This window comes from Phoenix dactylifera, chromosome 4 (assembly GCF_051530095.1).
Source record: "Phoenix dactylifera cultivar Ajwa chromosome 4, Ajwa_hap1_PhDact_Kaust_v1.1, whole genome shotgun sequence".
NCBI classification, from domain to species: Eukaryota; Viridiplantae; Streptophyta; class Magnoliopsida; order Arecales; family Arecaceae; genus Phoenix; species Phoenix dactylifera.
Window position 1 is genome coordinate 7,263,023 of NC_143193.1, and position 72,089 is coordinate 7,335,111.

At 39.8% G+C, this 72,089-nt stretch overlaps 1 protein-coding gene across 1 annotated transcript; it reads left to right on the forward strand.

Moving 5' to 3' along the window:
* The first annotated feature begins 3,805 nt into the window (after positions 1-3,805).
* On the forward strand, positions 3,806-44,560 carry LOC113463660 (uncharacterized). Its single transcript, XM_089930332.1, has 12 exons — positions 3,806-4,135; positions 4,246-6,910; positions 35,935-36,124; positions 36,207-36,314; positions 36,401-36,496; positions 36,880-36,972; positions 37,158-37,225; positions 37,443-37,748; positions 41,017-41,156; positions 41,256-41,348; positions 41,424-41,541; positions 44,123-44,560. The coding sequence occupies exons 2-12, from the start codon at positions 5,423-5,425 to the stop codon at positions 44,273-44,275; spliced, it is 2,853 nt and encodes a 950-aa protein (XP_089786458.1). The 5' UTR covers positions 3,806-4,135; positions 4,246-5,422; the 3' UTR covers positions 44,276-44,560.
* The last annotated feature ends 27,529 nt before the right edge of the window (positions 44,561-72,089 follow it).

Below are 72,089 nucleotides of genomic sequence, written 5' to 3' on the forward strand. Positions count from 1 at the left end.
TCGACTCGAGCCCGTGCCAGTGATCCTGATATGCTTGGAGTCGACTCGTAATATCCTGGAGTCGACTCGAGTCTCAGACTTTGGTTCAAACTAACTTCTTAACTTATCCAAAATATCTTGAACCAAGTCTAGAGACACTTAGACAAGATTTTCACTGAAACACTCAATTGAATTCATTAGTAGACAAAAGATATACTCAAATGCTTTGAGCTCATCAAAATCAAATAGGGTTTTAATCAATCACTCCACATGATCCTTAGACCTGAGATCACCATGGTACCTTGTGCACTTGAAGCTATGTTTTGGTTTACCCTCATTCACGACATTGCGTTGTGTACAGGATATTCTGGATATGGTAGATTTTGTACGAAGGTTGTGAGTAGGTCAACAAGGAATCAGTCACTTCTAGTAAGAGAAGGTAACATCCTACTTACTCTAATCTTATGATGATTCACGAAGCCTTTGATCAAAGCAAAATGAATATTAGAAAGAGTTTCTAATGTTTCATTGTTTGAATTATCATATAAAAGATTGAGAGAGACATGAATAAGTGATTGAGTTTGATATTGATCCATACTCGAGCACTTATTCAGGATGTAGTATGACTGAGGGATTGAATTGCACAGTAACTTTCCACTGAAGGGTATGTTTGGATTTGTCCAATACATTCCTCATCTTCCGGGTAGACATGATACGTTGCTAGACGTCAATCATGTCTTGTGGGTTGATCGGATCAAAGAGTTTGATTAGATCAAAGCATCAGAAAGGTTCTGATTGCTAAGTCAGGTTTAGCACTAAATTGAACCTAAATTGGATTAGAGGTATTCTAATCAGGTTAGGTCAACTTGCACCTGTACCTACTGCTGGCTAAGATAAGGAACCCAATGGGTCACACACAAAGGAATTGATCAAGGGTCTAATTGGATTAGATCATGTTTGCAAGATGAACATGCTAGCACGTGTTGCAAATCCTAGCTCCTGATTCAAATTAAATTCGAATATGATTCTTAGATTTGGTTGATCTAATATGATTAGATCATGACCTAATATGGGTTAGCCAAGAGTTGAAACCCATTTGGCTTTAATTAGACCTGATTTGATTAGGTTTAATGTTTTCTTTAAGTTGGTTAAACCCAATTGGATTGGGTTTGATAGGGCCTTCACTTCTGGACCATTGGATCGCTTCCTGGATGAAGGATCTGGTCCACTGGTTGGCGCCTTCATCTGGACCATTGGATGGCTTCTTGGATGAAGGATCTGGTCCACTAGTTAGCGCCTGAATCTGGACCACTGGATGGCTCTCTGGATAAAAGATCTGGACCGTTGCTCAGCGCCTGAATCTGGACTACTGGATGGCTCTCTGGATGAAAGATCTGGACCGTTGCTCAGCGCCTGAATCTGGACCATCGGTGATGGCATCTTACTTCTGGACCATTGGATGGCACCCTGGATGATGATGTCTTGATCTGGACCATTAGATGGCACCTAGATCTGGACCATTGGCTTTGGTTCACTGCATTTGGGCCCTTGGATCATCAGGATTTAAGAGGGAGATGTGAGAAAGAAGTTGATACACCCTTCTCCTTAGCACCCCATCATGATGGGATGCATCTCTTGGCACATGCCTCATCATGATGAGGTGTGTGGATGGGATGCATCCCTTTATGATGCATCCCTCCATCTCTTATAAATAAGGAGGTGCCTTGGGGTTCTAAAGATCATCCAAGAAAAAGCCTTTCCTTCTCTCTCCCTTATCCCTTCTTTCTTACAAGTCTCTTTCTTTTGTCCTAACCCAAGACAAGAGGGTCTTCTTTAGGACAAAAAGGCTAGTGAATGTTTTAGAGGTAGAAAGGAAGAAGGAAGTGAAGGAAAATCAGCCAATTAAATCCTTTGGAAGGATTGAACAATTAGAATCAAGTTTTGGTGGAGCTAGAGTCTTGAACCCATTCCTGTGTGGATCAACATCGGAGGGTGAACATTTGGTCACCTTAGGACATCTTCAGATATATTGGATATAGCGTGACAGGTATTCTTCTATACCAAGATTATATTTTTTACATTATTTGGTTATACTATTAAGGCGATCTTGGCTTATTAGAGTTTCATATAATGGGTTTTATAAGTAAATTTTATAATTCCGTATCTTCCGCTGCGCCCTAGGGCACTGGAAAATCCTAACAGTGGTATCAGAGCCACCCTTAATCAGTTTAACCAAATGATAATACATGCTATTATCTTGATGCTATGAGATAGCTAGGTTGTTTGTATGCATGATTAGTTTATGCTATGAGATAGTGTTATATTCATGTTGTAGCACAGTATAATTGCTAATACTAAATTATAGAATGTGCAATGAGACCAATATAGTAGTATGAAAACTTTGGGCTGACCCATTCTGGAACAATCGACTCAGTTGGTGTCTAGGAAGGAAGCCACAGGTGGTTACTTAATTAGGACCTCACTCTCTGAGTGAGGGGTGCCTCCCACCTGCTTTCCTGGCCAATTATTTGATTGTCCTTTATGGTTGAGCTTAATGTTAGTAAGATACTACTATTTGAAAGCCATCACTAAATTCATAATTAAGTCGTAGTGTTAATTGCTTTAAGCTGAGCCATTCTGAATCAATTGATTAAGTTGGTGTCTAGGAAAGAGGCTACAGGTGGTTATTTAATTAGGACCTTACTAAGTAAGGAGAGCCTCCCATCTGCTTACCTGGCCAACTATTTGATTGACCTCCATGGAAAAGCTAATTGCTGATATAACACTATAAAGGTCCTTCCTTCATGCTTAGATATTATTATGTCAATATCTACGCTAGCTTGTTGTGATTCCCACAAGGCTAGTATTAAGGATTGATATTGTAATATCTTGGTGCATATGATGCATATGGCATATTTTAATATGTTGCCTTGTTGTGATTCCCACAAGGGCAGCATTATTCAAATATGACTGTATAAAAATGAAGGGTTTAACTTAACTAGACACAATAGTTTGTTGTGATTCCCACAAGACTATATGTGTGCTAGAGGACAGAATAAAGTTGGAAATTGCATGGGATGCAATTGGAAAGAGTTTCCTACCTTTGAACTTATAAGGGCTTGTTGTGATTCCCACAAGATCTTTTATAAGGAATTTGGATCTCAACCCCACTAAGAAAATTAGTATTTTCTCGTTCATCATACTTGAGGGTTATGATATTCGATAAAAATAGTGGGAGTAACAATTAGATAAAAGTCCTTGTCTGATTGAATACATGTCATCATGATTGGTCTGCTTATACTAGTGTTCTTTGTAATTATAGATTAATTCTGCAAAAATGGCATCTTCACTCTCACTTAGAGGTATCTTAGATACAAACAAATTGACTGGTCCCAACTATGTGGATTGGTTGAGGAATTTAAAGATTGTTCTCACACAAGAAAAACTTTCCTACATTCTTGAAACCCCTGACCTAGGGTCAGCAGGGGAAGATGCAACTGAGGAGGAATTGGCCACATATCGTATGTGGAAAAATGACAGTTTGACTGTCAAATGTATCATGCTTGCTTCTATGAATAAGGAATTGCAGAGGCAGCATGATAGCATGGATACGCACTCCATACTCCTTAACTTAAAGGAGTTATATGGTGAGCAGAGCAGAACTGCTAGATATGAGATATCTAAACAGTTGTTCCGTGCTAGAATGATCGAGGGATCGTCCGTGCAAGATCACTGTTTAAAGGTTATAGACTTAATCACTCGATTAAGTCAACTTGGTTTTGCTATGGACAGTGGCTCAGTCAGGATTTGATCCTACAATCACTATCCGACTCATTCTCGCAGTTTGTCGTGAATTATCACATGAACAAACTGAATTCCTCCCTGCCTGAGCTTCTAAATATGCTGAAAACAGCAGAGTCTCACATCAAGAAGGACAAGGGTCCGATCCTTCTTGTTGGTGAGAGCTCAAAGAAGAAGTCGGGCAATAAGGGTTCAAAGAAAAAACTAAACCCTAAGAGTCACATCAAAAAGAAGAAGGAAAAAAAAATCTCTGGACCCGGTACCTGTTTCCACTGTGGCAAGACGGGGCATTGGAAAAGGAACTGCAAGAGCTTTCTTGCAAGTGTGAAGCCTGATGTAAGTGTTGCATCAAAAGGTATGTTTTTATTACATGCCAATATGACATTAAGTTCTTCTGATTCTAATTCATGGGTATTGGATACCGGTTGTGGTTCTCACATATGCAAATCTTTGCATAGACTGCAGAAAATTAGAAGACTGAAGAAAGGTGACTTCGAGCTATATGGCGCTGGAGGAGAATCCATCCAGGCTGAAGCTGTTGGCACCTACATACTGGAGCTACCCTCCAGAAAGTTCTTGAAGCTAGAAGACTGTTATTTTATGCCAAAAATTATTAGAAATGTAATTTCAATTCCTTTGTTGCTTAAGAAAGGATTCGAAATAAATGGAAAGAGCAATGGTTGCTCTATTTCTTTATCTAATGAGTATTATTGTCATGGCACTATGGAAAATGGTCTTTTAGTATTATGTCTTAATAATGTTATGTTTCATATTGGCAAAGATAATAAAAGAAAAAGAGAAAATATTAATAATACCCTCTTCTGGCATTACCGATTAGGTCATATTAGTGAGACAAGGTTACATAAGTTGTATAAAGATAAATTCTTTGACCCTTATGATTTTGAATCATTAGGAACTTGTGAATCTTGTCTTATGGGTAAAATGACCAAATCTCCATTCTCGGGACATGGAGAAAGGGCAAGTGAGTTGTTAGAACTCATACACATTGATGTGTGCGGTCCTATGTCAACTCAAGCTAGAGATGGATACTCTTACTTCATCACATTTACTGATGACTTATCAAGGTTCGGTTTTGTGTATCTAATGAAACATAAATCCGAAGCCTTTGATAAATTTAAAGAGTATCAAAGTATGGTCGAAAAACAAACTGGAAAGTGTATTAAAATCCTTCGATCTGATCGAGGAGGAGAATACCTTTCTAGTAAATTTTTAGACTATCTTAAATTAAAGGGTATACTCTCTGAATGGACACCTCCATATACGCCACAATTAAATGGTGTAGCTGAAAGAAGGAATCGTACCTTATTAGATATGGTACGGTCCATGATGTGCTTCACAAATCTTCCAATTTCCTTCTGGGGACATGCCCTAGAAACTGCTGCATTAGTATTAAATAGAGTACCATCTAAGTCTGTATCTAGCACTCCATATGAGATATGGAAAGGAAAGAAACCTAATCTTAAGTATCTTAAGATATGGGGTTGTCATGCTTATGTCAAAAGAAATTTTGGACATAAGCTAAGTGCTAGATCGGACAAATGTATATTTGTAGGTTATCCTAAAGACAGTTTAGGATATATCTTCTATAATCCTACCGAACAAAAGGTATTTGTTGCTAGGCATGCCACTTTCTTGGAAAAAGAGTTTTTTTTTAGAAAAGGGCAAGGATAGAAGAATTGAACTTGATGAAGTTCAAGACCTACAAGGTGAGACACATAATAATCCTCAACCAGATGTACCCATGGAAGAGGTACAACCACTACACACTACTCCTTTTCGAAGGTCAGAAAGAGTGCGAAATGCACCTGAGAGGTATGGATTTATCATTGAGAATGATGAAGCCCACATCGTTGATAACGATGACCCTCTGACCTATTCGGAAGCTGTCAAGAGTAGGGACTCTGACAGATGGTTGGACGCCATGAAATCCGAGATAGATTCTATGTATACAAACCAAGTGTGGACTTTGGTTGATGCACCTGAGGGAGTGATTCCAATAGGGTGCAAATGGGTATACAAGAAGAAGATAGGAGCTGATGGCCAAGTAGAAACCTACAAGGCCAGGCTAGTGGCAAAAGGTTTCAGGCAAAAACAAGGCATTGATTATGATGAAACTTTTTCGCCAGTAGCCATGCTCAAATCTATTCGGATTATGCTTGCTATAGCTGCATACTATGATTATGAGATCTGGCAGATGGATGTCAAAACCGCCTTCCTTAATGGTCACCTTGAGGAAGAGGTCTATATGACACAGCCAGAGGGATTTGTCTCAAGAGGGAGAGCAAATCAAGTATGTAGGCTTAAGAAATCCATTTATGGATTAAAGCAGGCATCTAGAAGTTGGAACATCCATTTTGACATGATAGTCAAAGAGTTTGGCTTCATTAAAAATATAGATGAACCTTGTGTGTACAAGAAGACTAGTGGGAGTGCTATTGTCTTCTTGATATTATATGTGGACGATATATTGGTCATTGGAAATGATGTTCCAATGATGCAATCGGTCAAGACTTGGCTATCAAAGAAATTTTCCATGAAAGACTTGGGTGAAGCATCCTATATACTTGGTATAAGGATCTATAGAGATAGATCTAAAAGGATGCTAGGTTTGTCCCAGTCTAGGTACATAGATAATGTGCTGAAGAGGTTCAGCATGGATGGAAGTAAGAAAGGTTTCTTACCCATAGGACATGGCATACAACTCTCTAGGAAGATGTCTCCTAAGACATCTGAAGAGAGGAATAGAATGAGTTCTATTCCCTATGCTTCGGCAGTAGGGTCGATCATGTATGCTATGTTATGTACCAGGCCTGATGTAGCTTATGCCTTGGGTATGGTAAGTAGATTTCAGGCAGATCCCGAGGAGGATCATTGGAAAATTGTGAAAAGCATTCTCAAATACTTGAGAAGGACTAGAGATGTTTTTCTGATTTATGGAGGATCAGAATTGAAACTAGAAGGCTATTCAGATTCTAGCTTTCAATCTGATCCAGATGATAGCAAGTCAATCTCTGGATATATCTTCACTTTGAATAGTGGGGCTGTGAGTTGGAAAAGTTCCAAACAGCAAACTGTAGCTGACTCAACTACTGAGGCAGAATACATAGCTGTTAGTGAAGCTGCTAAGGAAGCAATCTAGATGAAGAAGTTCATCACAGAGCTGGGTGTAGTTCCTGAGATTGCCGGACCAGTCCCAGTTTATTGCGATAACACTGGAGCAGTTGCACAGGCTAAGGAAACAAGGTCTCATCATAGATCCAAGCACATTTTGAGACGCTTCCACCTTGTTCGAGAGATAATCGAAAGACAAGACGTCAAGATTGAACGAGTAGACACAAAGAACAATATAGCAGACCCATTTACTAAAGCTCTACCACAGCAGCAATTCAATCGTCACCTCGATTATATGGGGTTAAAATATAAAGGCGATTGGCTTTAGTGCAAGTGGGAGATTGAAAGAGTAAATGCCCTATAAGCCAATCATTTGATGGGTTTCTCTTTGTAATCCTCCAAATCATGTGCTTTGACACTCGATATATATCAATAAAGGCATTGTGTTTCATCATTTGCTGCTTATCTATTTTATTATTGGATGATGAACCCCATAAATTAGGACATTGGTTTTAGGGTTATGATGAGATCATTCCAGTGAGACCTAAAATCCTAAAATCCTAATTTAGAATATTTCCAGTCAAATTGGTATATTGAGTCGGGGATCAATATTACCGGAAAGACTGGCACATCTTATGTATGCTCAATATAGAGGGTGATTGATCTCACAATCACTTGTGTGAGACACTAATACAAAGATGTGGGTGCTCATTAGAGGAATGAGTTCACTGAAATGACCAGCCATGAGAACATCTTATGGATTCTTACTTAATTATCAAAAGATGGTTCTCATAGTGGGAGTTGTGCAAGTGATCCTTAGACCTGAGATCACCTTGGTACCTTGTGCACTTGAAGCTATGTTTTGGTTTACCCTCATTCACGACATTGCGTTGTGTACGGGATATTCTGGATATGGTGGATTTTGTACGAAGGTTGTGAGTAGGTCAATAAGGAATCAGTCACTTCTAGTAAGAGAAGGTAACATCCTACTTACTCTAATCTTATGATGATTCACGAAGCCTTTGATCAAAGCAAAATGAATATTAGAAAGAGTTTCTAATGTTTCATTGTTTGAATTATCATATAAAAGATTGAGAGAGACATGAATAAGTGATTGAGTTTGATATTGATCCATACTCGAGCACTTATTCAGGATGTAGTATGACTGAGGGATTGAATTGCACAGTAACTTTCCACTGAAGGGTATGTTTGGATTTGTCCAATACATTCCTCATCTTCCGGGTAGACATGATACGTTGCAAGACGTCAATCATGTCTTGTGGGTTGATCGGATCAAAGAGTTTGATCAGATCAAAGCATCAGAAAGGTTCTGATTGCTAAGTCAGGTTTAGCACTAAATTGAACCTAAATTGGATTAGAGGTATTCTAATCAGGTTAGGTCAACTTGCACCTGCACCTACTGCTGGCTAAGATAAGGAACCCAATGGGTCACACACAAGGGAATTGATCAAGGGTCTAATTGGATTAGATCATGTTTGCAAGATGAACATGCTAGCACGTGTTGCAAACCCTAGCTCCTGATTCAAATTAAATTCGAATATGATTCTTAGATTTGGTTGATCTAATATGATTAGATCATGACCTAATATGGGTTAGCCAAGAGTTGAAACCCATTTGGCTTTAATTAGACCTGATTTGATTAGGTTTAATGTTTTCTTTAAGTTGGTTAAACCCAATTGGATTGGGTTTGATAGGGCCTTCACTTCTGGACCATTGGATCGCTTCCTGGATGAAGGATCTGGTCCACTGGTTGGCGCCTTCATCTGGACCATTGGATGGCTTCCTGGATGAAGGATCTGGTCCACTGGTTAGCGCCTGAATCTGGACCACTGGATGGCTCTCTGGATAAAAGATCTGGACCGTTGCTCAGCGCCTGAATCTGGACCACTGGATGGCTCTCTGGATGAAAGATCTGGACCGTTGCTCAGCGCCTGAATCTGGACCATCGGTGATGGCATCTTACTTCTGGACCATTGGATGGCACCCTGGATGATGATGTCTTGATCTGGACCATTAGATGGCACCTAGATCTGGACCATTGGCTTTGGTTCACTGCATTTGGGCCCTTGGATCATCAGGATTTAAGAGGGAGATGTGAGAAAGAAGTTGATACACCCTTCTCCTTAGCACCCCATCATGATGGGATGCATCTCTTGGCACATGCCTCATCATGATGAGGTGTGTGGATGGGATGCATCCCTTTATGATGCATCCCTCCATCTCTTATAAATAAGGAGGTGCCTTGGGGTTCTAAAGATCATCCAAGAAAAAGCCTTTCCTTCTCTCTCCCTTATCCCTTCTTTCTTACAAGTCTCTCTCTTTTGTCCTAACCCAAGACAAGAGGGTCTTCTTTAGGACAAAAAGGCTAGTGAATGTTTTAGAGGTAGAAAGGAAGAAGGAAGTGAAGGAAAATCAGCCAATTAAATTCTTTGGAAGGATTGAACAATTAGAATCAAGTTTTGGTGGAGCTAGAGTCTTGAACCCATTCCTGTGTGGATCAACATCGGAGGGTGAACATTTGGGCACCTTAGGACATCTTCAGATATATTGGATATAGCGTGACAGGTATTCTTCTATACCAAGATTATATTTTCTACATTATTTGGTTATACTATTAAGGCGATCTTGGCTTATTAGGGTTTCATATAATGGGTTTTATAAGAAAATTTTATAATTCCGTATCTTCCGCTGCGCCCTAGGGCACTGGGAAATCCTAACACATCTTTCTAGAAATTTGTTTTTCAGGAATCATATTCCTAGGAGGAAAAATGTTTCCCGCGTACCAAACGAGCCCAAAGGGTTTTGCAGGTAAATTGTTGGCGTTTGTACTCCCTTGCTGGTTTGAGTTTGCTTCTTCTATTATGTTGTTGGTTTCTTTATGCTTCTTGGAAGATTTTGGAGGCACAAGCCATCCAATTGAAGAAATCATTCATGAATTACGGTTCATTTTGGGTTTCTGATCTCAAATTACCGCCATGCTCCTTATCACTAAATAACCTGAAGTCCTCCCATTACTTTAGGTGGCGCATGTTGGATCCTATTTAATTAAAATATTATTCCGTTTAATTAAAACCCATATTTGACAAGTATTCTTTGATTTTTGTGAATTCTAATTCCGCAATAATGAAAAGTCACCTTGATAGGGATGACACCTATGGTATTTGGTCTCTAAGAAAGCTATAAATAGCCTATCAGACCCCTTCTCTAATACACGCATTAAAAGCTCTTTCTCCAAAAAAAAATATTTTTACTAATTTCTATTGGATCAAAGATAATTATTATTTACTGTTGATCACAGATCAAGCTTCACACATCTCAAAGTTTAAAGGTGGATTTAGCGAGCCAAGGTATAATTTTATTTTATTAAAAATAAATTTTATCAATAGTATCAGAATAAAATTAAATTAAATTTTTAAAAAAATTAAACCAATACCGTGCCGGCAGCGAACCCATGTTATTTAAATATATGAAAGAATTTTTGGCCAACCGATGCGGGACTAAACTCCTAGGGGATAAACGCCACATGCCCATGTTAATTAAAAAGTGAAATTAATTTTGCCTGGGCAACGTAGGACTAAACCCTTCACCCTTTTCCCCCCACCATCCGCCCCTGTTTGAGAACAGAGGAGAGGAGAGAGGACTCGGGCCATGGTCACACCACTGCGGTCCGTCGCCCCGGCTAGCCGGCACCGGCATCCGGCTTGCCGCCTCTCAGCGACGCCGGATCCGGTAGAGCCGTCGGCAGTGGCAGCCGCGAGAGGGAAAAAGAAGAACGGCGGCACTCAAGTTCCCGCCATCGTACCTTCTTCCTCCCATATGGTGGCCGGAAAGTCCACCGGAGGCGGCGTGAGCCAGCCTTTCGTGAATCGACTAGCGGCCCCATGGCCGCCATGGCCGATGCAGGCGAAGGGGAGGACAAAAGGCGAGGGAGGGCCACAGCCGCCACCGGCTTTGGCCCTTTTCGGAGCCCCATCCGGAGGCAGCGGCGCCGCGCCGTGCCCTTGCTGTGGCCCTTTTCGGAGCCCCATCCGGAGGCAGCGGCGGCGCCGTGCCCTTCTCCTCCCATGTGGAGGTCGGAAAGGCCGCCAGTGGCAGCATGGGCCACGCCGTCCGGCTAGCGACCGCGCGCGCCTGCAGGGGGGGGTTCTTCTTCCCGTGGGATTTTAAGGAGAAGGGGAGGGACGGGTCTTCACGCCATCGTTTCCCCTCCTCCTCCCATGTGGCCGGAGAGGCCACCGACGAGCGGTCGCCAGCGTGGTTTGGGCTGTCGGAGTCGTGCGGAGGAGGCCGCCGCCGCCGCCGCCATTTAGGCAAGAGGGGTCACCGGTTTGGCCACTTCTCCTTTCCATCGGAAGCATTAACGGGTTTTGGACCCAAAATCCGAAACCCGAATGCTTTTGGCCTATATATAATCCTGATAGTATATTATTTCACTAAAGAATCTTCCGAAATTAATATGCGATCCACATACGAAAGTTTTGTTATATAACGATTCTCAAATATATTTTTTTAAATTTTTTTACTCAAATTTTATTACATAACAGTATTCTGATAATTATGTATTGCTGTCTGTAATAAATTTTATTACATAAATAATTAATTAAAATGCTTTCTTATGAGCTCTCAGACAATATTTTTTATGATCTCTCAGATAGCTATGATCGTCTCTAGAAATGGAGGCCAATCAACACCTTGGAGCTAGCATCCAACGAAAATGACCTTCTGCCAATGGAGTAAAGTTATTAACGAACATAAAGTATGATATCTTGTCGATTACGAAGATGACCCTGTCACGGGTTAAAGTGACCGTAGCGCGAAAAATCTATGAGTACTATTTTAAATAAAACTATGAATCAATGAAAAAGTTTTGACAATCATAAAAATTTTCAGTTACGCTTTCAGCTTTACAAAATTACATGAATCATGTCAAAATTTTATGTTTGATCCGAAGAGATGGTACATGGTTACTTACTAAGCCGCAAAGCTTATTTATTTCTTTATATTTTTTTAAATAATTAAAAAGCAGGAAGAATAAATGAAGGAAGAATGAAAGAATAGAGCTTGAAGCATAGTTGCAAGCTAGCAATGAGTGTAGTTATGCTCTATAACCGTTTCTTTTTGTTTAGTAAATAAAATTGGACCTTTTTTTTAATTATGCTATATGAAGTGTTATTGTGGGCTTCATGTTATTATGGGCAATATCCTACGTAGGACAGTCATGTCATACTCCGGATCTAAAGCAAGACAAGATGTGTTTAAGTGACCCATCAGTATTTTTTAGGACTGTCACTCAAATGTGCTTTAACAACCAACTAGATGATCTAGATGAGTTCCTGCCTTATTTCTTCCCCGTTTTTGGAAGATTTCAAAACTGGGAGCTCCCCTATTGAAGAAACCATTATCAGAGAGATTACAAATGTTTTTGGGTTCTAAAAAAGAATGCCAAACGGTTTTGGATTTAGAATGTTTCATGCCTTAGAGAAGTAGATGAGGAGGCCATCAACTTTTATCAAAGTGAATAACCTGAGTGTTGGTCGAGAGAAGTGTTATTATCTCTTAGAGTTTACCGTTACCTTGAAAATTTTGTCCCAAGTAGCATACATATATACCTAGATTTAGATTGGATTTAGGTTCGATCCTAATCTAATCCAACTTATAATCTGTTCAATAAAATAGATTTAATATTTTTAAACCTTTTAATTCGATTCAATCCATTGTAGACCATATTGAGTTATCTACCTAATAAAATAGTCAGATATAATTTTTTTTAATATCACTGATAAATAAATTAAATTTAAATTAATATTTTTTATATTTTTTATATCCAATGCCATTCATATATGATCCATCCCTAACAGGATCATTATGGTGATCTAAAATCCCCGGTGATCTGAATACTGGGGTACTTTAATCCCCAGTAATCTAAGATCAATGTGTTTGGTAGGCAATGATCTAGTGATTAAAAATTCCCGGGTATCCATAAGTAACTTGTTTGGTATGGTACGGGGATCCAAGATCACCGACAACATAATACCACAAATACCTCTGATATATTTTAGATGGATTTTTTATGTGTTTTTAATTCTCATGAATCAAAAATACAAGTCAATATGCTGATTTCTATAATAGCGTCATACTTTCGTCACATATTCTACTTTTAGTAGCTCTTATCATATATTTATGAATCATATAAAATATATTATAATAAAATATTAATATAGTTATCAATATATTAATTATTAATATATTCTAAAATATATATTTATTACTCCTATAAATTATTAATCTTAAAAAAATATCTTATTTTCATTATAGAATTATTATTTTTATTTATAATTATAATAATTTTTTAATACTAATCATTATTTTGATTAGAAAAATAAGGTAAATAGGAATAATATATTAAATATTTTCATTATATAAATATAAAATATAATAATATATTTCTACTACAATTTAAAATTATCCTTTAATAATAATAGGATAATAATATGATTAGTAATATATTATAATATAATATATCATTAATATAATATATAATATTAGTATAATATTATATATATATATATATAGCATTGACATAATATATTTATGATATATTGAGTGGTATTTTTGTCTTTAATTTTCAATCCAGAATCACTACCCTAGGGTGATTTTGGATTCCCGACCTCAAGGACGGGTATCCCATCATCGAGTTGGACAGTGATGAAAGGAGTGGAGTTGATTTAGGATCACCGCCATGTAAGATCATCATGATGTAATCAAATGCAGTGATCTCATTACCTTCATTCATATCACCGTTGATTATGGGACGATCATCCAATACCAAATGCCCCCCTAATTTACAATCATTTTGGACCTAACTTTTGACACATTTCCAAGTAGCGTGGCCTTCGTTTCCGGTAGCGTGGGCGAGAAGTCAATGCCGAGGCGGTTGGCAATGGTGCAGCCGACGTCAAGTAATCGGATACGGCGCGATCTTTTTTGATCGGGAATCGCAACCATCGTTTTGAAATCTCATCCGGGAAAATACAATTCAGCCTTTCTGAGCAAATAGTACACCTCCACGTCCACCTATTTAATAATTTACATGGATTTCTGATCCCTCTTCCTGAAAAGATTTTCTTCGTGCATGGGCTACTGCGTTACGTGGCAGTCCATTATTTTCAGAAAAAGCTGCACGGTATTTGTGGACAGGCAGCTGAGTCTGTGATTTTATGCTTCCAAGCCTGGGCTCTTCTGCATTCCATCATAAATCCTCTGCTCGTCTGAGTCGGCTCCTCCCGAGTCCCGACATTAATTGAAGATTTTGACGCGTCCACCGTTCTCACCAACCCCCTGTCACGATAGCCCACGTCATTAGGCAGAAATTACGAAAGTAGCCCTTCTCTCGCCCCTTTTTCCAAACAAAATTTAGCCCTCTCGCTTTGTGTACAAGGTTGGAGGTAAGCGTAAGATATTCTGGAGACAAATTTTAAAGATCCAGCGAGCCAGAGGGGTGACTTACACGGAGAGAGATCGAAATATCAACTTTTTTTTATCAGACGATAGTCTTTAGGAGGTAGAAGAGCTATCTCTACAAAACGGGATGTGCCAGCGGGTAGAGGGGGAGTATGTAGTTAGACAGATTTTATTTCTTTGGATCCAAATGGATGGAGGACAGCGGCGTTGACGATGTCAGCCAGCTCCCAAGGTTAGAAGTTGGGATTGGAGACATTGAAAATGCAGTTTTGGTTTGTCCAGTATTAGAGAGGGAGGTACAAGAGGCGGTCCAGCCTCTGATAGAGAATAAGGCCCCGAGACCAAACAGGATCTTCCTTTTTTTCAGAGATACTATTGCAGTATTCAGAAAGCAATAGCGGAGGCAGTACAGTGCTTATTCAATCGGACAGTAATGACTGGGAGTTGGAAGGCTACCTATATAACTCTAATATCGAAATGCTAGGATACGACAAAACCGAGCCATTTTAGGCTTATTAGCTTGTGCACAACATTATACAAGGTTGTGGCGAGGATAATGGTAGGCAAGATAAAGCCCATATTGTCGGGCATCATCTACCAGAAGCAAGAAGCTTTTGTGGGAGGTAGGAATTTTCTGACAATGTCATGTTGGCCCAAAAAATAATGTAGGACCTTCAGCAGCCCTGAAGCGACGGAGTCTGATAGCAGTCAAGCTGGACATGGAGAGAACATATGACAGAATTAGGTGGACTTACCTTAAGCGAGCACTGAAGAGCTTTGGCTTCCACGAGATCTAGATAGATTGGGTGTTGGGCTATGTTCGGGGGCCGAGCTTCTACATCCTAGTCAACAGCACACTGTCACCCTTCTTGCAGTTAACCATGGGGCTTCAACAGAGATGTCCTTTTTCTTTGTATTTGTTTATTATTTGCTATGATGTTCTGTCTCATGCTTTGCGGGCTGCGTGTGCAAATCGGGAGCTAGAGGCCAATGTTCTAGCCAAGAGTACCTGACCCATCTCTCATTTACTTTTTGCTGACGATTGTCTTTTTTTGGCCAGGGCGAGGACAAGGGATGCATAGGTCCTTAAAGGCGTGCTGGCGGATTACTGCGCAGTTTCAGGGCAGAGAGTGAACTTCCAAAAATCAACCATTTCCTTCAGCCCAAGCATAGAGCGCAGGGTTGGGTGGGAGATCCGAAGGATACTGGAGATGTCAAAGCAGGAGGAGACCTAGAGCTACCTAGAGCTACCTAGAGCATTGAAAGTGAATCCTAGATTCCTCGGTGTTAAGCATGCTGAATTTTTTCTTTTTTTGAAAACCATGGCTGAACCTAATCGGGTTGCCTACGTACCCCTTCACAAGGAGAATCAAGCCATACATAGTTCTTTTTAAGTTTCAAAAATGCAGCGGAAAAATTGAATCAAATAATTTAATTCGTGCATGCTTACAAGATCAAATCTAAAAATCAGCATTGTAAGAATACATAGGATTATGCCGGAATCGTTTAAACAATTATGCTAAAACTTTATACATGATTAACTATCAGATCTGAAAGATAAACACTCTATTCCGATTAATCTCCGAATATCTATCGAATGGATTCTGGAGATAACTCCGTGAGGAGCCCCAAAGAAGGGTAAAACCTCGAAAAATCGGACCTAGACCCTAACTCCAAAATAAAAGATTAATATAGAATTAATACCTTTTATGATGGAAAAAACTTGTAGATCTGATCTTTGACTTCGCAGCCATGCACATGAATGGCCTCTATGAGAAGTACACGCGAAGCCCTAGGTAGATCGTCTTCCGCGGGAGTGCTAGCTGCGCAGGAACGTTGCAATGGCTGAAGCTTTCTCCTTCTAAACACTAAACCTTTGATTGTTCTTCAAGGAGATGGAGGATCGATGTGAGGAAGAACAAGAAGGGATGGAGGCCCTCAGGAATTTTTTTCAGAATTTTCTGAAACCTCTAAATATTGTATTTTTTGAACCCTAGGCATGGGGATCTTTTATAGCCAAAAGACCCTCCCACGCCTCACACCTAATTTAGCCAATTAATTTGGCTGATACAATCTCCAAAAAATTCTGATGATTTGGCAGCTAAGAGGAGATAAACATAGCCAAATTTCGTACATTTTGGATCCCTAAAAGATAGGAATTCATGCGTCCAAAGTTTAGCCGCAGACCACCCTATTTTATGCGCCATGCAATCCCTACAAATTAGGAAATTCATCTAAATCTTTTTAGGAAGATTTGAGGCCCCATTTTTATAGAAAATATAGCCCCATGCCTCCTCTCTTCTCACGCCAATTGTTGGCCAAAAATAAAGAGGATAGGCATGGAAAATAATAGGAATGAGCATCCACATCTTTGTATTAGTATCTCCACACAAGTGATTGTGAGATCAATCACCCTCTGCATCGAGCATACATAAAATGTGCCAGTCTTTCTGGTAAACATTGATCTCCGACTCAATGTACCAATAACTGGAAATATTTAAGATTAGGATTTTAGGATTTTAGGTCTCACTAGTATGATCTCTTCATAGCCTCAAAACCATTGCCCTAATCTAAGGAGTTTATCACAAATATAATCAACAGCATATGATAAAACACAATATCTTTATTCATATTTTAATGTCATGTACATGATTTGAAAAATCAAAAGAAAATCCTTTGCAATATATATTGCGATTGGCTTGTAGGGTATCAATTCTTTCGTGTGTGCTGCTTGGAACTCTTCCAGCAGATAGCACCATCCTTAAGAGTAAAGATATAACCCGACTCTTACTATCATCTCGATCTGACTGAAAACTGGAATCATTATAACCCTCAAATTTCCAGTCAGAATCACCATAGACAAGCCATTGGTCCTTAGTATTTCTCAAATACTTCAGGATGATTTTTACAACCTTCTAGTAATTGCTACCTGGATCAGACTGGTATCTACTTACTACTCCTAGTGAGTATGCCACGTCTGATCTAGTACATGTCATGGCATACATTATAGATCCCACTGCTGAAGCATATGGAATTCTATGAAGCCATACGATTTGATCACCTTATCAAATCGTATGTTCCAACTCCGTGAAGCTTGTTTTAATCCATAAATGAATTTTTGAAGCTTGCACACTTAGACTCATCTGCAGATATAAAACCTTCAGGTTGCATCATATACACCTCCTCTTCTAAATCTCCATTTAGAAAAGCGGTCTTTACATCCATTTGCCAGATTTCATAATCTAAATGTGCTGCTATCGCAAGCACAATCCGAATGGACTTGAGCATTGCCACGGGACGTCTCGTCATAGTCAATACCATAATGTTGACAATATCCCTTGGCAACCAGACGGGCTTTATAGGTCTCAACCTGACCGTCTGCTCCCCGTTTCCTTTTGAAAATCCACTTAAACCCTATGGGTTTAATCTCTTTAGGTGGGTCAACTAATGTCTAGACATCATTGACAATCATGGATTCTATTTCGGATTGCATGGCTCTTAGCCATTTATCAGAGTCATACCTTTGCATTGCATCCATATATGTGTTTGGATCCTCGTCATTTTCATCAAGCTCGACCGGATCCCTGTCCGGGACCAAGAAACCGTAGTACCTGTCCGGCTGACGTGGTATTCTACCTGATTGCCTTAATGGTGCATCTCAGATAGGTTCTGGATCTAATCTAATCAAATCCAACTCAACTGGTTCAGTAGATGGTGTCAGATCTTCTACATGTTGAACTTCCCTAAGCTCAATATTAGAGCTATTTGTTCCTTCACTAAGAAATTTCTTCTCTAAGAAAACAGCTTTATTGCTTACGAACAACTTTTGTTCTTCAGCAAAGTAGAAGTAATATTCTTTAGTTTCTTTAGGGTAACCAACAAAGAAACATTTGTCAGATTTGGGTTCAAGTTTGTGTCTTCAAATGTTTGACGTACACCGGGCACCTCCAAACCCTAAGGTGAGAGAGCATCGGCTTACGTCCAGTTCACATCTCATGTGATGTTTTATTTACAGACTTACTTAGAACCGTATTAAAAATGTAACAAGCTGACTCAAGTGCATATCCCCAAAAAGATATGGGCGGACTTGCAAACCCCATCATGGATCGAACTATATCTAATAGGGTTCGATTTCTCCTTTCTGATATATCGTTATACTGTGGTGTACCAGAAGAAGTCCATTAGGAGAGAATCCTAGATATGTCAAAAACTCGTTGGAAAAGTATTCGCCTCCTCGATTTGATCGAAAAGTTTTAATACTCTTTTCAGTTTGTTTTTCTACTTCATTACGATAGAATTTGAACATTTCAAATGCTTCAGATTTATGTCTCATTAAATAGACATAACCATACCTTGAAAGGTCGTCTATGAAAGTAATGAAATATGCATATCCATCTTTGGCATCTGTACTCATTAGCCTACATACATCAGTATGTACAAGGGTCAATAAGTCATTGGCTCGTTCATATTTTTCAGTAAAAGGTGACTTAGTCATTTTACCAAGAAGACATGATTCACAGGTTGTTAATGATTCACAATCATTAATATTGAGGAATCCCTCTTTACTTAACCTGTTCATCCTGTTCTTGTTAATATGACCTAGCCTATGATGCCAAAGGTAGACATCCATGATATTATCTATTCTAGGGCGCTTATTGCACTTGTACATCATATGAACAGGCTGTGACAAAATGTAAATGCCATTACTCAGAATTTCATTCATTACAGCAACATCATTCCAAATGACATTGCAATAATCCTTTTTTATTGATTTTTCACAACCATTTTTGGCCAAAAGGCCTGAAATGATATTCAACAAAAAACTTGGACAATAGTGACAATCACTAAGGACATTTACATGAGAGCTGAATAAAATTTTAAGAATTCCTAAACTGAATAAAATTTTAAGAATTCCTAAAGCTAGAACTGAAATAGCTCTTCTATCTCCAACATTCAGGAATCTTTCTCCTTCTTTAAACCTCTCACTGACTTATAGTCCCTGCAACGAATTGCAAATGTTAAAAGGACTATCGGTATCTAATACCCAAGTCAAATTATCACAAACAAAAAAATTGCAAGGTGTTATCATATAAGTACCTTGGTTTTTGGCAACTGATTGCCCACTTTTCTTAGGTCTGTTCGGATCAAGGGATGCAGCATAAAGAGGATAATTCCTGTTCCAATGTCCTAGCTTCTTACAGAAGAAGCACTCCACCTTACTCTGATCAACCTTTTTCTTCTTTGTCTGACGAGGCTGAGCATGATGCACCTTTTGTTTTTTATTTTTCTTTTTCTCTTTCTTAAAGGGAGGACCCTTGGAAAATCCTCCCACTAAGTTCACCATCTTCTTCAGAAGTTGGTGATCATTCTCAAACGTCGGTAGTAACCCCAACAATTTGTGATAATTCACTACAGGTTTCATCATACGAAAATGAGTGAGAAATGGACGGTATGATTCAGGCAATGAGTTTAGTATGACATCCTTTCCCAATTGATCAGGAAGGAGAAAGCCAAGAGAGCTTAGACGCTCGATCAACTCAATCATGTACAGTACATGATCAGTTACCAAGGTCCCATCTTTCATTCGGGCGCTGAAGATGGCACAACTGGTTTTGTGCCTCTCAACGTCGTCGGAAACACCGAATGATTCATTCAACACTTGAATGGTATCTTCCGGCTGCGCATTCTCAAAATGCCTACCAAACTCATCATTCATTGCAGCAAGCATAATGCAACGGACTATGATACGATCACTGAGCCACTTCTGATAAATGTCTCTGACCGTATCCCACGCATTAGCAACGGGTTGCTCAGGTGCTGGATCCATTATCACATAAAGGATCCGTTCATGCTCTAGTACAATTTTCAGTTTTCTATACCAATTATTGAAGTTGGAACCAGTCAACTTGTCATTATCCAATAATGAGCGAAGTGACAAACTTATGGCCATTTCTGCATAAAAGAAAATTTGGCTATTAGTATATAAATTGACTAAACACAGTAGACTTGGACTTTAGTCTAAAGATATTTCCACTATTTTATACAAATTGGTAACTTCTACCTTCAATTCAAAATTTTACTCTTAATTCTTTAGTGGGGTGCTACGGTCCCACTAATCTACATGTCACCTCACCTAATAGTTATTGGAGATACATAGACGATGAGTGTATAACTCTTGTACTATGCTTCGTAAGCATATTGAGCTAACCTGGTCTCCAAGTCATAAGGATCTCACCTAACAGTTATTGGACCTGTTCCTTGGTTAAGTCAGACCCACCATATATCCCGCAAAAATAAAGCTGTGATTGGATCCTCACCTAACAGTTATTGGAGCCCAACCCCACCTTTACCCCACAATATCTCATGTTAATAGAGAGGTCCAAGCCCCCGATGCAACTAGCCCACTGTATCCAGCCGAGACTAATCAACGCCAAAAAAATCTTAGCAACTCTACTACGGTGGAAGACCAATCAACTTAATATTGGGTAATCAGATTTTAGTGATTCCAACTTTGAACTTTTCATAGAAGGTAATCGATCAATTGGCCAGGTAAGCAGGTGGGAGGCTCCCTTTACTCAGAGAGTAAGGTCTTAATTAAGTAACAACCTTTGAGCTTGCCTAGACACCAATTAGATCAATTAATCAAATATGGCTAGCTCAATGTATCGTTCACTCTCGATTGATTTAGGAAGGTTTTAGGTCTCTTGGGATTTACATCTAATGTAACTATCTACCCCATACTATATGTCATTCGATTTACATCTTATGTAAATGTCACATTGGTTCAGGTACATCCTATGTAATTATGAAACCTTTCATACATTATGTGATTACATCTTATGTAAATGACATAATTGTTTCAGTTTACATCTTATGTAAATGTCCTATTGTTTAAGGATTTTATTTACATCTTATGCAAATAAATGTTGTTTAACTAATACACACATCTCATGCATACATTGTTTTAAACATAACCTTAAACAAGTATGAACATTATGATTACCACATGCATCTCATGTATATTTTTCAGATCTGGAACTTTTAATCTATTATGCTTTCTCTGAATTTCAGATCATGCATTACTTGATTTCAAACATTGTAATCTAATTGCAATTCTAAAACAATTTGCAAGATCAAAGCAAATAAAAATCTGCATGCTGAAAATTTCAACAACCTGAAATTTCTGCATGCAGAAAATCCAGCAAGCATAATTCTTTAAAAATCAGATTAAAAACGTGGTAATCAATCCTTAAGTCCTAATTATGCTCTCTAGAACTATGGTTCTGATACCACTGATGATTTACGCCCTGTTCGATGCGACGTTCGCAGCGGAATTCGAACGGAATGTCGTTCATTAGTATAAACGCGCCTCGGATCGTAGAATTCAAAAAATTTTCTGGATAAATATCTAGAAAATCTTTGAACTCATTAGGAAGGGGAGATTAGGATCTGAGGAGGGTTGATTAAGATTTATAAAACTGAAACAAAAATCAAAAGTTACAAATTTGAAGATCTCATCTTCAAAAATTCTGCAGATGTAGAACACCACAACTCGATGATCTTTTTAGGTCCTGGTTAAGCCACACATGTGTCCGTCCTCTACAGGTATCCATACGAGGATCTAATCATCTGAGATAGGATCTTACCGGAGTGTTAGCTCCTTGCAAAGACCTCTCATGACTATCAAATAGATTGGAAGAAATCTGCAATATACCTCCTTGAAGAAGAACCTTTTCTTCTTTGATCTTACTCACAACGGAGGAAGAGGAAGGAACCTTTGCGCGTGGATCTTCCTTGCCTTGATGCCGTGGAAGAAGAGGATGCAGAGAACCCCCTTGCTGCCGTGGAGAAGGAGGAAGAATGGGCTTGGGCGTGGAGGAAAGAACTCCTTCTTTTCTTGGGTGAATTGATCTCTTCCTAGGTTCTTCTTCTTTCTTTCTTTCCAACACTTGGAAGAAGATGAACTTGATCTCCCTTGCTGCCGTGGGAAGAAGAGGGGAAGCCTCTTGCTGCCGTGGGAAGGGAGAAGAAAAGAAAAAGAAAGGCATGGAGAGGAAGATGAGAGAATTAATTCATAATGTCTCCCTTGCTACCCTTTTATAGATTGGGTTTAGGGCTTCTCCTAATCTTATTAGGAGTATGGGACTATAACCCACTCTTGGATTAATGCCAAGTGTCCAATCCTTGTACTCATAGATGCATGACATATGTTCACTTAATCAATTGATTAATTTTCTAATCACATTAGGATTTCTAATCTCATTAGGAGAATTAATTGATTTGGGAGCATGCATCCTACGACGCCATATAGATTTTAAAGTCCGCATAGTGTGAACATGACTTAAGTCATATTCATCCTACGACGACATGTGATCTTTAAAATCCGCACAAACCTTGGTTTAATCAAATTGACCCAATCATGAACCCAAATCAATTTAGGTCGAACCTAATTTGATTTGGCTCATTAAATCAGCCCAATTGCAATCAATTCCATTTAATTCTTCTTCTATTAACTCACTAACACTTAGTGGGTTAATTCAATCACCAATCATATTGATGATTGATTTCTATTGTGATTCCAAATTATAATTATGATAGTCTGACTAATTAAATCCTCTATGTGTGTGATCCCGTAGGTTCTATTCTGACTGGTAGTGAGACATACTGAGATCTCCATCTCAATATCACTGAAACTCCTTTCAGTGGACTGAAACGATTTCAGTTCTACTCTCAGGATTCACTGATCACCAAGTGAATGCCTTCGAGTCTCACAATCCACTAGTGACACCTAGCAGTATGTGGTGGCAACCCAGCAGAATAGAATGTCTGAACCTTTAGGTGCAGTTAGCATATGATACAGTCCCTCTATCATGGATCCCGACGTGACGGAGGTTATTGAAATCTCGTCAAACCCCACCGTCCGTCATATATCAAATTTATACGACTTCCAGTTCGAGATATGGAAAACTCTTTTTTCAAAATATCTGACCAGAAATTTATCGAACTTAGTCTCATAAATCATATAGGATCACTCCTAATCTATCAAGGTCGATAGATCCCATCTAGATGCAACCCTATTCCAAAATGAACCTACTGTAGCCAATCCGCACCACAAGAACCCGAATGGCTAGGGCCCAAGTTCACATGCTCGTCAAACTATAGCAACCTCACAGTGAATAGCTGAGGCATCGCAGGTTAAAGGACCAGTCATACAACTGCAGCATAAGTAGTCACTAACGAGTGGATAGACATCTATGTGACTACTATCTTTGGTCATGCTCAGTACCTTGCTCTCTAACAAGTACTCGCATAGTCACTCCAGTGTCTCTATACTGTGGACTTGAGACTCGTCCATCTAACTAAGTAATTTGTGCACTAATTTCAGCGGATCAATCACCATCCCTCGTGATGAATCCATCGATCAGGAGCATTTAAAAATTAATCCCTAATGACACATGCCTCAAATTCTCAACTTCTTGAGAATATGTGTCATCATCTATTAATTTCTTGGATGATTCATGGACACATACAAACATGAATAAAAAAATAAATTGCCCAATTTTATTTATTGATAAGAGTCAAATTACAAATTTGTGCCCCAGATTACAAATATGCGTCAGCTATATTGGCTTCTAGGGCATACTTCTAACAGTTAGGTCCAACCATTAAATGATAGGGTTCAGTCTAATCAACTAATAGATGACCAAGTCCGAGTGTGGCTCGGCTCACTTGACCGCCTATTGAAGGTATACTTAACTTATCATATATTGAATGACAATTCCAATGCTTGATAAGTACCAGGTGTGTCGCGCCTCCAATAATTATCAAAATATTGGATCCATTATCACCCAACTTAATGGGAGGCAATGACCTAGTTATCCTCATAACTATTTCATTTTAAGGACCTAATAATTTTAGAGAATTTTATAATTAGGATAGATAAGAAGATCCGGTTAGTCTAATTTCTTCCACTGACTTCACCAAATCAGATTAGACTCAAACCGGTTAAGAAGGCACCTAAATCAGTCAAACTGATTTTTCTTATAGGCATGGGCTAACTCGAATCATTAAGTGATTCAATCAAAATGTGATTGACTATGTCGGCCAGGTAAGTGAGATTGGTGGAAGGGATATGCCATTAACTCGACAAAGACGAATCAGTGCGACTAACTTCCAATTAAAAACCACCGGTCGAGTCTGCCAAACTTACCTTAGACACCGACTGGTTAATAAATTTTGATTTGATCACTCAAATGACTCGGGTTCTACCTCTGAGCCTAAATCAAGTTCCATCTTAGGCCAATCAAAGACATGAAATTGATCAATCTACAACTATTGTATTTGACCTAGAGTTTTCTTGACCTAATCTAGTTACTATTTAATTAGATTTGATCAATTAACTCTAATTAGACCATGTTTGAGTCTAACCCTAGGTCTAACCCAATCCTAAGACCTTGATTTGAGCTAACCCATATGCCCCAAGAATTATGCAATGTCAATTAATTGAGTTACAATTCTATTTCATAACACTTAATTCTCAATTAAGTTTAGACTTATAAAAGTTTTGATCATTGCATATTTCTTTTTAATTACATATTAATTACAATCTTTCAGGTCTTAAAACTCATTTTCAGATCTGAGTATTTGTAATTAATTATATGTAATCAGATTTAATTTATGTTTAAGTCATTAAGTTTTATGTTGATGCATCACATATACATAACAACATGAATTAATTCAAACACCATACATCTTATATTTTTTTTTTAATTTTCAGATTTGATTTGTTCTTTAAAATCAGAGATCAATTGAGTCATTAATTTAATTTAGATCTAATCTAAATAATATTATGATTTCATATTTTTTTATGTTACAAATCTTAATACAAACATGCATCATATGCATTCAAAATTTTAGATCTAGTTAATCATGCATAATCAGCAATTAAATCAATCATAAAAATACTTTAGATCTAATTTAAGCATGTCCATGATTTTAAATTTAATTGCAAGAATTAAAACATAAAAGTTTAAACACGAACCTGGCTCTGATACCACTGAAAGTGAATCCTAAGTTCTTCGGTGTTAAGCATGCTGAATTTTCTTTTTTTTGAAAATCATGGCTGAACCTGATCGGATTGCTACGTACCCCTTCACAAGAGGGATCAAGCCATATGTACTTCTTTTTAAGTTTCAAACAATTTAATTCGTGCTTGCTTATAAGATCAAATCTAGAAATCAGCACTGTAAGAACACATAGGATTATGCCAGATTCGTTTAAACAATTATTCTAAAACTTTATGCATGATTAACTATCAGATCTGAAAGATAAATACTCTATTCCGATTAATCTCCGAATATTCATTGAATGGATTCTGAAAATAACTCCGTGAGGAGCCCCAAAGAAAGGTAAAACCTTAGAAAACCAGACTTTGACCCTGACTCCAAAATAAAAGATTAATATAGAATTAATACCTTTTATGATGGAAGAAACTTATGGATCTGATCCTTGACTTCGTAGCCACGCACACGAATGACCTCTATGAGAAGTACACGTGAAGCCCTAGGTAGATCGTCTTCCGAGGGAGTGCTAGCTCGTGCAGGAACGTTGCAATGGCTGAAGCTTTCTCCTTCTAAACACTCAACCTTTGATTGTTCTTCAAGAAGATGGAGGATCGACGTGAGGAAGAAGAAGAAGGGATGGAGGCCCTCAGAGAATTTTTTCAGAATTTTCTGAAACCTCTAAATATTATATTTTTTGAACCCTAGGCATGGGGTCTTTTATAGCCAAAAGACCCCCCTACGCCTCACACCTAATTTAACCAATTAATTTGGCTGATAAAATCCCCAAAAAATTTTGATAATTTGGCAGCTAAGAGGAGATAAACATATCCAAATTTTGTACATTTTAGAATCCTAAAATATAGTAATTCATGCGTTCAAAGATCAGCCGCAGACCATTCTATTTCATGCGCCATGCAATCCCTACAAATTAGGAAATTCATCTAAATCTTTTTAGGAATAATTGAGGCCCCATTTTTATAGAAAATATAGAACCACGCTTTCTCTCTTCTCACACCAATTGTTGGCCAAAAATAAAGAGGATAGACATGAAAAATATTAGGGATAAATCAAGGTGTCATTCTTCTCCAAGAAGATAAGGATGGGTTCCTAAAATTTAGGAATTCTTCTCCCTATCCAATTCTGATTATTTGGACTCATAATCCTCATCAAATAAGGTCTTCTAATTGATTTGGATCAAGCCCAATCCAATTGGATCAAGTCCCATCAATTGGGTCAAGCTTAATCTACTTGGGTTGAACCCAATCCAATTAGGTCAAACCCTGATGCAGCCCAAATTGAATCCTATTCAATTTGGCTCAACCTAAGCCCAATTACTCAATCAAATTGAGTTCATTAGCAATCTAATTGCTAATTAATCCTCCAATAATTTAATAATTATTTTAATACAACTTTTGCTTAGGATAATTTGTCAATCGAATTGACCAAATTATCCCTGAATGATTCTTAATCATCAATCAACCATTTGATCAATCTAGAAACTTCAATGCATGTGACCCCATAGGTTCGAACGTAAGCTGGTAGCACAAGAACAACTTCTTGTACTAATCGAAATAACCATCTAGCAATGGTACCCGATGTCTGGATAGGCCGAATGATTGCAAAGCGACATTCAAGAACCCTTGGACTATGGTTACCGTATAATTCATCCCTTTGACTCCTAATGCCAGGATGACTTAGAGCTTACTGTCGACCCTATAATTAGTACATCTATTATGTGATTAACTTTAAATATCCCGTGACTCCTCATTGGGATTACCCTGGCCAAGGTTTTGCTAAATTAATCACAAGACATTATCTCCTATTTTCAGGAGGGGTCAATTCCATCTCGACTCACAACTGACTACGCAAGTATTTGACTGCACCCAGTGACCATCTGTCACTGAATTAGAAATTCAGGTAGTCCGGTATCAAAGTACAGTGAGTTGTTTGCTAGTCACAGGTTGCGGTCTCAGGTCAGAGGGCCAAGCTTATATCCATATCCACTCGGAACATCTTTTGACAGTAGAGCATTCCAGAATTGATCACGTTCAGTGAAATATACTCCTACACTTCACCTGTATGGCATACCAGTGTCTCCACACTCCTTAGTTAAGAGGACAACCAACGTATATGTCATACAACAACCTAATCTTGATAATTGTCGTCCTAGTAACAATATATCATTTGGTCGCGAACTGGTTTAAGGACTCGAAGATAAATCCTCCTTTATCATTAATAAGTCCTAAGGACTTTATCATATAAGAGTTCATTTGAAGATGTAAAATGATGAATAATGCCAAATAATACTTTATTAATTTGTTAATTTATTTACAAAATTCAATCATCAATATGCTGATGATTGACACTTAGGATACAAATCCCAACAGGCATACCCATCACAGGCAGGAGGTTGTGGGCTGCTAAGTGCTCCGGTCTGGTTTGGCAGGTCCAAAGCAAGTTGGAGGGCTGAAGGGTGTCGTCTCTCTCTATTATGGGCAAATTGACGTTGGTCAAATCAGTACTGTGCTCTATACCCATTTATCTTTTGGTCAATATTGTGGTGTCAAAGACAGTGCTAATGAGGATCAAGCGACTACTTCGGAGTTTTTTGTGGGGCTTGCATGAAGGGGGCCATAGGGTGCACTTGATGGCCTGGGAGATCGTCTACACGCTTGTCAGAGAGGGCGGTCTTGGGGTGCAGCCTCTCCAGGAGAGGCATGAGGCACTTATTACTCGCCATACGGTGCGGTTTTTGTTGGAGCCATAGGGTCGTAGAGTTAGGTTATGACCACTAGATATAGCCGAGTGGGTTCTGAGGGGGTGGTCCGGAGTTGACGTAAATGTTCCTTCATGTGGTAAAAGATTGGAAGGTACCTGCCAACTGCTTTGGCAAACACTAGATGGTTGATTGGTGATGGACGGAGCATCAATGTGGCGGGTGACCTGTGGGTGGATGCCCTCCCCTTGAGGCGTTGGCCATCTACGATTAATGTCGAGATGGAGAAGGGATTGCGGTGTGTGACCTCCTTGGCCCAGGAGGGGTGGAGTGGGACGACGCCAGGCTATACCAGTTGTTCGAAGAGCATCTTGCTGAGTGGGTTCGGTCACTTCCGATCCCGGAGTGTGCGGGACTAGATATTCGGGTTTGGAGCTCTTTATGCTGGAGGACTAGTGTTAGGGTGGGGTATGTCTCCTGAGTCCTCCGGCAGGAGCATGAGTTGGGGCCGGAGTGTGCTTAGATCTGACGATTAGGACTTTATCTGAGGGTTGCACTATTGTTATGGAAGGTGGTCTACGAACGCCTTTCGATGAGATCGGTGCTGAGTAGAGTGGCTTGAGGATTCCCCCACAGTGTGAGGTGTATGGTGTCAATGAGACGGTGGATCATGCACTATTCCAGTGTTCGTGGATGAGGGGGACCTGGCAGTTTACAAGAACTCCATAGGATGCTTGGAGTTGGAGGGACCAGTTCGTACAGACCATCCGCCAGTGGTCGAGCTGCCCTCAGATGCGCTGGTGGCTATTGGAGTGACTTGTGCAGCGTACCAAAACTGGCCAGCAAGAAATGCTCGAACCTTTGGGGAGTGCGGCGTGTCGCCGAGGTTCGTGGTGGAGCGCGCTCAGGCGCAGGCGGCGGAGATCAATCATGCTAAATCATCACACGGGCATTTGATAGCTCGGGACATCAAGGACTCCCATTCTGCTCAGGCAGTGTCCCATATGGTGTTCTTCACCTAGAAGTCCCCACATCCGAGCTTTTTCAAGGTCAACTTTGATGGGTCTATTTAGGATCGAGGCAGGAGAAGAGGTGCAGATTTTGTCATCAGGAATCCGAACTTAAGGATGGTGGCATCCGGCGACCACCAGCTATTTAATATTTCGATTCTCGGTGCTAAGCTGTGAGCTGCTTAGGCGGGCCTTTGTCATGCGCGGTGAGTGTTACAGGCCAGCTCGATCATATTGGAGGATAACTCGGCCATAGTGATCAGTTGTATCCAAGGGGTCTGAGGGGTGGTGGTGTGGATCACCCCATGCTTCAAGACATCTAGGTGATGATGAAAGATGGGGTGGCCTTCCAAGCCAAGCATGTATATAGAGAGGCCAACGAGGCTGCGGATTGGGTGGTTGTCTATGGAGCCAGCTATTCCATGGCACCATATGGGCTGGAGAGGAAGAGTTGCCTCAAGCACTTGTGATCTTTTATTTTCTGACTTTATTAGGTGTATTCGTACTCGTAATGCATAAAATACCTGTCTTAGCAAAAAAAAAAAAAAGAAGGTAAGCCTGTAAAGGAAAAAAAATAAGATATAATATTATATAGCCTAGGTTGTGACAATTTATGATATGACCTGACTCATGTTAAATAGATTTGAATTTAATATAAATTAATTTGAATCGTAAACGAGTCAATCCATTTAAATTTATTTATTAAATGAATTAAATTTAAATTAAATCTTTGGTTCATTTAATTTTTTATAATTAGATCAAGTATCCGACCTATTTAATTTATTTGAAATCTTTTTAAAACTTGCTTAATTTATTTCTGATATGTTTAATCTGACCCGCTTAATTTTGTATAAATATATTTGACCCATTTAAAATCTATCTAACCCGTTTAACTCGTCTAACCTGACTTGACCTGTTTAATAAATAGATTATATGGATCGAATCAGATTACCTGTTTAATAAATAGGTCGGATTTAGATTTGAAATTTTGACCTATTTAATAAATGGGTCGATTTTGGATTGATGAATTTTTGAGTCGACCTGCATCCAATGCAACCCATATCTAACCCGACCTAATCCGATTGTCTACCCCTACCTAAGCCCGAGTATATACAATTTCATAAGCATTGGCTATCAGAAAACCGGCTATATCAGGATGCAGATTGTATGTAGCATTAATAAAAAAATCTTCTCGTAAAGCTCTGGCAAGGATCCAATCTGCCATCTAATTTCCCTCTTGCGGTATATGCGTCGCTCTAAACACCCAAAAAGCTCTTCGGCATTGCATTATATCTTTGGACAAAGGAATATTTCCGTGCATGGATATGGAAGCTTCGGAGATTCATTGAATTATAGCAGCAGAGTCACCTTCTAACCAAAGCTTTTCTCTCCAAGTCTGTGAATTGCGCCACCTAAATACCTTCCCAAACTCCAAGCTACCTGCAGCTAATAGCCGGCCATAACAATATCTTTTTATTGCATCTAGATCTTGAAGCATCATCTTTAACAAAACCGTCAAAATTAATTTTTAACACTCCTTTTTTTAGGGGTGGAGATAGCCTTGACACAAATCTAACACCTAGTGGGTTAAAGAAAGTAATTCTACAGCAACTCCTGTACCCTGATTGAGTATTAGAAGGAATAGACAATCGGTTTTGAAGCATTTCAGTGTAAAAGATCAGAGATTTCCTTACCGATGCCTCAGGTGGCTGAAACTGGAAATGATCATCTGATAAGTCGTTGATGTCACAAATTTGATTTAACAAGGATTTTGTCTTGGCCAATATCTCAGTTTGTATCTAGATAGAGGTATCAGGCACCTTTATACAATAAGCAGAAAATATAGATCCTTTATCTTGATCCAACTAAATGTAGAAATCTTGATATTGACTAATACAATACTATTACGTTGACTAATTTTTCTAATCGCATATTTACTTTTAAATTTAATATTTAAATTAGTTAACAATTTTGAGTCGTTATTGTAATATCTTGATTCTTAAATATGAACAAGATCTTGAAAAATCTTGAAACTTTCCAACTTTTTCGATTATCATCTTAGCCCAGATAAACAGTCTCAATCATCTGCCGAGATGAATGATATTTTAATGATTAAAAACCTTGCTTTTAAGAATCAAAATATATCAACACTAAAATAAGTTCATGTATACAACGCATTATAGGTAAATATTGAATAACATAATAAAACCTATTGTAATTATTAATTCAAAATAACAGAATCCAACCACACCAGAATGGATGGTACAAAGTCCTCCAGCCTTTCATACTTAATTTCACATATTTATTAATTAAAATATTTGTTTTAGGCTACTCTACTGTTTAATCTAAACACTTGAGGGGGGTATTTATAGTATCCCCTCGTCGAAAGACCATTGCCTTGACTCGAGAGTTGTAGTATTGTGGCCTATTGCTGGTAGGCAACCATCATGACACGAGCTCGCTTTCTGGATTCATCAAACAAATTCATGGCAGTGCAGAGATTATTGGTATTAGTTTGTTCGTCGTATAACTCTACTCAATAGCACGGAAGGTCGTTCTTTACGATAATAATTACTTCTGGAAAAGCGGTTACAAAGAATTTCTTCGATCGGAGCCTAATGAGTTATGGGAGGCCCATAGAAAACTAGGCAACTCATCTACCCCAAGATCCTTGGCTCGATCAAGTATGTTATTCAATCCCTGCAAAATAGTACAGTTAGTTGTCTCCGTTTCTCCATTAGGTTGAGGATGACCGACCGAGATGAGTCGGTGGTTGATGCCAAGTTCGAAGCAGAATTCTCTAAATTGGGTGTTGTCAAACTATCGGCAATTATCAGTGATAAGGACCCGTAGAATTCTGGACTAGGGGATTATAGATTTCTAGACGAAGTTTCGAGTATTTTGCTTGATAATCTGAGCTAAGGGTTCCACCTCGACTAACTTTGTGAAATAGTCAATGGCAACATGAGAAACTTCCTCTACTCTATGATTTATGAAAAACTACTAAGAATGTTTGTCCCCTACTGGGCAAACAATCATGAGGTACAAATTGGAGTTAACCCCACGATCAGTTGGTGCTGAATATTAGCATGTCTCTAATTTTTTAACAAACTGAGCAGCATCCTTCTGTAGTGTTGGCCAATAATACCATTTTCTTAATACTTTATGTATTAGGCCTCTACTCCCTAAGTGATTTCTGCATATGCCCTTATAGACTTCTCGGAGGACGTACTTAACTTTAGTAGGTCGGAGGCACTTGAGATATAGCAAAGTAAAGGATCTTTTGTATAATCAGCCATCGATCTATGTACAACAAGCAGCTTGATGTTTAAACTTACGAGCTTTCTTTGGGTCAATGGGGAATAGGGCTGTTAACGAGCCGAGCCGAGCCCGAGCCCGCGCAGGCTCGGCTCGGCTCGTTGCACAAATTCCTCGGCTCGGGCTCAGGCTCGGGCTCGGGCTCGGTACCAAGCCTTGTATGGGGCTCAGGCTTGGGCTCGGGCGGCACAACTCGGGCTCGGGCTCGTAAAGCTCGTTTGCCGAGCCTGAGCTCGAACCCGAGCCCGAGCAGCGAGCCCAAGCCCGAGCCCATCCCATCCCCATCCCCATCCCCATCTGGCCGTCCCCATCTCCGACGGAGAGAAGAACGAGCAGCCGAGCTCGGTTCCAACGGTTCATCGTCGGAGAGAAGAATGAAGGAAAGAAAGAAAGAAGAGAAGAAAGAAGGAAAGAAAAAAAAAGAGAGAGAAGATGGACTCACCTTGTCGCGTGCGGCGGCCGCCGGCTTCGGCCGCAAGCACCGCGGGCACGGGCGTCGGCCGCAGGAACTACCGAGGACGCCATGGGCGTCGCGGGCTCGACCGTGGGTGCCGCCGGCCGTGGTCCGACCCTCCCGTGCGATGGACTCCCCTCCTCTGTCGCAGTCTCGCCGGTGGAGCCGTGGAGGAGTTGGCAAAGAGAGGAAAAGGGAGGGGGAGAAACGGAGAAGAAAGAGGGGGAGGGGCCTCGAGTGTGATTTCTTTCCCAGCAGCGGAAGGAGGCGGTGAGGCATCGGCGGCGGCAGAGGAAGGCGAGAGGGGAGAGGAGGGACACCCGGTGCACCGGTGGGGGAACCTTCTGGAGAAAACGAGAAGAAAGGGGAAGAAAAAAAAAGAAGAAAGACGAGGCGGAGGTAAGGGTTAACGGATTGGGTTTGGGTTAACGGGCTGAGTCCGAACCCGATCCAATCCAATTCGATTTAAAGAAATTAAATGGATTTGGGTTAGCTCAGGTTGGGTCTGATTTAAATCCGATTGGATTCAATCAGATTGGGATTTAAATTGATTAAGCCAAATAAAATTTAATTGGGTTGAGTTCAAATTAAATTGGGACCCAATTAAATTGTTAATTGGACTGAGCCTTTAAGAAAATTTAGCATCACACCTACAAAAGATAACGTTTGGGCTCACGAGCTACTCGGGCTCCGGCTTGGATTTAAACGGGCCTCATTTTGAGCTCGGGCTCGGGCTCATTTGACTAACGAGCCAGGCTTTTACCGAGCCGAGCCCGAGCAGCTCGGCCCGTTGACAGCCCTAATGGGGAATCCTCCTTCTTTGAGATAATAGACAATGCAATCCGTTCAGCTCAGCTCATCCTCCACTTAGAATACTTGGTCATAATTCTCATTAATGCTGGGTTTATCAAGTACTTTGAAGTAAGTTATTCTGCTCAGATCGGAGCATTCTGAGCTATCTAGTTTGGATAGAATATCTTCCTTCATATTTTCTTCCCGAGGTATCTGCTGAATTTCAAATTTATCAAAAGTAGAGGAGATCTCCTTCATCTTCTCAGGTATTTCATCATTATATAATCTCAAGCCCCATACTCTCCTTGGATCTGATTAACGACCGGCTAGGAATCGCTACAGGTTTTGAGTTCAACGGATTGGGCCAACCTCAATCATGTGATTGTTTTGTCTAGACTTCTTCTCTCTTAAATCTCTAGGATAACCTCAAAAAAAGAGGATCCTTCCTCTAGTGCCTATCTATTATTGCTCAAAACCTGACCTAATTGGTAGATGAGTTGACGGGCGAAGCTGATCTGCTCAATTGGTTTGGAGGAGCATTGTATGATGCTGGAGTTGATCTACAACCATAGAAGACGATTTGGGGGGTCATCGAAACATGCGTGACTAGAAACTCTCCAATGCTTAAGTCGGGCAGAATTTCGAGAAAAAATAGATGAGATGAAAAAGAGATAAAAGTATGAAAGTATAGTATTCAGATTTCTAATCATACTTAGGAGGTCTCTGTGCGTAATATTTATAGAAGACATGGCTTGAATCCACGTGGTTAAAATTGCACAATTCGCGGACAAGGAGTTGAGTTCTTTCCATATCTGTTAATCAGGTCAGTTAAGAATTTCTTCTCGAGTGCGCCATGATCGGACACTTTATTTATCTACTGGTCAGTTACGGTGTTCCTTTGGGCACTTTGAGATCATGATGAGCTATAACCAATCATGTTGATTGTTCGAAGATTTAATTAGCCATTGATTTTGCTGGACACATATTATCATCTAGTTGGTAGGCTAGGCTATCAGACAAGATTTTAAGGAGGACGAATCTGAACCATATCAGTAGTGAAATATCAGAATCCTTTTTTTTTATTGGTGAGTATCCAATGAAATGTTCAAAACAAAAGTACCCAATTAAAAATAAAATATCTCACAAACCAAAGAAAAATGATGAAAGGAGATTACAACGTTGTAAGATGGGAGGTAGGATTTAAGTAGCTCCTATTTGACTCAAAGTCAGGAAAAAAAGATTTGCTTTGCTAATAAACTAGTTGAGATTAAACTTACATGTTGAGCAAAAAATATGATTTAACCATACTGCCACTTGACTATACCTGTACTGATCATGCTTAAAATATATAAATAATGTATTATTATTATAGATATATCAAACAAGCAAATACATATTTTTATTTCCCAAAATACTTGTACATTTATTTATTTAAACTCTAGCACACTCAATATAAAATAAGACATATCTAAAGGGTCAAGTTTAATCTATAGGTTGCAATATATCAGCTCTCCGTCAAAAACTTCACTTTTCAGTCTTTAATATATCAAAGTTCGGATTTATAGGACTTGTTTGGTTGCCCATAACAGTACATCCGAACTCTGGTACAATGAAAGCTCATCTCCAGCTTTTGATTGTCTGAAAATGAAGCTGAAATGGATGTCCGAAATGAGCTGTAAGAAACAAAGGGTTCAAAATAACTTCAACCAGGAATAATTGAAACAGGCCTCCGTATTGTAAGCTGAAAAAGAACAAAAAAGGTCTCGAGCCTAGCGGGTGACCAAAGCCTATAATGAGGCCAAGCTTGAAGCCTCTGAAAATGGCCTGACCCAGCTCACGAAAAACGGAGGGTGTCCATCTGAGGCTTTACCTAACCCCGGAGATTAAAGGCTATTTTTGACCACTCACGCGTCCCAACTCACGACTTGCTGAAACCTGTGGCCTTTCCGTAAATCACTTGGAAGAGGCAGTCGTTTCCACAAATCCCCTTGAAAGGGTGCAGGAGAAAGCTGGGCCATGCAAAGCTGCCGTTGATAACCCCCCGCCCCCCTCTCTCTGTATCTATCTATCTGCATTTTAATAGCCCTCACCTCAATCCTTATCACTTGTTCTCAGGCTTCTCAAGTCATGGCCTCTCACAAACTAAGCTGTTTTCTTCCCTCTCTTATGGTCTTAGCATTATCTCAGTCTCTTCTTCTCTTAGGCGCTCCTTTGGAACACCTAGTCAGCGAGCTCCCAGGCCAGCCACCAGTAGAATTCAAACAGTACTCGGGGTACATAACAGTAGACGAAGCCAAAGGCACCAACTTCTTCTACTACTTTGTAGAGGCCGAAGCCAATGCCTCCTCTCTTCCCATCAACTTGTGGCTCAACGGAGGTATATCTCCATGTCTCTCTCTACTCCTCTATGTCTCATAGTGTTCTTTTTTATTTTTAATAATTTCGTAAGTTTTGTGAAGGGCCTGGCTGTTCTTCTGTTGGTGGTGGCGCGTTCTCGGAGCTAGGACCGTTTTATCCCAAGCCTAATGAACAAGGGCTTAGAAGAAACCCATTTTCATGGAACAAAGGCATTCTATCACCCTCTATTTCTTTCTAATTTTCTTATTGTTTGCATTTTTATGTCATTTATTTATTTATTTTTGAACATGAACAGTGGCTAATCTGCTGTTTTTGGAGTCTCCTGCTGGAGTGGGATGGTCCTATTGTGATAAAAAGCGAGTTTGCTACAATTACGATGACTGGCGAGTTGGTTGGTCTCCATTTCCTTCATCCTTCTTTCCCCTTGCTCCCAGAGAACTCAGCACCAAGTAGTTGCTGCAGTACTGAAGCATTAATAAACGTAGTAAAAAGTTCTATAAAAAAAAACACAAAGCGTGGTAAAACGAGGTGGTTGGCCATGAGAATAATGAGACAATTGGTGGTTGCGAATTGATCAACACACGCTCTATTAATGATCTAGTCTTCCAATCCATATTCTCCTTTTACGAGGCATTCCAGGCTCCATTTATGACTCCTTTCCATTGCCCAGTTAGAGTACTTTTCGTGTGTGTGTGTGTGTATTATATATATATATATATATATATATACACACACACATGTGGCTTCTTGTTTTCACTTCACACTGCACTGCAGCAAAGGAGAACCTGGCATTCGTGAGGAAATGGTTCCAGCTCTTCCCAGAGTACACCAACCACCAGCTTTTTCTCACCGGCGAGAGCTACGCAGGTATATGACAAGCTGGCCAGCATTGAATTGATGAGTGCCCAACCCTTATATGTGTCAGTATGACTCAGTGTTCAGTGTTCTTTATTATGTTACTGGCCTTGGGTCATCGTTTCCGTGTGGTGAACGTGTTAATAGCATATGATAATTTACGTACCCTAGTGATAGGTGTTTAACTGCGTGTGCAGGGCATTATATACCACAGCTGGCATGGTCGATGGTGATGTGCAACGAGTTCAACTTCAAAGGCACTCTGGTAACATCTCATACTAAATTGTAGACTTAATTCGCACTAGTAGCTAGTCAGCTGTTTATAAAATTTTCCTTCAATGCTATATAGGTTTTGATGGCATTGAATCAGAAATTTCAGAAGTCAGAACATCACCATAGACTGATAATTGTGATAATAACTACGTATCCATGAGAACGTAGTAAAGTTTGATGTTACGTTTCATTTACTAATTGGCATGCAGATAGGGAACCCACTGCTGAACTATGGGATAGATACGAGTGCAACCTACTCCTTCCTTTGGTCGCATGGCGTGATATCTGACGAGACGTTCCATGGTGTCTCTCGCTGGTGTGACTTCAGATATGGCTACATGGGTGGAGAGGGAGCAATACTAGATGAGGAGAAAAGGGAAGGGAAGAAGGGAGGGTGCACATCCTTCCTAGCTTCCGCAAGAAATGAGATGGGGAGCTACATCAACATCTACGACGTCACCGCCGATGTCTGTCCTCCTCCCATCCTACACCAAGCCATCCTCCTCCACAAACTGGTGCGTACTTTATGCCATCATTGTATGTATTTTTCCCTTTGCTTTCCGAGCACTCAGTTCTTTTCACCACATCAAGCTGCAGAGGCTACATGTTGCTTTGCTATCTCATGGATTAATCGTTTTTAATTGAAACCTGTTTCTAGGTATTTCCATGCAATGAGAGATTTAGTTGGCTTTATCATTTCCTTTGCAAGCACAATCCATCCATTAATGTGTGGTGCCTCACCTGACTCCGGGCCTTCAGTGGTTTATGGCTTTATGATTCTGTGTCTAAGTCTAGCTTGATCTTGTTCCCAGATAAATTGGGTTTGGATCCAAGTTTTAGACCAGTCTATTAGATCAAGGAGTCAGTATGACCTTATGAGTAAAAAAAAAGACAAAATCTAATATTATTTGAGTTTGTTGGTCCTCGCATATATACTACCTCTATAATCCTTGTTAGGCTAAGAGTCCAAGTCCTATTAAAAATCCAATTAAATGCAATCACAAACGCCATGATCCTGTGGTTAGTACCAAATAGGTCTATACTGCAGGGCTCCTAGTTCACATGGTCCATAAACCAGGTCCATGAAATAGGTCCCAAATAGGTCATCACTAGGGCAGCTTTGGCATCATATAAGTATCCAAAATCTATCCAATCACTACAAGAATTCAGAATTTTAGTGAGGAATTTTTAGTGACGACATATAAGTTTAATCACAAAAAACTCATATTTAGGGATGAAAATCAGAAGTGGTCACAACAAACCATTTTGGTTTATATCTTTAATGACGAAACAAAATGCTGTCACAATATATATATTTCTGTGACTATTTTTTGTTTTATCACAAAAAATTCGTCATTAAATAGATCTTTTTTAAGGTGGAAAAATAAGTTTGGTGCCAAAATCAATTTTGGTCAACTCACTAAAGATGATTTTATGATTCACCAATAAAATTTATGTCTTTAGTGGTGATATTTTAAAATGATCACTGTAGATATATACTTTTAATGACAAACTTATAGACTGGTTAATAAAAGTCCATATTTTTAGTGATGATATATTATGTTGTCATAAATTTGGTGTCAAAATCGATATTGGTCAAATTACTAATGATAAATTTATAATTCAACACTAAAACTTATGTCTTTAGAGATGATATTTTAAAATAGTCACTATAGGTATATATCTTGTAGTGTCAAGATGATAAAGTGGTCATTAAAGCTCTATATTTTTAGTGATGATATAGTATATATGTTGTCATAATTTTTTGTACTAAAATCAATATTGATCAATGTACTCATGACGATTTTATGATTCATCACTAAATCATATGTCTTTAGCGACGATGTTAATGATGAGCTTATCAAGTGGTCATTAAAAATCTATATCTTTAGTATCGATACATTATGTTGTTACTAAAATCTTATACATTAATGTTGAAATAGTGATATCATCAGCAAAAATGTCAAACTATAATAATATTGTAATAGTGCATGTGTTAATCACAAAAAAAAAGGAGGGATCAAGATTTTTTGTCAGTGTACTGTTAAAAGCAAGCCAACCATTGTGAGAATTCAAGTATAGATTTGAAGGATGATGATATATACTTAATACAACATGATTTTGATTGGATACTTCATTTGTTTTGAAAATGTGTCAAACTATTGAAATCATGCACCCTTTAGAATTCAATTTAGTGAAATTGATTATATATTATATTTTTACCTAATTTTTTTTTGATAAGTTAAATATTTATTTTTAACTTGTATTGACCCAATTTACTTATTGAACAACTTCCATGAGTCAAGATAATTTAATAATTAGAGAAAAAATTTGATACAAAATTCACTATCAATATTGCAAGTGGTGTACTATAACTAGGTAATAGTCTAAGACGTAATTTTTAAAAAGCTTGTATGAAGACCGATTTAACTAAGGATTTGGATTATTGATCCAACATAATATGTATTAAAAATATATAAAAATTAAAATTACTAAAATAAAATATATAATATAAAGTATTAAAATGTATTCTATATTAATATCATTGCTTATTAATTACAACATGAATAAAAAGAGTCATGAATTATCTAATTTTAAATAACTGTAGAAAAAATATATACAATTATAGAAATATATTGAAATTATTGATATTTCAAATATTTTAATTGGAAGATTTTCATGATATTATAAATAATAATAAAAAATTATTTATCTTTTATTTTTTGCCAAAAAATGATGATTAAATTATTTATGAAAATAATTAGTTATTAAAATATAAAATATTTCAAAATATTTGAAATAAGTATATGTTATAATGTGAAAGCATTAAATAAGTATAATCAAGCATTAACTTCATATAAGAAGTTAATGCTATCATGGTGGCTAAGTAGTACACAAATATCCATGAGGTCTTATGTATATGAAAAAACATATTCAAATCCATAATATTTCCATCCAGATCTGATTGGTCAATAGATATAGATTGGGATTCCGTTGGATAATTTTTGAATTATTTGCCGATAATTTTTCAATCTTTTATCATCAAAAAAAATCATTACAAGTATTTATCTTTAATGATCATTTCCATTTCATCACTAAATATATTAGCTTTTTGTGACCAAAAAAAATTCGTCAGGAAAAAAGATTGTTAGCGACAACATTAAATTCTCATTAAAACTCAATTTTGGTTATTAATTTCTTTTCAAGTCATCATCTTTAACAATAATTTTTAATCTTTTGCCACAAATAAAATCATCACTAATGGTTTGCCTTTAACAACCATTTGTGTTTCGTCACCAAATATAATAGTTCTATTGACGATTTTATATTTTCGTCACTAAAACTTTTAGCTACGGGCCTTTTAGTGACCACCTAACGATGAAATAATTATGGTTACGAAAATCTTTTAATGATGAATAAAAAATTTTATGACCAAATTTTTCGTCAGTAAACCTGAATTTTTGTAGTGAATATATGGTACCAAATATATGCCGGCATGGATCCTCATAGCTTAAAAAGTTGCCTGGCTGTAAATTTTTTCTTTCTTTTTTTCAATAGCTATTTGTGTTCTTGAAATATTTTGTTTACGTTGGTTTGGTCCAATTTGCCATCTGTGCTTGAGTCAGTTCCATTTGATTGCATTGTTTGCTTTCCTGGGAGTTTGAGGAACAAAGGAGAGGGTCCCTAGGAAACCCTGTGCTCTTCTTGCTTTGTTTATTTGGTTTTGAATTGATCATTACAATTAATTTTGGTATTGCATCAAAACACCATGGGTGCAAGCAGATGGGACTGGCAGGACAGAAGGATGCAACAGATGTGTGCATCGACCATGAAATCACTCGCTATCTAAACAAACCTGATGTTCAAAAAGCCCTGCATGCCAATCTCACCTCTCTCCCTTATCCCTGGGAGGCTTGCAGCAGGTCTGTAATACATTAATGTGTGTAATGTGTACTTATTCTCTCCTTTCATTCCTTTCTCACTTTCAGCTTTATTGTGAAATGAATTATATCTTGGTGCAGGATTGTGAATTATAATGCTACCGATCAGCTCACAGATATGATCCCAATACTGGCTCGCCTTGTGAAAAAAGGATTGCCTGTCTGGATTTTTAGGTATTTCGTAGGCTGCATGTATATTGATCGCAATTGTTTTCCATATTTATTTATATCTTATGCTCCATGTGGCAGTGGAGACCAGGATTCTGTGGTGCCTCTCACTGGGACTCGAAGCCAGATTGCCAAACTAGCGCAGCAGCTAAAGTTGAAGCCAAAGAGCCCATATCAGCCCTGGTATGCTCATGGACAGGTTAGATCTTTCTATGCCTCTTACATTCTCAATTCATCTGTTCGGTTAGACATTAATGATAAGTATCCATAGTAATGGAGAGAAAAAGAAATGCTTCATACACCCAATGCCAATGGAAGGGGATTTGACATGGGATGTTGGTACTGTTGGAAACCAAGATTAGGCGCCCATGATAGCTTGCTCGAGTCTGATCCATTTATGGTTCATGGAGTTATTCCATGGTGATATCTATTCCATATAGCTATCATAACTCCCATAAAATCCCAATAACTTGACCAACTACCTTGTGGTAATAGAACAGGGATCAGAAACCGGAGAAATAATAATAATAATAATAATAATAATAATAACAACAATAACAACAACAACTCTCCTCTCTTCCTTCCCATCATCCTCTGCCATCCATGAACCCACAATACTCGTGTTGTGGCAAAGAGTTTCCTTTTCAATTGTAAACATATTCCTGGCTGTGAATTGTTCTGCAACAAAGAGGATGTTTAAAAACACAACGAGGAGTTTAAAGCATGTAATCCTAGCCAAAGAAAGATCTTGAAAATATTAATCACGTGCTTTTGCAAAGTATGTTACTGATCTTCCTAGCTTCCGGTTGGAAATTTTGATTTCGTCCAGATACGGAGTGGAGATTGTATCATGAGGCGAACAATTTGGTAATTCTGAAGGTACACCAAAACTACTGAGTTAGAAAAGCAAAAACCCAAGTTCAACAGTACAGATTAATGTCAAACATGAGGATTGAGAGTGAATCGATATGAGGGGATAATCAAGTATATTTTCCAAGAAAGCTGTTTTATAAGAATAGAAGCTAAAATTTAATTGTTATACAATCTAGAGAAGAGATGTACAATACAAAATATTTATGAAGATGGAATTCTTCCCTCAGAAAAAAAAAAAAAAAAAACCCGCAAAATTTGAAGATGGAGTTCAGCTGTACTCATGGTTTGAGCATCTCTTAACTAAAGCTCTATTAGTTTGATATAGTAACCTCTGTAGCTACTATGCCCTTCACCTGCAACCGTACCAAACCTTAACACCACCTTCTCAGATTTGATAACTTAATTGAATTTTTGTTTATATGTCAAGCTTTATCCCTTTTCCTTAACCTTTGATCATTATTATATCAGATTGGTTCCATTTAGATTTTTTCTCCATTTTGCTTTCATCATATTCTTCTATCTTTAACTTCCCCATACACTACCAATTATTTACACTGATATCTTGGTCAAAACATTGGCACATGACATGTTTTTTGAGCTACGTGGTTGCACGCAAGCAGTGAAATACCTGATAACTTGTTCATTTCTCTACCAATAGCACCCCACATTTTTTATATGGTCATCAAGCAGAAGACTTATACGATGTATTATTATTATCCTAACAATATGACATGTGGATCCACTGGTTTGTCTAAGCAAATGAAGGATATGACTAGTGGGCTTTCCTATGGTTAGCTAATCGGCACATGCTAAATGTCGCCATCAAGATGGGCGGAACTGGTACTGGTACTGGGCACCGTATTGATTTTCCGACGGCGCGACTCGGTATGGGCCGTGTCGGGCCTGTACCGATGGAGGAGACAGTATGCAGCCCATGGGAGAGGGGAAAAGAGAGAGAGAGAGAGAGGGAGAGGGAGGGACGGCGGACGCCGTCCTCGGCCGCAGGAAGCGAGGCTGCAACTGTTTTTTCTGTTTTGAATCGATTTCACTTAAAAATCATGAAATTTTTTAAGGCTGCGGCTAGACTCCTGTTTCATACGAAATAGGGAAAGCAGCTGCAGCCTCGCTTCTCGCGGCTGAGGCCGGCCTTCGCCAACCTCTCACCCTCTCCCTATCCCTCCCTTCCTCGCTTGCTCTTTCTTTCCTTCTCTTTCTCCGGCTTCGACCGTATTGATTTTCCGATGGCGCGACTCGGTATGGGCCGTGTCGGGCCTGTACCGATGGAGGACACAGTATGCAGCCCATGGGAGAGGGGAAGAGAGAGAGAGAGAGGGGGGGGAGAGAGAGGGAGAGGGAGGGACGGCGGACGCCGTCCTCGGCCGCAGGAAGCGAGGCTACAGCTGCTTTTTCTGTTTTGAATCGATTTCACTTAAAAATTACGAAATTTTTGAAGGCTGCGGCTAGACTTCTGTTTCATTCAAAATAGGGAAAGCAGCTGCGGCCTCGCTTCTCGCGGCCGAGGCCGGCCTTTGCCAACCTCTCACCCTCTCCCTCTCCCTCCCTTCCTCGCTTGCTCTTTCTTTCCTTCTCTTTCTCCGGCTTCGGCAACGGGTTTCATTTTTATTGCCGAAACCGTACCAGTGAGCCACTAGTATGAGGGCAGCCGAAGCCGCCCGGTTTGGGACGGTTTCGTCGACCCTAGTCGCCATTATCTTCTAACCATACTCTTACATTGAATCGTCATGCTAATGCCCTCAACGACATATGGTATAGAGCATATGATCAATATATACAGAACTAGGTAACTTAATACTCTTTGTTCATTTTGGATAGCAGGTACGATGTAGTATGACTAAGCATCATCTTGACATCGAATAAATCTGATTTTTTTTTTCCTAACAATGCAGGTTGGTGGATGGTCGGAAACCTATGGAAATGGGAGATTAGTATATGCTACTGTTAGGGATGGATCTCATATGGTACCCTATGCTCAGCCAGAGCGAGCATTGGTTCTTTTTACGAGGTTCATAGAAGGAAAACTCTTGCCATCTCGGCCCTAATCTGATGTTGGTATCTAGTTTTGTTAACACATATCAGTTACAGGAATTTAGGTTATCCTATATTTTGATTTTTTTTTTTTTTTTACTCTTCAGTGGTACTGGAGAAATGTTGGTTTTTGGAGAATTATTCTTCATTGCTCATGAATGTCAAAAGTAGGTGACTTTGGTGGTTTTCAAATTTGCAATATTTGTTAGTTTTTTCATAACTTGTTGCTATTTGATAGCTAAATCTTTAGATGTTATGAGCTTAAGTTGAGTAATTTTGTTCTTCTTAAATTCTAGTTTGCAGCGAGACTCAAATTCATTTTGAAATGTTTATAAAACACAGTTCTATGGTTGTCTTTGTAAGAAGTTCTGAGAGTCCAAATGAAATTGTCGCATCTCTTTATGCTGAAAGCTATTTTTTAAAATATTAACTTCCTTAATTGGGTAGTTTCTTGCACTAGTAATTTCTTTCGATTTCTTACATAAAAGATCCATTTTTATCAGTAATTTATTTAGCAATAACTACTCAAATATAATCTCTTGTATGAGTATCAAGTGGTCAATCAAGATCATCACAAGTGTCATGCAACCTTAACCGATATAATGTTGATTACCATTTTGCTTGGTTGTTTAAAAAAGTTGTTCTTAGTTGATTAATCTCCATGTTTGTTTTTCATGCAAGGAATGCCTTTGTTCTAAGTCAAAGTTTATTGAAGCCCCAAGCTTCAATGTTTTTGAGTGCACAGGTATTGTTGTTTGGGATAAAGATCGACTCACAAGATATGTACAAGTTCAAGTACCTTAAAAAACATGATACAACAGAAAAAATAAATTCTCAACTAGAAATATCATGATCTAAATTCTCTAACTTTCCTCTCTCTCTCTCCGCCCCCCCCCCCCCCCCCCCCCAACCAAAAAAAAAAAAATGTGGAAGCACTCTCCTTTTTCTAAATGCTATGAGACCTTAATTGTGTGGTTTTTGGTAGACTATTCTTTAGTCATTCCGTTGGTTTGAAACATCTATAAAGGGTGAATGATGCTACTTGAGATTGTAGCTCAAGGGTGAACGACTAGTTCACTCCATACTCAAAACGGGTAGTTTGGGGCATCTAACTCTTAAGACTGGTAAACTTGGCATCATCGACTGGTAAAACTGGGATAAAACCTTAAATTGACCTTCAAGTCTGGTAACAATATAGTGTGAAGGACCAGTAAACTTGGCAACCATCATGCTAAAACTTGGGCATGTAACTGTTACTTGGTTATGAGGAGCAGTGATCCTGACACTAGTTTCAAAGGACTAGAAATGCCAAATCTTGAACTTGGTAGCTAAGGTTGACATGGCTAATAAACTTCATGCCGAGGGCTGATATTTTTTGGGTTATGTGATTAGTTACTCTGGTTTCCGTAGTTTGTCTTTGAGACAATGAACAGGTAATTTGGTACCCATGACTGGTATCGCCACGCGAAACACTATTAAACTTGGCACTCTAGGGGGGGGAGGAAAGATGGACAGATGGATGGAGGGTTCTGTGTTCGTGCTTGTGTATGCGTGTTTGTGTTTGCGTTTGCGTGTGGTTGTGTTTGCGTTTGCGTGTGTACGAGAGAGACCGAGAGAGAGATGGGATTCAGAAAGTGGGAGACGTGCGAGCGAGCGAGCGTAGGCCAGGCTCTGTCCTTGTAAGTAATTTTGATACGTGGGGCATTTTAGTTATTTTAGGAACATGGGGCATTTTGATACGAAGATCCAATTATTTACTCAGCTAAAATTTTATTCATTTACTAAATGCTCGGGTGGTGGTGCTTATCCATCCTTTTCTTTTCACATCTTGTTTTATCCTTGAAGGATAAATTACAGAAAAAAATTTCAACTTTTCTCAATTTGTACTAAGATTTCATATTTTTTTAATTAAATTTTAATATTTAGTTTTTTATTGCAATATGTTGCTCTAGCACCATTAATAGTATATATAAAATGACTAAATTTTCTAGAAAAAATCCTAATGTATTAAATAATTTTCTAACTCATCGACGCATCCTTCGGGAATGGCGTTCGTGGAAAAAGAAAAAAGTGGCAGCACCTGTTACATTTATATTATAAGGACAGTTAGTACCTTAGTTAGTTAGTTCTGAATTAGTTATTTTCTTATGCTTTCTGTTATTCAGTTAACAGTTACTCTTTCAGTTAGTATCTGTTAACCTTTCAGTTCTTTCAGTTAGTACGGACTTATATATATGTAGCTTGTATTCATTCATGGAATAAGAATATGATCGAAAAGCTTTCGTTGAACTCTCTTTGCTTCCCGTAAGTTTTCTCTTCTGCTCTGAGTTTTCTTTCATCTTTCTCTTCTATCATTCTAAATTCTTCATGGTATCAGAACTTTGAGCACTTCTTGTCATGGTGTCCACCGCTAATGCCAGTGCTGATTCCATTTCTTCACCAGTTCATGAATGTGACTGAGGATCCAACAAGCCCTTATTTTCTGTATGATGGTGATAACACAGGTTTGCAACGTATCTCCTTGGTTTTGAATGAAGAGAACTATTCAACTTGGAGCCGATCGATGACTATGGCTTGAGTGTTCAAAACAAAGAAGGATTCATTGATGGCAGCATTCCTCAGCTTCCATCAAATCATCCGCACTATGCTGTTGGACACGATGCAATATTGTGGTCTCTGCTTAGATCGTGAATTCCATTCCAAAAGAGATGAGTACTAGTGTGATTTATATGGAGTCTACAAGACAGATTTGGCTTGATCTAAAAGAGAGGTTTAGCTAAAGTAATGGTCCCAAGATTTACCAATTGCAGAAGACCATTTCATCTCTCTCAAAATCATGATTCTGTGATTTTATACTTCACTCGCCTGAAGGGACTTTGGGAAGAACTGACAAATTTTAGACCTCAGCAGCATAATGAGTATCAATCTGAAGAACAAGTCATGCAATTTTTAATGGGATTGGATGACTCTTATTCAAATATTCGTGGACAGATCTTGCTCATGGATCCTCTACCACCTGTCAACAAGGTCTTTGCTCTTGTGCTTCCAAAAGAACGGCAACGAGAAGTAACTGCCATGACTCAAAACTTTGAGGCTGCTGCTTTTGCTAATAAGTCTACTTATGACAAACCTGTCTATAATCAAGTCTTCATTTAATGCAAAACCCATTATAGGCAAAACAATGCAGGCCAAGTTCCTAAGAAAAATAGGCCTATATGCAGCTATTGTGGCAAATTAGGACATACAAAAGATAAGTGCTATAGGCTTCATGGTTTTTCGCCTAGTTTTACTTTCACAAAAGGCAAAAGAGGGGCTCCTGCAGCCAATCAGGTCTCTAGTATTGCTACTGTTGGGAACCCGCCCATGCTGCAGAAAATTCAAAAATTTCAGATGGCAGCGGAATCGGCATAAGCAGGATCGACGTTCATCGCATGAACGTCGTTCGATAACCGTTCATAGATGGGTAAGGATTAAATACTTTTTAAAACATTAGAAGATCAGATCTTCACCTTGTGCGGGTAGATGATCACCGCAAACTGATGATCGTGGTTTTTGGATGAAGGTTCGCTTGAAGCCGTTCAAGTGCCCGGCCTCTACGGGTATCCACACGAAGCAGGAACCGATCAAGCTTCTTTGTCTCCCCGGGGTGCTAGCTCCCTTGCAGAGACAACTTTTAATGGCTGATCTCCTCTCTTTCTTTCAACTCTTGAATGTGCTTGAGAGGAGGAAGAAGAAGGATGAAGAATAGTAAAGGAACAAAACCCCTGCAGCCTTCTTTCTTTTTCTTGCGTTGGAAGGAGAAAGGGAGGATGAAGAGGCCACCTTTCTTTTTCTTCCTTTGCTTGCGGCTGAACCAAAGAAAGGGGAGGAGAGGGGGCCACGAATTGGAGAGGGAGAGGGCTTCAATGATACCCTAGGTCAGCCCCCACGCCTCCTCTTTAATAGCATGTGGAGCTCCTACATTGTAGGAGCTCCTTGATAAACTTCCAAGAGGGGCGCCGGCCCCTCTTCTTTGCCGCACCAAGCAAGGAAAAGGAGGAGGGGCGTGTGCCCCTCCTTCATGGTTAACCTAATCCTCCTTTAAGGGGGATTAGGAAGGTCACTCATGGTTAGGTCCTAATCTAATTAGGCTTGGACCAAGGGTGAACCAATTTGGGTTTAATCTAGGTAAGTCCTAATCCAATTAGAACTTAATGAACCATGACTCAATTGACCCCTTCAATCCTAATCCAATTAGGAGTCTTGTTGATTCATTAGATTAATAATTAATTAGGACTTAAGAAATCCTAATCCAATTAGGACTTATTTAATTTTGGTCCTAATCAATTAGGACTCTAATTTGAATCCAAAGTCCTAATCCGATTAGGACTCTAGAAATCCTATTCCAAGTAGGAATCCAATTTTAATTCAAAACTCCTAATCTCATTAGGATTGTAGGAATCCTACTCCAAGTAGGAATCCCAGTCCTACTCCAACTAGGATTCCCAGTCCTAATCCAATTAGGACTCTAGGAATCCTACTCGAAGTAGGTTTTGTGTTTAAGTCCAATTAATTAATTCCATTATTCCTTCTTCAACTGATTATCAATCGAATTGATTACCTGTGATTCCTAATCACAATTCAACCATCGGATCGGTCAATACTTCTAATGTGTGTGACCCCATAGGTTCTATTCTGACTGGTAATGAGATATATTATGATCTCTATCACAATATCATTGAAAACTCCTTTCAATGGATTGGAACGATTCCAACTCTACTCATTAGGGTTTATAGATCATCGAGATAATCCCTGTGAGTCCCACCATCCACCAGTGACACCTAGCAGAATGTAGTGGCTATCCAGTAGAATAGAATGATGAACCTCTAGGTGCAGTTATCGTGTGATACAGTCCTACTATCGTGGATCCCTACAGGACGGAGGTCATGGACAACTCGTCAAACCCCATCGTCTATCATATGTCAAGATTTATTCGACTTAAGTTCGAGAGTGGAAAACTCTTTCTCCACTGTGCTTACTGCCCCGGCCGAGGTCTTAAGAACTCAGTCTTATAAATCACATAGGATCTCTCCTTATCTATCAAGGTCGATAGATTCCTTATAGGTACATACCCTACTCCTACAGTGAACCTACTGCAGCCAATCTACACTGCATGGACCCATATGGCTAGAGACCATGTATGTGTGCAGTCAACTACAATAACCTCACTGTGAGTAGCCGAAGCACCGCAGGTCAAAGGACCAGTCACACTACTGCAACATCAAGCAAGTCACTGACGAGTGGATAGACATCCAAGTGACTTCTTGTATTGGTCACGCTCAGTACCGTTGTTCTCTAACAAGCACCTGCACTATTACTTCAGTGTCCCCACACTGTGGACTCGAGTCTCGTCCATCTATAAGGAAAGTAATGTGTGCACTGATCTCATCGGATCGATCACCGCCCTCGTGATGATCCATCGATCAGGAGCATTCAGAAATTAATCACTAATGATGCATGGCTCAAATTCTTAACTCTTAAGAATATGCATCATCATCTTATTAATTTTTGGACGATTCATAGACACATAAACAATATGAATGAAAAAGATGCCTTTTATTTATTCAATAATAATAAAGTCAAATACAAATTATGTCCCAGAATTAATAATGTGTCAGCCAAAATTGGCTTCTAGGGCATACATCTAACAATCTCCCACTTGCACTAAAGCCAATCAGTCATATATCTTAGTCCCATCTTCTCAAGGTGGGCTTCAGTCTTTTGCTGACTTAGCTGTTTAGTGAATGGGTCTGCCACGTTGTCCGCGGAGTCTACTCTCTGCACTTCGACATACTTCTTCTCAACATAGTCGCGTATGAGATGGAAGCGCCGCTCTATATGCTTGGACTTCTGATGAGACCTTGGCTCCTTAGCAAGAGTTATGACGCCATTATTATTGCAATAGAGTGTTATGGCATCTGATGACATTACATCCAATTTCGCAATGAATTTCTTGAACCAGAAGCCTTCCTTAGCAGATTCAGAGGCGGCGATGTATTCAGCTTCCATAGTAGAATCAGCAATGATCGGTTGTTTAGAACTCTTTCAATTCACCGTACCACCATTGCACAAGAACACATATCCAGATGTTGACTTCCTATCATCGACATCAGTCATGAAGTCTGAATCTGTGTATCCTTCTACCTTCAACTCTGATGATCCTCTAAAGACCAAGAATAAATCTTTAGTTCTTCTCAAGTACTTAAAAATATTCTTCACAGCTGTCCAGTGTTCTTCACCTGGATTTGACTGATATCTGCTTGTGACACTCACAGCAAGAGCTATATCAGGTCGTGTACATAGCATGGCATACATGAGGCTCCCTATTGCTGATGCATAGGGAATCTTGCTCATGCGTTGAATCTCTTCAGTTGTGTTGGGGCACATCTTCTTGGAGAGATGAATTCCATGCCTAAGGGGTAAGAGACCCCTTTTGGAGTTTTCCATGCTGAACCTTTTCAGCACTTCCTATATATACATTTTCTGTGATAGGCCAAGCATCCTTTTAGATCTATCTCTATAGACTTTTATTCCCAAAATATAGGATGCTTCCCCAAGGTCTTTCATGGAGAACTCTTTTGACAACCAGACCTTGACCGAGGTTAGCATGGGAATATCATTCCCTATCAGGAGGATGTCGTCCACGTACAGTACGAGAAATAAGACAGCGCTCCCACTAACCTTTTTGTAAACACACGGTTCCTCTTCATTTTTGATGAAATCAAACGTTTTGATTGCGTCATCGAAACGAGTGTTCCAACTCCGAGATGCTTGCTTTAGTCCATAAATGGACCTTTGCAGCTTGCAGACCTTGTGATCTCCATCACTGGAAGTGAAACTCAGAGGCTGTTCCATATAGATATTTTCTTCAAGATATCCATTTAGGAAAGCAGTTTTTACATCCATCTGCCAGATTTCATAATCATGAAATGCTGCAATGGCAAGCAATGTTCGGATGGATTTCAGCATGGCTACAGGTGAAAAGGTCTCCTGATAGTCAATGCCTTCGCGTTGACTATACCCTTTCGCTACCAGCCTTGCCTTAAAGGTCTCTACCTTTCCATCCGAACCTATTTTCCTTTTGTAGATCCATTTGCATCCAATAGGTACAATACCTTCTGGTAGATCTACTAAGGTCCAGACTTGGTTGGAATGCATGGAGTCTAATTCTGACTTCATAGCTTCCAACCATTTCTCAGAATCGACATCAGATATCGCCTCGTTGTAGGTTTTGGGATCCTGTATGTGATCCCTATCTCCCACTAGGAACATTTCCTCGGTATTCTCTTCTAGTATACCTAAGTATCTATCGGGAGGATGGGAGACCCTACTTGATCTGCGAGGTGGTTGAGGGACATCGTGTACTGGCTCTGTATTAATGGCTTCGATAGGATCCATGACTCGTTGCTTTTCAGAGACTTTCTCTTCAAGCTCAATTTTCCTCCCACTGCCTCTATCAAGGATAAACTGGTTTTCCAAGAAGATGGCATGACGGCTCACAAACACATTGTGCTCCTCTGAGACGTAAAAATTGTATCCTAATGACTCTTTAGGATATCCTATAAAACGAGCACTTATGGTCCTAGCCTCTAGTTTGTCCGCCTGTAATCTTTTGATGTGGGCCGGACATCCCCAAATCTTGAGATGACCAAGACTTGGTTTTTTACCATGCCATATCTCATACGGTGTGGTAAGAACGGATTTAGAGGAAACTCTATTAAGGAGATATACTGCGGTAAGTAAGGCATCTCCCCAAAGAAACATCAGTAGATCAGTGAAGCTCATCATGGACCGGACCATATCCAATAGAGTCCGATTTCTCCTCTCTAACACCCCGTTGAGTTGAGGTGTATCCGGAGGAGTCCATTATGAGGCTATGCCATTGTCCTTGAGATAGTCCCGGAATTCTCCACTAAGGTATTCTCCTCCTCGATCTGATCGAAGAGCCTTAAGGAATTTTTCAGTTTGTTTTTCTACTTCATTTTTGAACTCTTTGAACTTTTCGAAAGATTCAGATTTGTGTCTCATAAGATACACATACCCATACCGTGAATAATCATCGGTAAAGGTAATGAAGTATGAATAACGTCCCCTGGCTAGCACATCGAATGGGCCACATACATTTGTATGTACCAGGGTAAGTATTTCAGTGGTCCTCTCCCCATGTCCTACAAAGGGTAATCTGGCCATTTTTTCTTGAAGACAGGACTCGCAAACTGGATATGACTCGGAAGTCAATGAGCCGAGAAGCCCATTTTTATCCATTTTGTTCATTCTGTCCTCTCCAATATGGCCAAGCTTGAGGTGCCACAAATATTTTTGGTTTATCTCATCCCTGGATCTTTTGGATCCTTTGGCACTCACTTCTTGCTCAGACACATTTATAGATACATCCATATGCAAATGATAGAGACTGTCAATCATAAAACCACGTGTGACTATTTTATTTCTGAAATAAATAGAGCAGCAGTCTTTGTCAAATGTAAAAATATGACCTTCCTGTGCTAGACATGAAACAGAAATCAAATTTCTGCTAGCAGCAGGTACATAATAGCAGTCTCTAAGTAATAAATTAACAGACGGTAGTCGCAGATGGTAGGTGCCCACAGCCACAGCAGCAACTTTTGCCCCGTTGCCAACCCGAAGGGTTACCGCACCTTCCGCCAGCCTTCTACTTTCCTTTAGACCCTGCATGGTAGTGCATAGATGAGCACTAGAACCAGAATCTATAACCCAACTAGAAGTAGAAGAAACCGTTAGATTAGTTTCAATTATGAGCAAGTCTATACCTTCTGAAGGTGTGTCACCTTTCTTGTTCTTCAGGCTCTCGAGGTATGAAGGACAGTTCCTCTTCCAGTGGCCGTCGACATTGCAGTGGAAACATTTTCCTTTGTCATTGGCCCTTTTCTTTTGAACTTCCTTCTTTGGCTTCTTGTCTTTCTTCTGCTTCTTAGCAGGCTTCTTTTTCTTCCAAGTAGACTTTCTCTTAGAATCAGAAGTCAACTCAGCAGCAAGGACATTGCCCTTTGAACCTTTCAAGGCACCCTCAGCAGTTACCAACATATTTATCAATTCAGTCTTAGTGCATTCAATCTTATTCATGTGGTAGTTTACTATAAACTGACCAAATGAATCAGGAAGGGATTGAAGGATCAGATCAACTTGCAATTCCTTGTGCATGTTCATACCGAGCTTCTCAAGCTCCTCTAGGTCCTTGATCATAGTCAGACCGTGATCATGGACGGACTGCCCCTCGCGCATCTTTGTTTTGAAGAGCCTCTTGGACACTTCAAAACGAGCTGTGCGACTTCGCTCACCATACAACTCTTGCAGGTGCGCCAGTATGTCCCTAGCAGTCTTCATATTCTCATGCTGGCATTGGAGTTCATTGGACATGGATGCCATCATATAGCACTTGACTCTAATGTCATCATCTATCCACTTTTGATGCATCTCACGCTGAACATCAGTAGCACGTGTTGGTAGTGTGGGGATATCTGAATCGAGTATGTAACCTATTTTCTCACAGTTCAAAACAATTTTGAGGTTTCTTAGCCAATCCTTGTAATTGGTTTCAGTCAATCGGTTGGTCTCAAGAATACGGGTCAAAGGATTTGAGGCTGACATTATGATCTGTAGAGAGTAAAGATTCTAGTTAGACTTTTATACTTGATCCTTAATCTGTTCTAAGGTCTTTTAGAACAAATGTAACTCCCACTATTTTCTCGAATTTCTCACACTCCTCTGGCAGGAAAACGGAAATCCTACGCGACTAGGGTTTCTAGTAGGTACTGCGGTCTCACCAATCTACATAGCACCTCACCTAACAGTTATTGGTGACACATAGATGGATGAGTGTATAACTCTTGTACAATGCTTCTCAAGCATGTTGCAGTGCAACTTGGTCTCTAAGCAATGAAGACCTCACCTAACAGTTATTGGTCCCATTTCTTAGTTAAGTCAGACCCACCGTATAACCGTAGAAATAAAGTCGTCATTGGGTCCTCACCTAACAGTTATTGGTATCCAACCCCACCTTTATCCTACAACATCTCATGTCTATAGAGAGGTTCAGCCCTCCGATGCAACTTGCCCACTGTGTCCAGCCGAGACAAATCAACATCAGAAAGACCTTAGCAGCTCTACTACGGTGGAAGACCTATAGACTTAATATTGGTTAATCAGGTCTTAGTGTTTGCAACTTGAGCTCTTCATAAGAGGTAATCGAATAATTGGCCAGGTAAGCAGGTGGGAGGCTTCCCTTACTCAGAGAGTAAGGTCCTAATTAAGTAACCACCTTCATGCTTTCCTAGACACCAATTAGATCAATTAATCTAATATGACTTGCTCATGTCGGTTCACTCTCGACTTGATTGAGGAGGTTTTAGTTTAGGTCTTATTGGGTTTGCTACATCACATGTAAACCTATCTACCCGACTCTCATTCACATCACATGCAAACGGCACATTGCAGGCAGTTATAATCGCAGCATTAAGTAAAACTAAACTTTAAATAGGTGATGATCATGGATTCTAATTAGGTCATATTACAAGCATATGCACGTCAATCGATCAACTAGTCTTCAACTCTTGAATTGGTTCCAAGCCTCCTTGATTCGATCCTTGACCAACTCTTGATCCAATCGCCATCAACCGCTTAGACCCCTATTCATCTCATGCCTTGTCTTCAACTTGATCGTTGACGTACATCACATCACAAAAATACAACCAGATGTAAAATAAAAATAATAATAAATTACATCTTCTTTTAGGAGGCACGCAGGCCTCTCAAAACATCAAATAAGATGCATGCAAGCATCTGAAAAATTACATGACATTGCAGATCACATCGCAGGTCTTTACATTTAGTACCAAACGGGTTTGAATCCTATGATCATCACCATATGCAGCAATTATAAATTTCAGATCTGATAATTAATTGATTATGTTATGACATAGGTTGCTGATCATGCTAATCATGATTCTAAACTTTGTAATCTCATTAACAATGCAATTAGAATCATCATCTTATCACATAAAAATCAGCATGCAAAAATTCAGCAACCCTGAAAAATCTACATGCAGCAATTTTTAGCACACATAATCCTTCAATTTTCAGATCTAAGATGCCTTTAGATAATTAATTCTTATCTTAATCTACGAAGCCTAGGCTCTGATACCACTTGTTGGGAACCCGCCCATGCCGCAGAAAATTCAAAAATTTCAGATGGCAGCGGAATCGGCATAAGCGGGATCAACGTTCATCGCATGAACGTCGTTCGATAACCGTTCGTAGATGGGTAAGGATTAAATACTTTTTAAAACATTAGAAGATCAGATCTTCACCTTGTGCGGGTAGATGATCACCGCAAACTGATGATCGTGGTTTTTGGATGAAGGTTCGCTTGAAGCCGTTCAAGTGCCCGGCCTCTACGGGTATCCACACGAAGCAGGAACCGATCAAGCTTCTTTGTCTCCCCGGGGTGCTAGCTCCCTTGCAGAGACAACTTTTAATGGCTGATCTCCTCTCTTTCTTTCAACTCTTGAATGTGCTTGAGAGGAGGAAGAAGAAGGATGAAGAATAGTAAAGGAACAAAACCCCTGTAGCCTTCTTTCTTTTTCTTGCGTTGGAAGGAGGAAGGGAGGATGAAGAGGCCACCTTTCTTTTTCTTCCTTTTCTTGCGGCTGAACCAAGGAAAGGGGAGGAGAGGGGGCCACGAATTGGAGAGGGAGAGGGCTTCAATGATACCCTAGGTCAGCCCCCACGCCTCCTCTTAAATAGCATGTGGAGCTCCTAAAGTAGGAGCTCCTTGATAAACTTCCAAGAGGGGCGCCGGCCCCTCTTCTTTGCCGCACCAAGCAAGAAAAAGGAGGAGGGGCGTGTGCCCCTCCTTCATGGTTAACCTAATCTAATTAGGCTTGGACCAAGGGTGAACCAATTTGGGTTTAATCTAGGTAAGTCCTAATCCAATTAGAACTTAATGAACCATGACTCAATTGACCCCTTCAATCCTAATCCAATTAGGAGTCTTGTTGATTCATTAGATTAATAATTAATTAGGACTTAAGAAATCTTAATCCAATTAGGACTTATTTAATTTTGGTCCTAATCCAATTAGGACTCTAATTTGAATCCGAAGTCCTAACCCGATTAGGACTCTAGGAATCCTATTCCAAGTAGGAATTCAATTTTAATTCAAAACTCCTAATCTCATTAGGATTGTAGGAATCCTACTCCAAGTAGGAATCCCAGTCCTACTCCAACTAGGATTCCCAGTCCTAATTCAATTAGGACTCTAAGAATCCTACTCGAAGTAGGTTTTGTGTTTAAGTCCAATTAATTAATTCCATTATTCCTTCTTCAACTGATTATCAATCGAATTAATTACTTGTGATTCCTAATCACGATTCAACCATCGGATCGGTCAATACTTCTAATGTGTGTGACCCCATAGGTTCTATTCTGACTGGTAGTGAGATATATTATGATCTCTATCACAATATCATTGAAAACTCCTTTCAATGGATTGGAATGGTTCCAACTCTACTCATTAGGGTTCATCGATCATCGAGATAATCCCTGTGAGTCCCACCATCCACCAGTGACACCTAGCAGCATGTAGTGGCTACCCAGTAAAATAGAATGATGAACCTCTAGGTGCAGTTATCGTGTGATACAGTCCTACTATCGTGGATCCCTACAGGACGGAGGTCATGGACAACTCGTCAAACCCCATCGTCTGTCATATGTCAAGATTTATTCGACTTAAGTTCGAGAGTGGAAAACTCTTTCTCCACTGTGCTTACTGCCCCGGCCGAGGTCTTAAGAACTCAGTCTTATAAATCACATAGGATCTCTCTTTATCTATCAAGGTCGATAGATTCCTTATAGGTACATACCCTACTCCTACAGTGAACCTACTGCAGCCAATCTACACTGCATGGACCCATATGGCTAGAGACCATGTATGTGTGCAGTCAAACTACAATAACCTCACTGTGAGTAGCCGAAGCACCGCAGGTCAAAGGACCAGTCACACTACTGCAACATCAAGCAAGTCACTGACGAGTGGATAGACATCCAAGTGACTTCTTGTATTGGTCACGCTCAGTACCCTTGTTCTCTAACAAGCACCTGCACTATTACTTCAGAGTTCCCACACCGTGGACTTGAGTCTCGTCCATCTATAAGGAAAGTAATGTGTGCACTGATCTCATCGGATCGATCACCGCCCTCGTGATGATCCATCGATCAGGAGCATTCAAAAATTAATCACTAATGATGCATGGCTCAAATTCTTAACTCTTAAGAATATGCATCATCATCTTATTAATTCTTGGACGATTCATAGACACATAAACAATATGAATAAAAAAGATGCCTTTTATTTGTTCAATAATAATAAAGTCAAATACAAATTATGTCCCAGAATTAATAATGTGTCAGCCAAAATTGGCTTCTAGGGCATACATCTAACAATCTCCCACTTGCACTAAAGCCAATCAGTCATATATCTTAGTCCCATCTTCTCAAGGTGGGCTTCAGTCTTTTGCTGACTTAGCTGTTTAGTGAATGGGTCTGCCACGTTGTCCGCGGAGTCTACTCTCTGCACTTCGACATACTTCTTCTCAACATAGTCGCGTATGAGATGGAAGCGCCGCTCTATATGCTTCGACTTCTGATGAGACCTTGGCTCCTTAGCAAGAGCTATGGCGCCATTATTATCGCAATAGAGTGTTATGGCATCTGATGACATTACATCCAATTCCGCAATGAATTTCTTGAACCAGAAGCCTTCCTTAGCAGATTCAGAGGCGGCGATGTATTCAGCTTCCATAGTAGAATCAGCAATGATCGGTTGTTTAGAACTCTTTCAATTCACCGTACCACCGTTGCACAAGAACACATATCCAGATGTTGACTTCCTATCATCGACATCAGTCATGAAGTCTGAATCTGTGTATCCTTCTACCTTCAACTCTGATGATCCTCTAAAGACCAAGAATAAATCTTTAGTTCTTCTCAAGTACTTAAAAATATTCTTCACAGCTGTCCAGTGTTCTTCACCTGGATTTGACTGATATCTGCTTGTGACACTCACAACAAGAGCTATATCAGGTCGTGTACATAGCATGGCATACATGAGGCTCCCTATTGCTGATGCATAGGGAATCTTGCTCATGCGTTGAATCTCTTCAGTTGTGTTGGGGCACATCTTCTTGGAGAGATGAATTCCATGCCTAAGGGGTAAGAGACCCCTTTTGGAGTTTTCCATGCTGAACCTTTTCAGCACTTCCTCTATATACATTTTCTGTGATAGGCCAAGCATCCTTTTAGATCTATCTCTATAGACTTTTATTCCCAAAATATAGGATGCTTTCCCAAGGTCTTTCATGGAGAACTCTTTTGACAACCAGACCTTGACCGAGGTTAGCATGGGAATATCATTCCCTATCAGGAGGATGTCGTCCACGTACAGTACGAGAAATAAGACAGCGCTCCCACTAACCTTTTTGTAAACACACGGTTCCTCTTCATTTTTGATGAAATCAAACGTTTTGATTGCGTCATCGAAACGAGTGTTCCAACTCCGAGATGCTTGCTTTAGTCCATAAATGGACCTTTGCAGCTTGCAGACCTTGTGATCTCCATCACTGGAAGTGAAACCCAGAGGCTGTTCCATATAGATATTTTCTTCAAGATATCCATTTAGGAAAGCAGTTTTTACATCCATCTGCCAGATTTCATAATCATGAAATGCTGCAATGGCAAGCAATGTTCGGATGGATTTCAGCATGGCTACAGGTGAAAAGGTCTCCTGATAGTCAATGCCTTCGCGTTGACTATACCCTTTCGCTACCAGCCTTGCCTTAAAGGTCTCTACCTTTCCATCCGAACCTATTTTCCTTTTGTAGATCCATTTGCATCCAATAGGTACAATACCTTCTGGTGGATCTACTAAGGTCCAGACTTGGTTGGAATGCATGGAGTCTAATTCTGACTTCATAGCTTCTAACCATTTCTCAGAATCGACATCAGATATCGCCTCGTTGTAGGTTTTGGGATCCTGTATGTGATCCCTATCTCCCACTAGGAACATTTCCTCGGTATTCTCTTCTAGTATACCTAAGTATCTATCGGGAGGATGGGAGACCCTACTTGATCTGCGAGGTGGTTGAGGGACATCGTGTACTGGCTCTGTATTAATGGCTTCGATAGGATCCATGACTCGTTGCTTTTCAGAGACTTTCTCTTCAAGCTCAATTTTCCTCCCACTGCCTCTATCAAGGATAAACTGGTTTTCCAAGAAGATGGCATGACGGCTCACAAACACATTGTGCTCCTCTGAGACGTAAAAATTGTATCCTAATGACTCTTTAGGATATCCTATAAAACGAGCACTTATGGTCCTAGCCTCTAGTTTGTCCGCCTGTAATCTTTTGATGTGGGCCGGACATCCCCAAATCTTGAGATGACCAAGACTTGGTTTTTTACCATGCCATATCTCATACGGTGTGGTAGGAACGGATTTAGAGGGAACTCTATTAAGGAGATATACTGCGGTAAGTAAGGCATCTCCCCAAAGAAACATCGGTAGATCAGTGAAGCTCATCATGGACCGGACCATATCCAATAGAGTCCGATTTCTCCTCTCTAACACTCCGTTGAGTTGAGGTGTACCCGGAGGAGTCCATTATGAGACTATGCCATTGTCCTTGAGATAGTTCCGGAATTCTCCACTAAGGTATTCTCCTCCTCGATCTGATCGAAGAGCCTTAAGGAATTTTTCAGTTTGTTTTTCTACTTCATTTTTGAACTCTTTGAACTTTTCAAAAGATTCAGATTTGTGTCTCATAAGATACACATACCCATACCGTGAATAATCATCGGTAAAGGTAATGAAGTATGAATAACGTCCCCTGGCTAGCACATTGAATGGGCCACATACATTTGTATGTACCAGGGTAAGTATTTCAGTGGTCCTCTCCCCATGTCCTACAAAGGGTAATCTGGCCATTTTTCCTTAAAGACAGGACTCGCAAACTGGATATGACTCAGAAGTCAATGAGCCGAGAAGCCCATTTTTATCCATTTTGTTCATTCTGTCATCTCCAATATGGCCAAGCCTGAGGTGCCACAAATATTTTTGGTTTATCTCATTCCTGGATCTTTTGGATCCTTTGGCACTCACTTCTTGCTCAGACACATTTATAGATACATCCATATGCAAATGATAGAGACTGTCAATCATAAAACCACGTGCGACTATTTTATTTCTGAAATAAATAGAATAGCAGTCTTTGTCAAATGTAAAAACATGACCTTCTTGTGCTAGACATGAAACAGAAATCAAATTTCTGCTAGCAGCAGGTACATAATAGCAGTCTCTAAGTAATAAATTAACAGACGGTAGTCGCAGATGGTAGGTGCCCACAGTCACAGCAGCAACTTTTGCCCCGTTGCCAACCCGAAGGGTTACCGCACCTTCCGCCAGCCTTCTACTTTTTTTTAGACCCTGCATGGTAGTGCATAGATGAGCACTAGAACCAGAATCTATAACCCAACTAGAAGTAGAAGAAATCGTTAGATTAGTTTCAATTATGAGCAAGTCTATACCTTCTGAAGGTGTGTCACCTTTCTTGTTCTTCAGGCTCTCGAGGTATGAAGGACAGTTCCTCTTCCAGTGGCCGTCGACATTGCAGTGGAAACATTTTCCTTTGTCATTGGCCCTTTTCTTTTGAACTTCCTTCTTTGGCTTCTTGTCTTTCTTCTGCTTCTTAGCAGGCTTCTTTTTCTTCCAAGTAGACTTTCTCTTGAAACCAGAAGTCAACTCAGCAGCAAGGACATTGCCCCTTGAACCTTTCAAGGCACCCTCAGCAGTTACCAACATATTTATCAGTTCAGTCTTAGTGCATTCAATCTTATTCATGTGGTAGTTTACTATAAACTGACCAAATGAATCAGGAAGGGATTGAAGGATCAGATCAACTTGCAATTCCTTGTGCATGTTCATACCGAGCTTCTCAAGCTCCTCTAGGTCCTTGATCATAGTCAGACCGTGATCATGGACGGACTGCCCCTCGCGCATCTTTGTTTTGAAGAGCCTCTTGGACACTTCAAAACGAGCTGTGCGACTTCGCTCAACATACAACTCTTGCAGGTGCGCCAGTATGTCCCTAGCAGTCTTCATATTCTCATGCTGGCATTGGAGTTCATTTGACATGGATGCCATCATATAGCACTTGACTCTAATGTCATCATCTATCCACTTTTGATGCATCTCACACTGAACATCAGTAGCACGTGTTGGTAGTGTGGGGATATCTGAATTGAGTATGTAACCTATTTTCTCACAGTTCAAAACAATTTTGAGGTTTCTTAGCCAATCCTTGTAATTGGTTCCGGTCAATCGGTTGGTCTCAAGAATACGGGTCAAAGGATTTGAGGCTGACATTATGATCTGTAGAGAGTAAAGATTCTAGTTAGACTTTTATACTTGATCCTTAATCTGTTCTAAGGTCTTTTAGAACAAATGTAACTCCCACTATTTTCTCGAATTTCTCACACTCCCCTGGTAGGAAAACGGAAATCCTACGCGACTAGGGTTTCTAGTAGATACTGCGGTCTCACCAATCTACATAGCACCTCACCTAACAGTTATTGGTGACACATAGATGGATGAGTGTATAACTCTTGTACAATGCTTCTCAAGCATGTTGTAGTGCAACTTGGTCTCTAAGCAATGAAGACCTCACCTAACAGTTATTGGTCCCATTTCTTAGTTAAGTCAGACCCACCGTATAACCGTAGAAATAAAGTCGTCATTGGGTCCTCACCTAACAGTTATTGGTATCCAACCCCACCTTTATCCTACAACATCTCATGTCTATAGAGAGGTCCAGCCCTCCGATGCAACTTGCCCACTGTGTCCAGCCGAGACAAATCAACATCAGAAAGACCTTAGCAGCTCTACTACGGTGGAAGACCTATAGACTTAATATTGGTTAATCAGGTCTTAGTGTTTGCAACTTGAGCTCTTCATAAGAGGTAATCGAATAATTGGCCAGGTAAGCAGGTGGGAGGCTTCCCTTACTCAGAGAGTAAGGTCCTAATTAAGTAACCACCTTTCATGCTTTCCTAGACACCAATTAGATCAATTAATCTAATATGACTTGCTCATGTCGGTTCACTCTCGACTTGATTGAGGAGGTTTTAGTTTAGGTCTTATTGGGTTTGCTACATCACATGTAAACCTATCTACCCGACTCTCATTCACATCACATGCAAACGGCACATTGCAGGCAGTTATAATCGCAGCATTAAGTAAAACTAAACTTTAAATAGGTGATGATCATGGATTCTAATTAGGTCATATTACAAGCATATGCACGTCAATCGATCAACTAGTCTTCAACTCTTGAATTGGTTCCAAGCCTCCTTGATTCGATCCTTGACCAACTCTTGATCCAATCGCCATCAACCGCTTAGACCCCTATTCATCTCATGCCTTGTCTTCAACTTGATCGTTGACGTACATCACATCACAAAAATACAACCAGATGTAAAATAAAAATAATAATAAATTACATCTTCTTTTAGGAGGCACGCAGGCCTCTCAAAACATCAAATAAGATGCATGCAAGCATCTGAAAAATTACATGACATTGCAGATCACATCGCAGGTCTTTACATTTAGTACCAAACGGGTTTGAATCCTATGATCATCACCATATGCAGCAATTATAATTTTCAGATCTGATAATTAATTGATTATGTTATGACATAGGTTGCTGATCATGCTAATCATGATTCTAAACTTTGTAATCTCATTAACAATGCAATTAGAATCATCATCTTATCACATAAAAATCAGCATGCAAAAATTCAGCAACCCTGAAAAATCTGCATGCAGCAATTTTTAGCACACATAATCTTTCAATTTTCAGATCTAAGATGCCTTTAGATAATTAATTCTTACCTTAATCTACGAAGCCTAGGCTCTGATACCACTTGTTGGGAACCCGCCCATGCCGCAGAAAATTCAAAAATTTCAGATGGCAGCGGAATCGGCATAAGCGGGATCAACGTTCATCGCATGAACGTCGTTCGATAACCGTTCGTAGATGGATAAGGATTAAATACTTTTTAAAACATTAGAAGATCAGATCTTCACCTTGTGCGGGTAGATGATCACCGCAAACTGATGATCGTGGTTTTTGGATGAAGGTTCGCTTGAAGCCGTTCAAGTGCCCGGCCTCTACGGGTATCCACACGAAGCAGGAACCGATCAAGCTTCTTTGTCTCCCCGGGGTGCTAGCTCCCTTGCAGAGACAACTTTTAATGGCTGATCTCCTCTCTTTCTTTCAACTCTTGAATGTGCTTGAGAGGAGGAAGAAGAAGGATGAAGAATGGTAAAGGAACAAAACCCTTGCAGCCTTCTTTCTTTTTCTTGCGTTGGAAGGAGGAAGGGAGGATGAAGAGGCCACCTTTCTTTTTCTTCCTTTGCTTGCGGCTGAACCAAGGAAAGGGGAGGAGAGGGGGCCACGAATTGGAGAGGGAGAGGGCTTCAATGATACCCTAGGTCAGCCCCCACGCCTCCTCTTAAATAGCATGTAGAGCTCCTACTTTGTAGGAGCTCCTTGATAAACTTCCAAGAGGGGCGCCGGCCCCTCTTCTTTGCCGCACCAAGCAAGGAAAAGGAGGAGGGGCGTGTGCCCCTCCTTCATGGTTAACCTAATCCTCCTTTAAGGGGGATTAGGAAGGTCACTCATGGTTAGGTCCTAATCTAATTAGGCTTGGACCAAGGGTGAACCAATTTGGGTTTAATCTAGATAAGTCCTAATCCAATTAGAACTTAATGAACCATGACTCAATTGACCCCTTCAATCCTAATCCAATTAGGAGTCTTGTTGATTCATTAGATTAATAATTAATTAGGACTTAAGAAATCCTAATCCAATTAGGATTTATTTAATTTTGGTCCTAATCCAATTAGGACTCTAATTTGAATCCGAAGTCCTAATCCGATTAGGACTCTAGGAATCCTATTCCAAGTAGGAATCCAATTTTAATTCAAAACTCCTAATCTCATTAGGATTGTAGGAATCCTACTCCAAGTAGGAATTCCAGTCCTACTCCAACTAGGATTCCCAGTCCTAATCCAATTAGGACTCTAGGAATCCTACTCGAAGTAGGTTTTGTGTTTAAGTCCAATTAATTAATTCCATTATTCCTTCTTCAACTGATTATCAATCGAATTGATTACTTGTGATTCCTAATCACGATTCAACCATCGGATCGGTCAATACTTCTAATGTGTGTGACCCCATAGGTTCTATTCTGACTGGTAGTGAGATATATTATGATCTCTATCACAATATCATTGAAAACTCCTTTCAATGGATTGGAACGGTTCCAACTCTACTCATTAGGGTTTATCGATCATCGAGATAATCCCTGTGAGTCCCACCATCCACCAGTGACACCTAGCAGCATGTTGTGGCTACCCAGTAGAATAGAATGATGAACCTCTAGGTGCAGTTATCGTGTGATACAGTCCTACTATCGTGGATCCCTACAGGACGGAGGTCATGGACAACTCGTCAACCCCATCGTCTGTCATATGTCAAGATTTATTCGACTTAAGTTCGAGAGTGGAAAACTCTTTCTCCACTGTGCTTACTGCCCCGGCCGAGCTCTTAAGAACTCAGTCTTATAAATCACATAGGATCTCTCCTTATCTATCAAGGTCGATAGATTCCTTATAGGTACATACCCTACTCCTACAGTGAACCTACTGCAGCCAATCTACACTGCATGGACCCATATGGCTAGAGACCATGTACGTGTGCAGTCAAACTACAATAACCTCACTGTGAGTAGCCGAAGCACCGCAGGTCAAAGGACCAGTCACACTACTGCAACATCAAGCAAGTTACTGACGAGTGGATAGACATCCAAGTAACTTGTTGTATTGGTCACGCTCAATACCCTTGTTCTCTAACAAGCACATGCACTATTACTTCAGTGTCCCCACACCGTGGACTTGAGTCTCGTCCATCCATAAGGAAAGTAATGTGTGCACTGATCTCATCGGATCGATCACCGCCCTCGTGATGATCCATCGATCAGGAGCATTCAGAAATTAATCACCAATGATGCATGGCTCAAATTCTTAACTCTTAAGAATATGCATCATCATCTTATTAATTCTTGGATGATTCATAGACCAATAAACAATATGAATAAAAAAGATGCCTTTTATTTATTCAATAATAATAAAATCAAATACAAATTATGTCCCAGAATTAATAATGTGTCAGCCAAAATTGGCTTCTAGGGCATACATCTAACAGCTACACCAAATTTGTTGCAAGAATTCTCTAAGCTTACCATCACTCCAAATCAATGCAGAAAATTCTTTCATTGTTGAAACCTCAGCTGCAGTCTTATACATCCAATTCTGTTGCACCGAATATGCCACAATCATTAGTAAATCAAGTTGGAAATCTACAATTGGCAAATAATATTGCTCAATTGTCATCTACCTCTGCATTTGCAGGTAATCATATGTCAAGACCCCCGCCCCATTTCCGGCGGGCCGCTGCGACGGTCCTAGGGTGCGGGTAGGCATAAGGCCACCAGCCACCATGTAGAACCCTACTACCTATCAATCATCAATAAATTCTGAAAATTTTGGCATGATGCATGCACAAAATGATCACCTTTCCTATAGTGACCTGTCAGGATTATCTCAATACATACAACAACACTACCTGTCAGAGCAGCAATCACATAATCTGTCACATAATGAACCTGGACAATATATATCAATACATCATCACAGGCATATAACTGATCTGCACATATATATATATGTACCTGCTTCCCAATCCATCCATGGTCAACCCATATCCATAACAGGATCTATGACTGTAACTATACACTATATTCAACAGAAGGTTTATAATACACCAAAAGGTATAAACCTCTATCTACATTATACTATGGAGCGGCACAGCTAGCAGGCAATCTCTAACCCTGCTCCTCTCTATACAACATTTGTCCTGCAACAAAAATATCAAACTGGGGAGTGAGTATATAAATACTCAATGAGTGGAGTAGAGAGTACTATGCATATGAAACAGAATATAATCATGGCTCGAGATGAAATCTCAAGATCAATAACAAGATAAACATGAACTCAACATAGAGAATATGGAGTAAATTATCAATATCACCACAATCACAATCAACTCATCTGGAGCACATATGGAATAATCAAGAAAACATATATGCTACTCATGAATATGCTCAACCGATCATAATGCTGGAACATACAAATCGGGTGTCAATATGCGAAGTCATCACTAGACAACTGTCGAGAGATGGGTCTTACGCCCCAGGCGAACCGCAACAACTCCCTACTGTCACATGCATATGCAGAATAAGACACCACGCTGTCGGAAGGTGGGTTTTATGCCCCAGGCGAACCACAACAACTCCCTACTATCACATGCATATGCAGAATAAGACACCACACTGTCGGAAGGTGGGTTTTACGCCCCAGGCAAACCGCAACAACTCCCTACTATCACATGCATATGCAGAATAAGACACCACGCTGTCGGGAGGTGGGTTTTACGCCCCAGGCTATTGCCCAAGGTGACAAGCCAAAAGGGGGGGTGAATTGGTTTCTCTAAATTTTTACTATCTTAATTTAGTCAATTGATGAATGAGTGAAATTTAGAAACAATACACAATGCAAACACACAAGAAGTATAGTGGTTCGGTGCTCTCCTAAGCACCTACGTCCACTCCCCAAGCAACCCCTTGGAAATTTACTATAATCCCGCGGATTACAGTTGGATTGTTTTCCGGGCTCACAATCCAAAAACCTTTACACTTTGGTTTTTCGGGATCATCAAAAACCTATGTTGGTTTTACGGGCTCACCAACGAACCTTTACAAGTGGTTTTACGGGCTCACCAACAAACCTATACCGTTGGTTTTACGGGCTCACCAACAAACCTATACCGTTGGTTTTACGGGCTTACCAACAACCTATACCGTTGGTTTTACGGGCTCACCAACAAATCTTTACAACGTGATTAAAAGAGAAGAAGAAGATTGAAACTCCTAGATGAGCAACTATAACAATTATAAGCTACAAAGAAGAGTTTAGAATATAGTTATCGCTTGATGAGACTTCTCTCTTCTTTGTCAAGAATGCTTCACTCTTCAAGGGTGGATGAAGCTCTTAATGTATCTTGGAATCTGCTCAACCACTTTCTTTTGACTCTTGAGTGAAGCACTTGGATGAAGAAAGTTAGGGCTCTTGTCTTTCTTGTGTAAGCTTTGATATTTTGCAAAAGGATGTTTTCTCTGATGAATAGTATCCCTTTAAATAGTTTTTCTCATCCATTGGACACCCCCCATTGGTCAGATTTCAAAAACTAGCCGTTACTTGCTGTTGGGAGGACAAAAAGTACTTCTGCAGAACTAACCGTTATGCTTCTGCCCGTGCTTGGGTCGACCCAAACTTTCCTGGGGTCGACTCAAACCACTGTTAATCAGACTTGGGGTCGACTCAACTTTCGCTGGGGTCGACCCAACTTTCACTTAGGTCGACTCATGCAACATTGGGGTCGACCCTCTCAGGAAACACAGAACCTTGTATTTCAGCCTTCCTTCACTTGGGTTGACTCAACTCTTTTTGGGTCGACTCAAGGATCAGTTAGGTCGACTCAATTTCCACTTGGGTCGACCCTCTCAGGGATTCTAGAGAACCGATTTTTGAATGACATAGCCTTTGGGTCGACTCATGTTCAGTTGGGGTCGACTCAAGGTTGGGTCGACTCAAATTCTATTTGGGTCGACCCTCTCAGGGATTTCAGAGAACTGTTTTCTTGAGGCTTGAAGATGGGGTCGACTCAGCTTTTACTTAGGTCGACCCAAGTACTGTTCATCCGTGCCATTTTTGTAGAAGTGTGCCAGATGGTTCCTTGATGTGCCGGGATCGACTCCACCAATCTTGGGGTTGACTCATTCCACACTTTGCTGCAACTTAGGGTTAGATTCATCCATATAATCAATGAAATATTCTTCAAGCAATTTTGAATATATGTCATGGTGGTGCTATATACTCTTAACAATGAAAATTACTATCATCTCCTTGAGAGTACGTTTTACTTGAAACTTTGCCGAATTAGAATTTAGAATTCACTATCATTTTTCAAGCAAATTTTATCTCATTATTAATCATTAAAATACATCTTGATCTTATTCTACTAATGTACCGAGAGTGATGAACTTAGTAATGATGTATCATATTACCTTGTAAAATTTAATTAGATATTCCTTCAATGGTTGAGTTAATCATCAAAATACCACTATCATCCTCAATCTTCCCCTTTTTGATGATTACAAAATATTGAGTATGAGCAGATTGTTACTTAAGTTAAAATCCGTTTTTAGAAGAGCTCAAGTTGCTGAATTTCAGCTTTTCAAATTTGAGAGTGAAGTCTTTCCCTTTTTCATCCAAATATTGCCAATTTGAACTTTTTGATTTACTCCCCCTTTCTTTTATATTTGGTTAAAGATGAAACTTCAAAAATTTGAGATAAAACAAGAGTTTCAGATTATGTATCGAGGTATGAGAAGTACGTGCCAAATTCTGAAATTTGATTTCAATTTGAGACTTTAACCTTTTCATTGTTACGTATTACTCCCCCTTAAGTGTATAATCTTTCCTATTATCATTTTCAATCTTGTTTATCAACTTATTTCTTTCCTTACTTCTCCCCTTTTTTGTTATCATCAAATAGGTGCATGGCAATAGATAAGTAGACACAATAAATAATAAACATTCAGATTTTACTGATCAAACATGGAACATTGTAGTATATTAACACCAAAAATACAATATTTTTCAATCAAAGTGCAAAGTACATGATCAACATAAAATACATATGAGAACTAGATAAATCCTAGGCACTAATCAAGGTGCTAACATTAGCCTAGGGGGTATCTAATGGTTGTGATCTAGTCCTCATCCTCCTAGCATAAGTAGCAAGGGGAGGTCGAGCCTGATAGGACTGAGTCTGGCGTGGATCTTGCTGAGCTGGATGACTCTGTACCGATACCTCTGACTCAGCTGCTCGGGGCACAGATGGACCATGAGCCTCTCTCTCTCTCCGTAATGCTCCTACATGCTCTCTGAGATCGCTAATATCAGCAGACATGCTATCCATCCTGCTCCATATCCCATCAGAGAGAGTCCTCACCTGAGCTGATACAAGCTCAGTCATCCTACTCCAAAACTTCTCTGTACATCCCGTAGGTGTGGATGACGAAGGTCCAGCTTCTGAAGGTGCTGTAGGATGATCCGCAGGCTCCTCATCCTCAGGGATGGGGTCTCCAATCTCTGGTGCATCATCCTCTGGTGCATCACCCTTTGGTGCATATATCCCAGCTCCTGCACGCACCCACTGCCCGTTCACCTTCTCATAACCCATGCAAATAAGGGATCGTGCAGTGTACGTGTCAGTAAATAGTAGATGCCTGGAGATCTCTCCCTCTACTGATATGTCATGCTGTCGGAAGACCAGGGTGAGTATCATACCATAGGGCAAGGAGACTCTCGAATTGCATATTACCTTTTTCATCTGTCTGATCATCATAGCTGGGAGGTTCAGGGGAATGTCCTGAATAATGTGCTCCATAATGACCAAGTCCCGCTCAGAAATGAGATCAAATCTCCCACTCTTCGGAAATAAAATCCGACCTATGAAGTTGTGCAACAACCTCATCTCAGCTGAAAGAGAGCTTGCTATCACATTTTCGGAATAGTCGAAATCATCGTTCTCAAGGATCAATTGTAGAGCTCTCAACTTGTTTTCAGGTTTTTCCGGTGTAGCTCCTTTGCAGGGGAGATGAAGCAACTCACTCAAGCTTTCTTCTGAAACCCTAACCCTTACTCCTCGGACTTCAGATATAAGCCCTCCCATTCCAACTTTCAGAAAGGCATAGAACTCACGAACCAACCCAGGGTAGATCACCACATCTAGGGAGCAAAGATACTCCCATCCTTGCCTTCGGATCCAATCACCCAACCGGAATCCTTCTTGATCCAAGAACTCGGAGTGAATCCTTCTTTCCATGGTAACCGGTCTTCCCGCATATTTTGCAAGTTGGACTGAAGGGGAGGGAGGAGGAGGAAGCTCTACACGTGTCTCACCTTGTGGAGGCACTGTAGAAGACTCTCTAGCATTTCTTTCAACACGGGTGGTCCGTGAAACTCTCCCGGATCGCTTGGCTACGGCTCGCTGGGGTCCCATTCCTTCAAGATCTTGATCTAACGGCTTGGGAAAACTTCCTTCTACTGTTTGGAGATGATTGGAAGAGATTGGAGAGTGGAAAATAGGGTTTTAGGAAGAGGACAAGATGAAACAGTGCCCTAATGTCGCTCACGGATCCCCCTTTTAAAAGTGGGGTCCCGTCGTTGGGTCGACCCCAGATTTTTCTTGGGTCGACTCAACGTTGGGTCGACCCCATTCTGGTTTGGGTCGACCCTAGTTCAGAAAATTTTCTTTCTCTTCCTTTTCTTTTTAAAATTCTTCCTTTCCTCCAATCCTTACAAATTCTTACTGGGACAATGATACATGAGTAAGGAATCTATAGATGACTAGTTTGACTAATGTTTCATGGGTTTTTCGAAATGGGAGGAGAGAATCATGAGACTACTTGCTCCTTCTTATATCTCCTCAATCAAAGGGATCACATATACCTAATTCCCTCCTAAGCATGCAAAACCTATCTTCACTTAAAGGTTTTGTGAATATGTTAGCCAATTGTTTCTCGGTACACACATGCTCAATACATATATTTCCATTTTGAACATGATCTCTAATAAAATGATACCTTATTTCAATATGTTTGGCTTTAGAGTGCTGAACTGGATTCTTGGTAAGGTTAATGGCACTAATGTTATCACACTTTATAGGAATGTTATCTAGTTTAATTCCATAGTCCTCTAGTTGTTGCTTGAGCCAAAGTACTTGAGCACAGCAACTGCCGGCAGCTATATATTCGGCTTCAGCTGTTGACAATGCTACTGAATTCTGCTTTTTGCTAAACCAAGATACTAAATTATTTTCTAAAAATTGACATGTTCCACTAGTGCTCTTCCTATCTAATTTGCAACCAGCAAAATCTGCATCAGAATATGCAAGCAAATCTAGACATGAGTCTCTCGAGTACCATAATCCTATGTTTGTAGTTCCTCTCAAATATCTAAGGATTCTTTTAACAGCACTTAGATGTGACTCCTTAGGATCTGATTGGTATCTGGCACAAATTTCCACACTAAACACTATGTCTGGCCTACTAGCAGTAAGGTAAAGCAAGGATCCAATTAAGCCTCTATAAAGCATCATATCTATACTTTTTCCTTTTTTATCTTTGTCTAGTTTATTAGTGGGATTCATTGGGGTACCTATTCTCTTGTAATTTTCATTTCCAAACTTCTTTAATATTTCCTTTGTGTATTTAGTTTGATGAATGAAGATACCTTCCTTAGTTTGCTTGATTTGTAATCCGAGAAAGAAGTTTAGTTCTTCCATCATACTCATCTCGAATTCTCCTTGCATTAGATTAGCAAACTCTTTGCAAAGATTATCATTTGTGTCATCAAAGATTATGTCATCTACATATATTTATACCACTAGCAGATTTTTGTCTTTCCTTTTGAGAAAAAGTATTTTATCTACATTTCCTCTACTGAAATCA

What these genes read in the sequence shown, in the direction of transcription:
- LOC113463660 (XM_089930332.1), top strand. Translation starts at nt 5,423, where the DNA reads ATGCCACTTTCTTGGAAAAAGAGTTTTTTTTTAGAAAAGGGCAAGGAT. An exon ending in CAACTTGTGGCTCAACGGAG is followed by an intron (nt 36,125 to 36,206) that starts GTATATCTCCAT and finishes AGTTTTGTGAAG; the next exon opens with GGCCTGGCTGTTCTTCTGTT. An exon ending in CCTGGTATGCTCATGGACAG is followed by an intron (nt 41,542 to 44,122) that starts GTTAGATCTTTC and finishes CTAACAATGCAG; the next exon opens with GTTGGTGGATGGTCGGAAAC.